The following is a 72,089-nucleotide window of genomic DNA, read 5'->3' as shown; positions in this document are numbered from 1 at the left end:
TCCAAAGGTACACATTCCTGGATCCTAGATACATGACTGAAAAAATATCATTCTAGAAGAGAACGCTTGCAAAGAACTCCATAATCGTAGGTCAGAGGACCACTCACCCACTTGTTACTCTGTTATGGAAAGAATTAGTTAAAAGAAACTTGAACTGGTAATACCACAGATGCTGTGAGATGCTGTTACTGGCATCAGCTGGATGAGAATGGTGTTGGTGTTGTTGAATGAAGTAGTCGCCATAGAAATCCTGGAAGACTGTTACTGACTCAGTCACTAGGGATTTTCTACGTATCAGAAAGAACTTTGCCGGAAGAGAATCCCTTGAGGTTACTATGTATGATTCAGGGGAACAATAGAATTATTTACCTGAGTGCCTAAAGAAGCTTTCGGTTTTAAATCCTACATTAGTTGAAGTTTGAAGAATAAACTAAAAAAAATGGTCTAGTTTCAAACTGATCCTCAAGCACGTCTCTCCCAGATTTTTCTCTCATAGACCTTGAATCTGCATCTTCTGATTACCTACACCGGACTCATCAAATATGTTTTTAAAGCGTTTCTAAAAAATGGGTAAGTTTGGAAATCATGTTTTCAACACAAAGGAAATCATGAGAGAGCCAGTCTGATTTGCCATAAATGTTGCTCTGATTGTCCACTCTGAGGCTCCCCGAAATCATCTCTGTGACTGACTCAGTCCTTGCACAGGGACAAACTGGAGTGGAAACCAAAGATCTCAAGTTTCTCCTTGCCTTCCCACTGCAGGTACAGTGGGGTGCTGCATTTAAAAATGAATTGTTGTATTTCCAGGTAAATTCAAACAGCTGTTTTATTTCTTTAAAAGAATGATTATCCAGTAGTGTCACTAGTAAGGATGATGACAAATATGGAAGCTTTAAAAAAATTGAAAAAAACATAAGAATTTCTTCAATTTTGCAGTAACTAAGTCTAGGCTAGTGGAGGAACATATCTCATTTTGGTTTGGCCTGAAATAGATGTGCCTTCTACACCTGGAGAAACGATTGCCTGGGCAATTCACTTAAGGTGTATGAGGCTGCCCTTGGCAGACAAGGCGCATGCCTCTTACTCACTAGCTTAGGGTTGCTCACTGAACAGCAGAGATGGGCATGCTTTCCACATCTATGTGTCTGGATGAGGTTCTTCTCATAATCTCACCACAGGTGTGAGAAATGGCTGTGGGTTGGGGTGGAGTCAAGTCCAAGGAGCAGAATGGTGAAACCAGCTCACACAGGAACCGTAGCTATGACTAGGGGTTGAAACAGCTCAGCCAATGGGCTGCAGCCCATGTGGGGAGTGACAGGAAGGATGGAATACAGAGGCTGATGAGCTACTTCAACAAGGGAAATGGCAAAGGCAGAGAAAACTACACCGTGCTATGTAATACAGTATCCACAAGTCACATAAAGCTTTTTCAAATTAGAATTAGTTAAAATTAGTTAAAACTGAAGATTTAGTTCCTCAATCACAGTAGTCACATATTAGGGATTCAATGGTCACATTTTGGTCAGTGCAAACTTACATAATTTATATCATCACAGATATAAACCATCTAAATTATATCAAATATGTTGGTCTTTGCTCCAGGTTAAAAGCGAAGTCTTACCTTTGCCTAGTGAGGTACGGTCAAAAGAACCATTTTTATTGAATGTGATAAACAGGAGAGACATCACATTAAGAGTCACTGCCAATCAGGTAGATACCACTGTTTTAAATATGGAAGGAATGTTAGTTTCTGATTTTTCCTAAGAGAAGGCATGTCTTGACAGTCTCAAGGTCTCTAAGTTTCCTAAATGCTTTCTGAGTATAATTATTTAAAAAGTATTTTGTGTAGAAGTTACATTATTTTAAAAAAATACTTGCAAGGGCTATGGGGTTCCAAGTGACACATAATTCAGCTTTTAAATATGGCCTCCCGTGTCCCAGGTGACATGACTCCTCTGTTTCTCCACCTTCTGCTCATCAACTCCTCCTTCCATTCAAGTCAGCTCAACAGACTGAGAGCCCTTCTGACTTCCGAATACAGCAAGCTAGCTTTTTGCCCCAGATATGTTGCAAATGTTGTTTCCTCAGGCTCACATTCTTTCCCCTACGTCTGTGCACAACTGGCACACATCTGCACGGTGAGAAGAGGCCAGGTCAGACGTGATCCTTTTGGACGGCTTTCTCGGCACCCATTGAAAGCAGCTGCTTCCAGCTCCATGCTGTTGGAGCTCTGTATGATTAATCAGTATTTGCTCCTTTACTGTAGTTATCACTCCCTGAAATGATTTTAACTATTTGTTTATCTTCTCTAAGCAAGGGCCTTGTCTGTCTTCACTGCTGTATAGTCAGTGCCAAAAACAGAACCTGGTAATAAACATTTGTTTAAAGTATTGATAAATCAATGCATGAAAAAGATATAGTCCTGCTTTTACGGTGCTTATATTCTAGTGAAATAATAGCAGTTATCAAATGAGAATTTAATATATAGTAGATACTTCACATAAGTCAAATTACTAATATAGAAATCTGGTGAAATACACTTATTTATCCCCATTTTGCAAATTAAAAAGGTATCTTAGATCAGTTAACTAACTTGCAGAGACTAAGATCATTTAAGTAACTTGCTTGGCTAGTTATGGGTGAAGGCAGAACTGAACACAGGCAATATTAGTCCAGAACAGCACCCTAATCAGAAGGCTGTCTCTCTTTTTCTCCTTTCTGTGTACATTTCAAAATTAATTCCCCCAATTGGGTTCCAATCCTCCTGAGTCTTTGATGCCTGAGGCTTACTTTGGATAAATAATAATAGTGATCTACAATATTTAAAATCCTTTACAGTTTATATAGCAAATTCAAATGTTTTATCTGTTTTTGGATCCTGATAACTAACTTGTGTGCAAGGCAGGAAGGATTATTATCAGCAAAATCACCCAGTGGAGAAGATATCTAGCATAAAGGAAAGAATCACTATTTTTGCATGTGAGAAAAACAATGTCACCCTGATTTAAAATGTCACCCCAATTTTGAAAATAGCCTTTGGCTTCTCCGTGAAATCGTTGGAATGAATGGAGGAAGACAAGAAGCACTACTCTGCATGAATAAACCATGAAATATATTTGACAATAAATTTTTCAATTAATGTGGAAATATTTGCTTTGAATCTTGGCTCTTGAGGATTTAAGTCTCAGCCAAATATTAAAAATATGTTTTATTTCATTGCCCAAGTGCATGACAGACACTTAGATCCCTGAGAAACTGAAAAGTGCCATTTTTGAAAATCCTGCATGTGGATTAGGCTGATGGGCTGAGTGTGTTGGGAGAGTTGGGTTCAAGGTGACACTTCATCACAGCATTTACCACCACACATTGTGGGTCTGTATAGAAATGAGGGTGTTCACTCTGATCAATTTGGAGAGTGCTGTTTTCCTGGGCCTCCTGATGATCTGCAGAATTCTTTTCACTTCACTGAATATCCCCCCCAAAAGAAAGTTGATCAAAGATCTTTGACCAAAAAATTTTATTTAGAATTGTGCACCTTCAGAAAGATCTGTTTGATGTCTCAAATATATAATAATAACATATTTTAAATAATTTTTCTAAGGATTTCAACATAGACATTTTAGTCATTTTTTTAAAAATTTATTTAATTATTGTTCAAGTACAGTTTTCTGTCTTGTTCTTCCATCCCAGCCCACCCCCCCCAAGNGGCCTCCTAATGATCTGCAGAATTCTTTTCACTTCACTGAATATCCCCCCCAAAAGAAAGTTGATCAAAGATCTTTGACCAAAAAATTTTATTTAGAATTGTGCACCTTCAGAAAGATCTGTTTGATGTCTCAAATATATAATAATAACATATTTTAAATTATTTTTCTAAGGATTTCAACATAGACATTTTAGTCATTCTTTTTTTAAAAAATTTATTTAATTATTGTTCAAGTATAGTTTTCTGTCTTGTTCTTCCATCCCAGCCCACCCCTCCCCCCAAGAGCTCCCCACCTCCCTCCCATCTCCCCCCGCCTTAGTTTTTGTCCATGTGTCCTTTATACCTGTTCCTGTGAATCCTTCCCCTTTTCTCCTGAAATTCTCTCCCCTCTCCCTCTGGTCACTCTGTTAGTAGATCCCTAGTTTTAAAGAGCTCTGCTTTGGTAAGAGTTGGAATTTGCTAGTGACCTATACCCAGGTTAGTTTATTAAATATCAAGTTGACACATTTGAGTACCTCTTATGTGTAGGTACCATATGCTAGACACTCATACACAGCCTCTGTGCTGAATAAGAAGAGATGAAAAAGACAGAAAAAGAGATCATGGGTGGGGGAGCAATAGGTGAAGGAGTTAAGTTAGATAAGACAGTGGCAGCTTTGCCTCAGGGCTTTGCCTCAGGGCTTTTCCTGTATGTATTTTGCTGTATGTGTTGCAAAAGACCATTGGCCTTCGATTTGAATCAGTGCAGAGTAACTGGAGAATGCAGAGTGCTTAGTTTTTCTACTTGAACATGTTACTTTGTGTTAAATTTAAACAGGCACAGTTTATAACAGCCACACAGCCTATGCAAACATGAATTTTAGGGTCAGAAATTGTATAGGGAGATACTTTGTTAAAACAGTGTATTGCAATGGACTGTGTCATTTTAAAAACTAAGAACAATTCTGAAGGAAGTAACACGCCCACAGTACCACCTCACGGCAAGAGCAGCTCCTGCTTCCCGCAGGTTTACAGCCCTGGCTCATCGAGAATGAGACCAAGCAGAGGACCAGTGGCTTCGAACTCAGCTTTGCTTTCACTGTGGTCATGCACTCATTTTTCCAAAGAACAAATATTCATCTTGTGTGTGCATGCTGGGGATACGTTAGTGAATGAAAATTCCATACCCCAAATTTAGAGGGATGCAGACAAGTGATAGGCCCTTACAAGACACTATGACCATTGCTCCACGGTGAAGGCATTTCAGGGAGAGTTGAGGAGGGACATCTGGTGCCGATATGGGGAACTGCAGGTGCAGACCTTGACCTCTGAAATGGAACGTACTAATAGTGTGAATGTCCACCTATAAGCAAAGGAGATCGATTTAAAAAAGTAAGTTGTGAAAGAAGTGGTGAAAATTATGTAAAACATGTATCCTAATACAAATAAATAGTTAGCTGGGAAAGTTAAGAGGGAGGAGGAAATTTTATTGAGGTTGCGAAATAAATCTTTAACCAACCAGACAGAAACCTGGTGACACCGAAGGATGCCATTTGCTTCAAGGCTAGCTTTACCCTGGGTCTCACCACCGCTACAGCACAAATAATTCTGCTAAGATAAAACTCAGGTGATTACAACCCCAAGAGGGAATCGGGGAAGGCTTTATCATGATAGGGGCTTTCAGGTTAGACCTTCAACCACATGTTGGCTTTTATAAGCAAAGGTAGGATGAGGCCAAGTGAGGTTCTTGGGGTGGAAAACAATATGAGTGAGGGAAAAAAGGACAAATCAGAGCTGGATTTAGGAAAAATCAGGAAGACTTGAGCATCTGTGGCAGAAAATTTTTGTGGGCAAATCCCTGATAACTATAGATAGAAAGGAGGCTTCTGACATATTGTGACCCATCTTAAATTTCATGGAAATTGAAGCCATTGAAAACAAGCTATAAATATATGAGTCTAAATGTATATTTATAAAACACTCTTTAAAAAGTGGAAGTTTCATTTAATGACTTTGAGGAATAGGGAAATTTGTACAAAATATCATTTATGTTCTTTTTTGTAAACTCCAAAACTCTTATGTTACTTGGGGACACATTTTTTTAGTATTTTTTCACACCCACATGTTGCAGATTATAAACATCCTTTGGATTTTTATGCTACTCTTTCTTGACTCAATAGGAATTTTCCAATGCTCATTTATTTTTTAATTTATCCTTTGCTATATCAGCATAATAGTTCATTAAATGAACATAACTGTTTCCTTAACTATTATTCTGTTGTTGAATATTTAGTCTTTATAAAACGTTTGGTATTATAAGTAATATTTTTATTATTTTTATATACAATTTCCCCTTATATTTGATATCGTTTCCTTGGTGTGATTGTTAGGTGCAAGTATTTACTTGTTCTATTCTAGCCATACTAAGACTTCAAGCCTTTGTATGAATTATTTATATAATACATTTTTCTGAGTCTGTGATATTTGCTGAAAGTATTTTGCTTAATGACTTGTTGCCCTTTTTATTTTTAATTAGATTTGACATGTCAAAAACATTACCTTCTGCTGTTTTAAAATATTTAGTATAAACTCAAAAGGTTAATTGCACCAAATGCGATAAAGACATAGATAAAAATAATACAAATATTTTTCACGCATTGACATTGGTATGTATTCAACTGATCCAAAATATACATCCTATTAATTTGTCTAATAGAACTTCAATAATAAAAAATCCCAGGATTTTCTCCTTTTAAGCCTCACTTCAATTTAATCATACTGCAATTTAACTTCTAAGAGATATGGTTCATCAATTTTTTATTTTTTTTAATTAGCATTAAGTGGGTGCTATGGTCTGAACGTTTGTGTCCACCCCAAACACATGTGTCAGAAGCCCAACGTGATGGTAAGAAGAAGTGGGGTTTTCGGATGGTGCTTGGGTCATGAAGGTGAAGCCCTCATGCGTGGGATTGCTTTCCCTTCTTCCAGTTCTTTCAGGTATCAGTTTAGATCGTTTAGTTGAGACTTGTTTTGTCCCCGGAGGTAGGCATTTATTAATATAAACGTCCTTCTTAGAACTGTTTTTGCTGTATACCATACATTTTGGTATATTTCCATTTTTGTGTGTTTCAAGGTGTTTTTAAATTTTTCTTTTATTTCTTCTTTGACCAGTTGATCAACTAGCATGTTGTTCAGTCTCCAGATATTTGTGAATTTTCATTTTGTTCGTGTCATTAATTTTTAGCTTCACACCATGGAGGCTGGAGGAAATGCTTGATATGATTTTGGTCCTCTTAAATGTGTTGCCTTGTGTTCTCGCCTAATTGATGATCTACCCTGGAAAATGGTCCATGTGCACTTCAGAGAAACGTGTGTTCTGTGGCTTTAGATGAAATGTTCTGTAAGTATCTGTTGAGCCCATCTAGTCTGTCTCGCACTCAAAGCTGATGTTTCTTCACTGATTTTCTGCCTGGATGACGTATCCATGGATGCAAGTGGGTTAAGGGTTAAGTTCCCTCCTATTATTGTGCTGCTGTCTATTTCTCATTTTATATTTGTTCATATTTGCTTTCTGTATGTAGGTGCTCCTATGTTGGGTGAACAAATCTTTACAAATGTTAAATCTTCTCTTGGATTGACCCCTTTATCATCAAGTAATGCTCTTTCTTGTCTCTTATTACAGCTTTTGTTTAAAATTTTACTTTGTCTGCTGTAAATATAGCTATCACAGCTTCTTCTTTTGTTTCCATTTGCATGTGATATCTTTTCACTTTCAGTGTGTGTGCCAGTACATCTTAAGTGTGTCTGTTACAGCACACAAATGGGCCCTGCTTATTTAATCCATTCAACCATTCTATATTGTTTGATTACAGAATTTAATCCATTTACATTTAAAGTGATTATTGATAGGCAAGTGCTCATTGAGGCTTGTCCATTGCTGGCTGTTTTTATGGTTTCTCTCTTCCTTTTTTCTTTCTCCTGGTTTGAACTTTCTTTAGTGGTATGTTCATATTCCTTTTTCTTTATCTTTTCTGTATTTGTTATAGGTTTTACTTTTTTGCATATAATCAGCTTACATATAGCTACTTATAACAGTCTATTTTAAGTGGATAACTTTAGTTTGGTCCTGTTCTGAAGCTCAACATTTTTACTGCCCCCTTCAATGTTTTATGTTTTTGATGTCACATTTTACATCTTTTTACCATGTGTATCCCTTAACTAAGTTTTGTGTAATCATAGTTATTTCTTACTACTTTTCCTTTTTAACCTTTATACTAGCTTTATAATGAATCTACTACCTTTATTATATATTTACTTTTCCAGTGAACTTTATTTTTTCATATGTGTTCTGTTACTGGTTAGCACCCTTTTCTTTTCAGCTTACAGAACCCCTTGGACGTTTCTTGTAAGGGGTGGACTCCTTTAGGTTTTGCTTGTCTGGGAAACTATCTCCTTCAATTCTGAGTTATACCTTGGTTGGATGGTTAAAAAATTATTTTGAAAATATTATGCCATTCTCTTCTGGAGGCCTCTAAAGTTTGTGCTGAAAAATCTGCTGATATCCTTATAGTGGTCCTTGTAAATAATATGTTGTTTTTCTCTTGAGGCTTTTAGTTTTCTCTTCTTATCTTTAACTTTTGACATTTTAATTATAATGGGCCTTGATATGAGTCTCTTTGAGTTCATATTATTTGAAAATTTTTCTACTTCCTGGATATGGATGTTTGTTTCCTTCCCCAGGTTAGAAAAAATTTCAGCCATTATTTCTTTAGGGAAGATATCTGCTCCAACTTTTTGCTTTAAAAAAAAACAAAACACAAAAACAGTTTACGTTTTATGCGAGTTGTTACTAGAGAGTTAAAAAATACATTTTCGGGGAGAAGTGAATCATAAATATTTGGCACAGAGAAAGACAATAGAAAACAAAAAAATGTAGTCTTTAATTTTTCAAAAATGTGCCACTTTACTAGATCTCTCTCTTTTTCTCTCTTTCATTCACTTTCTTTTTTATTGTAATTACTATTTCTAGGTTAGTGAAGATTTCCTATCCCCATTTTAGGGGTTGGCATTAAAATTTGGTATCTCCCATTTCCTTTTATTATTCTTTTGACTCAGAAGTAGAATGTTCATCAGCCATTAGTAGTATTTTTTCATCCTGTTTCATTGACATTCTGCAACCATTCCTTGGTTCTGAGAGAAGTGCATTGTGCGCCCTTGGTTTTGGTGTTATTAGTGATTCTTACTTCCTATTTTACGCTTTCTAAGGTACTAAAAGGAAGGGTTTTTGAAATTTGGTGTTTTAAGAACCATTTCTCAAGTAGTCTGCGTTTTAATCTGGAAGTTCCACGTTGTGGCAGAAATGATGTTGTATGGTCCCAGACCCAGCCCTGCAAAGGTCTGAAAACGTCTGCTCCTGATTCTCAGGAACCAGATGCCACGCTGTAAAGGAAGCTCAGACTATTCTGCTGGAGGGAGGGGCCACCTGAGTAGGCGAGGAAGGGAGAGAGGCAGTGTGGAGGCAATCCCCATCTTCTTGGACCTTCTAGCCCAAGACCGATGCCAGCCTACGTAACAGGGAACAGAAGAAACACGGGCCACCCACAGAATCAAGCTTGATCATCATTCATTGTTTGAAGTTGCTACATTTTGGTGTAGTTTTTACATAGCAATTAATAACTGAAACACTCAGTTGGTACGTTCTTCATTGAGACACCATGAAAAGATAAGAATCTACGTGTAGAATTTTATGAGGACAGACTTTCTCTCATACTCCTTAATGTTATCTTTATTCCACCTGTTTATCTACCAGATTTTAATTTTATTCTGCTCCTAACTGACTTATTCTCACATCTGTGCTTATTTTCAAATGTATAAATCCCCAATTTTGAGTCTAGAATGATTTTGTTTCACGCCTGCTTGAATTCCCTTGTGCAAGCTTTAGGGGAAAATTTCTACTCAGAAAGCCTGAGATCTATAATGCTGCTTATGGATTCCAGCCACGTGATCTTTTCGGAGGTATATTCACAGCGGTGCATTCACAGCCTTTATTGGGAATAAAATTGTTACGATCTAATGATAATCTCTTTAAAACATTTATTTGGTAAAATCTACAGGTTTGGGGGCCCAGTATAACGGCAGGATAATTGCTAAGTCACTGTGAAGGCATTGCTGTACTTAATATGAGCAATTTGGCACAAGCCAAGGGGAACTAATCAAAGCACTGAAGGTAGGTTCTTGCTGCATTCACCAGTCTAGCTGTTTACGAAGCCAGAAATATGACTTTATATATTGTGAGTAAATTGGCATTTTGTGATAAACTGTAGTTAAAATTAAACAATAATTCCTTCTAAAGAGAACTATTAGATAGTGATGTTTTCAGCTATTAGGTTCTTATTGCACCTGCCTCTGGTCCATCAAGGATAGCACAGGCATAGGCTTAAGCAACTTGATCATTTTTAACCCATTTTTCAATAAGTTTTCTCTTCTTTACAACAGAATATCTCTGTGTATGTTGGAGCCTCTGTGTGAGGTATGGTCTGGCTTCCCCATTAACATCCCCTGGTGTGTCTGCCCCTAACTAGGACTAGCCCCACGTGGTAGCACAGAGACTGGCAGTGGTGACCCCATTGATTCTTGTCTGTCACCTTGTTGCACTTCCTCCAAGATTCTCAGTGCTTGCCCCCTTCACCTTTGACCCCCTAAAGACGCCCATTCAGATTCTCCCTCTCAGTCTGTTCTCTTTATTCCACAATATTGTTGACCTACCAAAATTCAGCTGTCCTGTTTTCTCTCCTTCAGAATTCTGTTCCTTGGTGGTGGGAAGTCCCCTGCACTAACCTGAAATGAGGTGATGTGTTAACCCAAATGAGTGTCCCAGAGGATAGAATTTTTAGGTCACCAGATACATATTTTTAGACAAAAAGCTCCTTTTATGACCTAAATTAAAACCAATTTGTCAGTGGTTTTGTAAAGTAGAATTATCACACATACAGAGGGACTAATCTGGAGCACTGGGAACTTCATCAGCTCTCAGTCTCTGGGGCACAACAGAGATTCCAGAGGTAAGGGAGAAAGGTGAGTAATGGTGAAGAAACTCGGTCAGCATCACCTTGTGTTATCTTCCATATCAGGTGAGGAATCACCTTCAGAACCAGAGATGTAGGTACAGGAATGGAATTAGAGAGCTGAGAGGCAGCTCAAATAAGAGCAGAGCCAAGGGGAGGGAAGACCAGGTAGACAGATGAGGCTGGCAGGCTGGGCTCCTAGCATGTGGGTCATGCCAGGTCACAGACTTCAGTAACTACACACTTCTATTAGTCCTGTAGAGAGAGTGTATATCATATGATAGTTTTATTAATAATGATTGACCCACATCCTCAAAAGAGATGGGTTGTGCTTGGTTTAGAAAGGTAAAGTAATGACATATATTGATAAAATTGTTTAATCATGAATGGCTAATAGTTAAAAACATTTGCTGCTACAATAGGTGGAACTTGAGTTATTTGGAAAAGTTACTTATTTAGGAGAGATAGTGCTCGAAAAGACACACACATGCCTGTGCATACACAGCACACACCTCAACCTTTGCTCAGAGAAGGAAATCCAATCACCGGGTCTTGAGCGTTCCATTAGGATCAGCCCCGTTCATCTTGGAGAGTATATTACTTTGACTCAAAATTCACACAGTTCCCAATGATTTTCTGTACTTCTTGCTGCCACCTGTTTGTTCTATGAGATTCCCTTTACCTTGCCCTTCCTATCCCATATTAAGGACTACTGGCTAGGTCCTCAGCTGTTTTCTTCCCCAGTGTGTTAGTGGAAGGGGCCATCACTCTGTGTCACAATGTCTTGATTCAGTGGGATGAGATGTCTGCTGACACCAGCAAGTCACCGGAGAGCTGGCTCAGGTGATACAGAGTGAGAGGGGCCAGCACAGAAGAAGTGGCAGTGGAGAAAGCCAGTGAGAGACAGAATGAAGATACTGGGTTGTCTTTGAATAGCTTAAACAAATGCTAGTATTTTAGTTTTATGACTTTATTCTCCCTCTTCAGACATAATAAGTCTTCAGCATCATTCATATTGTATAACTTAAGGTTGAATGGAGAGGTTGAAGGATGGAGAAGAAATCTTTTCTTTTCAACCAGTGGTATGGATATGCACATTTAATAATATACTGTTGGGAAAATTGCTATGATAATATTAAATAAAAGCATCATTATACATACATTATTATGTATTTTTCTGCAGATGATCATCTTGATTTGAAATAAGCAAATCTGCCAAATTTAGGGATATATTTGTTCTTTGTGTTATATCTTTGAGACACCGAGAGAAGAAACATTCCTTAATTTAATCAAGGCTGAATTTTTTTGAAAGTGTTGCCCATCATATGCCATGTGGGTGGGTGAGGAGCTGGACCCACTGGACTGGGAGCCTGCGCCCCAGACACACCGGCCAGTCCTCTCAGAGTACTTCCAACTCCAGTTCAGTCTAGAGTCCATCAACTTCTTCATTTCATGAAGAGGCAATTTTGTCTAAAATCTCTGAGTCTATAGACTTCAAAAAATGTTGTAAAGGCACGATAAAAAAGGTGGCATCTTACTTAACCACTTTCTTAAACCTCAAGTTTTAAAACAAATGGAGACAAGTGTACTTGAACAACAATGAAGAAGAAGAAGAAGAAGAAGAAGAAGAAGAAGAAGAAGAAGAAGACGAAACAACAACAACAACAACAAGGCTAGGAAAAACTGTGCTATCTGGGACCCTTAACAGATGTATTATTTTTCTCCCAAGTAAAGAAGAGATGGGATTCTGAGTTTCTTAGGCTAATAGGCATTATTTCTTATATTAAAACATTACAGTTACTAACATTAGCCTCCATGCAAAAAATGAGAGAGTAATTTTCAATATGTGCCTGAAAGTCCTCCCTTGTCCTTGCCCCATGGCTGTGGGTTAGAGATGTTTCTTTTATTTCCCAATTAAAAACTTGTATTTTCCCATTTAATTAAAAGCATATATGTATATGTATTTGTATACATGTATATATACTCATATGTATACTTATATATACGTATATATACACAAAGAGATATGAGTTTGTTATACGTGTATATTATTGGTTGGAGCTATTGTATTTAGGATCACAACCCCTTACCTCATAGACAATGATGACTTTGCTCCGAAAGGGTAGTGAAAATATGCTTACTCATCAGTTGCATGAAGTTACATAATAAGCTTTAGCTTTGAGCTTATCTGTGGCAACCTGGATTAACAGAAATCCTGTTAAGAGAATCTTGGGTGAAAGAGGTAAAGTAGGATAAAAGGTACAAACTGCTAGTCGTAAAATAAGTCACAGGAATGTAATATACAGCACAAGGAATAGAGTCAATAATTTTCAATAACTTTGCATGGAGACACATGGTTACTAGACATATTGTGGTGGTCATTTTGTAAGGAATGTAAATGCGGAGTCACTATGTGGTACACCCAAAACTAATATAATATTGTATGTTCTCTACAATAATAAAAAAAGAAATTTTCGGGTAGGAATGTGATATTTGTTAGATAGCTGGGTTGATTTCAGTCCTGCTTACTCATTCCATTTAACTTACACTACTGCCTTGTGTTATAATTTTTGTCTTATCTTATTTCAACATTTTATAGTGTTCATACACTATAATTTGTTTTGTGTTTGTATTATTTTCTTCAAATTAATGGCTCTTGATCTTTATCATATTAACACATATATTTGTTTGATAGCCTAGACTCTTGCTCATTTTCAGCTCTAATTTACTGATTATGTACAGTTTCTGTGAACTTTCTATCTGATTTAGGATTATGTTCAAGGACATGCGACAAATCTCTAGTGACAATGACAGAAAGAAGTCTACTCCCTTGCATAAAAGATGTGTGCAGGTAGCGTTTGAGGGTGACCCACTGCAGGTAGCAGGTAGGGTGACCCACCGCCATCGAGGACCAGGGGCCAGTCTTTCTGATGGACACCCGAACACACACTTTCCAAGCTCTGGGTCAGCTAGCCCAACCTGGCTGCCGCAGCACCAACCAGTGAGAGGAATAAAATTAGAAGGTCAAAATGGCCCCTCCCTTTTGATTAACCAGATTAACTCTTTGAAGCAGCCTTCTGGGAGTCCCACAGAGCTCTTGGGCTTACCCTCACTGGTCAGAGCACAGTGTGTTGGTTGCACCTGGCGGAAACATTGGCTGGTCGGTACAGTCTGTATTCTAGGAGCACCCGGGACCCAGTGAGCGTCAGGGCTCTGTGACTGAGAAGAAAGGGGAGAAGAATGCTTGTCTAGTCAACCAATATTATCTGCCACTTATTTTCTTGTTTCATACCACTTATTTTTAAATTAATCTTTATTTTAAACTTATAAGCAGTTCAAAATTTGTTTTACTGTTTAATGTTTTATTATCTTAAGAACTATTTTCTATTGTAGTCTACTTTTCATTTTACTATTTTAACCATTTTGTGGCTGTTAACAGTACTTCCTTTTTCTCCAGTTTTATTAAGATATAATTAACATATAACATTTTATAGGTTAAAGGTCTACAACATAGATTTGATATATGTATGTCTTGTAAAGTGGTTACCACAATAAGTTTAGTTATTTAGTTTTATTTAGACATTATTATTGCTTATGGTTTTTTGACTTGTTATGAAGTTTCTACTTTCCAGTTTAGAAACGGCAGGGAGGGCAGAAATAATGGGAACATCTAAGATAGGAACAATTTTAAACAAGGGAAGTCGGCTGATTTTCCCACTACGAGGGCCTAAGCTGTCACTTGTGCTCCTTACGGCATACTTCCTTTCCTTGTCAGTGTGGAATGCTTTTGTGATAAAGGCTTTAACCCAAATGATCCAGTAGACCCTCAAGATGAAAGCTTTCCCCAATATCTCCCAAGATAACTACGATGCTATCTTTATGAACAATTCTTTTCAGTATTATTATAGTATTATATTAGCAGAGGCAGATATGGACATTGTCCCTACTCTTCTGGAGTCACAGCTACTGGGAAACTAATCTTAAACCCAAACCATACAGAGCTTTAACTTGTAAGTGGGCGAAAGAGAAGGACCACTGAAGACAGAGAGTGGGGCTTCGTGTGTTTAAGGAGCATAGACAGACCGGTATGGCTGAGATGGGACTGCCAGGAGCAGGAAGGGAAGGAGGAGAGTGGGGTCGACTGGCATCGGGAAGAAATGGCAGAAAATGAGGCTGAGGGGAACGATGCCAGGATGCATGCGTGGGGAGAGCTGTGCTTTTTCTCATGCACCTCATCTGAAGAGCAGAGGGAAATCTCTGAGTGGGTTCAAGCAAGGGTGGATCAGATTTATCTTGGAATAGTTTCCTGGGGGTGGAGGGACAGAGGGCAACAGTTGATGCTGAGGTTGAGTCTTCCTGTTAGATGATGCCATTATTAGCAATAGGGATAAACTCTGAGCTGTTTTCGTACTTGGTTGGTAGAGTTGTTAGGCATATTCTTTAGCCAGTCTAGCTTGTGACCAAAGGCATGGCTTTATGGGATGGCTGTGGTGTGAGGCAAGGACAAGGCAAAGCGAAACGGCTTTAGGAGAATAGATCTTGCCACGTGGCCGTCAGTAAGGGCATACACGTTCTACTCGGCTGAGCTGACTGCACATGGGCCCCTGGAATGCCCGCCAACAAACGTGCATAATCTTAACTTTTATTTTGAAGTGAAAAGTGGACTTCAAGCTCAGATGTGGCTCAGGTCACGAGTGCCTCCTGCACAAGCGCTCCAGTTACCAACTAAAACCAAAATTTATAAAAGGAAATTTGGCTGATTGTGCCATTTTTGAGTTCCTTTTAAAGCAGAAGAAACTTCATGTTTAACTTTATTTTCCCTATGTGAAAAAAATTTTAAATTGTAAATTATCTCTCGCTTGCCTTGTATATTAGAGATGATTCCCCACAGACAAGACCGAATTCTATTCTAAAGAATGGTGCGTGATTCATCCTGCCGTTCTTGTTTAGCTCTGGTGTCTTTCTTCCTGCTTTTATCTGTTAAGAGTGTATATGTCATAATATCTGAATCCCCAGTTGGAAACCTGTCAACAAGTAACTCTCTTAAACTAACCAGAATTTCTTAGGATTGCAAACAGATTTAGAAACATAGGCTTTATACTCTTCATGTTCTTTCTGGGCTTATACTCATCAAATAACTCAGACTTTGCATCATGATCAGGCTGAATAAATACAACCCAAACTGAGTCTGTGCAAAATTATGCATATGTATGACTATGTATGTGTGTAGTGGGATTAAACTGTGGGTACAACTCTAGGATTCTTAACAAAGGAGAACATGTCAAGGTAACAGGTCTCACTTTTTCAATGCAATACATTTTTGAGTTACATATTTCATGTTAACTTTCTGTTCTATAATTAACACCAACATAATAACTTTATACAACAAAATCTCTTCATTTCTTTTCAAGCAAACACTTAACCGAAGTTCTGTTATGTGCAGGAGCTAAGCTATCATTCTAGTGAAACATAATTATTTAAATATTATCTACTTTTTAGATTACATGGGCTTTTTATTCCTCCTCTTTGTCTTTCTGCTTGCTTTTTGAACACGTAATTATTCATTATTCATCATCATCTCTGCTAGATAATGGGCAGTCAAAATAAAATAGAAATCAGATCAAGTAATTCTGATACTTAAATGAAAATTTGGTAGGAAAAGACATTGCTTTTTCTGAGAGGGTTTTCCCCTTAGTGAGTCTTTGGTAATTTTGGATTCTGAGTCTCTAAATGTTTGAGCAACATGTAGATTTCTCCTATCCTTCCTCTCCTTATCTGCTCTTCCGATTGATTGAGACTTGCCTAAATTCAAATTTACCTTTAGAATTTAATGGGATAATATTCTTAAAATGCTTTTAAATATCTACCGACGACATTTGCTCTCTTCTCGCTGTCACCTCCTATGTGTAGCTATCCTGTCGCTGGCTTGGAGCTCCATAATTCACTTGTGTCCAGCGTGTGGGGCGTGCTAGGCAGACCCACTTAGGGCCGTTTCCCCACACTGCAGCCAGAGTGAGCTTCAAAAATGTAAGTCTATTCCCTCTATGTTCACCCTAGCGCCCACCCCCACTAGAAGCATCCTCTGGCTTCCCCTTGCTCTTGGAACAAAACTCCCATGTGGCCCTGCGTGGCTAGATACATGGACCCACCTTTGCTGGTTCATCACCTGCAGCCTCCACCTGACCTTCTTTGACCTTTTCTCCACACATTTGCAACAGTCTTCACTTGCGGTCTCCACAAACATTCAACAGCTGTATTTATCAGATCTAATACACTGTGATTATAAGACACAGCATTAGTTTCCCAAGAGAGCAAAAGAGCTGGCAATTAAAGGATGAATCAACATCTTATTCATAATTCTGGAGAATGCCAGATTAGGCCTCCTCAGCCTATTTTTGCATTCAGATTTCTCCCTTGTGTTTGAAGGGATTGTGTAATATTTGCTGCCCTCACTACCATTCCCTGGTGTGCGATGTCAGCTTTTTGCATGTTGCTCAGTAACAAAACGTATCCCAGCTTCTGCCACTTTCAAGCATCTTATGTTGCACAATGCACTAGCTGTTACTTTTCAAAGAAAACATTGTAGTCGTTCCTCCAACAAGAAATATTTCTTCCACTAATATCAAACCCAGTCCCCCTCCTTTTGTCCTTATCTTTTTGAGTCATAATAACCTTTCCTTGGTGGCAAAAAAAAACCATTTTAAAGCATGTTGACAACACCAGACAAAACAACAATGTACATTACTCAGTTGGAGAAAGGACCGTCTGAATAGCCCTGACCAAGTTCATGCACAAAGGGGCAGTGACAACAATGTCACAACAGGGGCTTTTCTGTCTTTTTTCACTGAGCTCCCCCTTCCACACTATTGCTCCACAATTTTCACCTCACACATTCCTTTTTTATTCCTGATAATAAACTGATTTGTTAATTTCCACGCCACAGCCTCACAGATCTAACAGATACCAGCTAGCTTGTTATTTGGCTGCCTAGAAGTTGAGAGCTGTCTGCAGACAGGAGAAGCTCACTCTGAAGTCTTCCTAGTGATCTGTACAACTCTTACATACAAAGATTTTAGTTAATGCTTCTCTCTACCAGGAAATGCCTTTTAAAATCTTTTTTACCTGCTTCTCACTCAAGAAAAGCATTCCCCATAGTCTCAGGTTCCCTGATTCGAACCAGAAAAGTTGACTTTTAACAGAATCTTTTCATTAGCTATTTGAAAATCTAAGTAATGAGAATCAGTGATCCTTGTTATACACTTAATAGACAGATATGATTTTCCTTTTTTTAAAAATATTTTATTTATTTATTTTTAGAGGGGAAGGGAAGGTGAGAGGAAGAGAAACATCAATGTATGGTTGCTTCTAGTGCATTCCCTGCTGGGAACTGGCCTGCAACCCAGGAATGTGCCCTGACTGGGAATCGAACCGCAATTGTCTGGTTCATAGGCCCGCACTCAATCCACTGAGCTACACCAGCCAGGGCCTGATTTTCCTTTATTTAAAGAGACCATGTTGCCTTTCCCCCCAAAGGCTCTGATAGCTGCATCATCGTTTTCATCATCATCGTCATCTTCTCCTTCTTCTTTACTTCTATGGCACTTTATACTTTTCAAAGGATTTTTATATTTAGTATCTCCATGTACCTACTTCTCTGTTTCCACCAGCATGCCATGAGAATGCATTAAGTGTGTGCTCCTGAGTAAAGGAGCACGTAAGCAGATGAGCGATCATCCTCAGGTCACATCGACAGTAATCCAGAGTCTCAGCTGGCTTATGTCATGTTCGGTAGTACCTGCCCAGGACTGGCTTATTCTCTAGAACTTCATCATACTTGACAATGGATTTTTTTTAGGTCTCTTCTGATTCCTGCTGATCATTTTATTTTTTATTTTTATTTATTTTATTTTTTTATTTAAATTGTTGTTCAAGTATAGTTTTCTATCTTTTACTCCCATCTCAGCCCACCCACCTAGACCTCTCCACCTCTGTTCCATTTAGCAAACTATAACCAAAGACACTGAAATAGAGAACAGGTTGACAGTGTCCAGAGGGGAGAGGGGAGGGAATTTCAGAGGAAAGGGGAAGGGTTTACAGAAACAAGTATAAAAGACACATGGACAATGGACTTTTTATCTGATGCTAATTAAAATTTGAAGGAGTTATGAGGGAAGAATATAGTTCTTCCAGGATTTTGTTTAAAGAGCAAGGTTTAGATGGGTGAACAGTAATAACAAGTGAGTAGAGGTTGAAAAACTGTCCTTCAGTTCCTGCCAACTTTTAGTTACAGTAGTCTTGCTTTCTTTGTGGTTTCACTTATCTCAGTTTCAGTTACCTGGGGTCCACCATGGTCCAAAATAATACAGAGACAATTTCAGTAATAAACAATTCATAGATTTTAAGTTGTGCACCCTTATGAGCAGCATGATGAAATCTCATGGTGTCTTTCTCCCTGCTACTCCAGACATGAATCATGCCTCACTCAGTGTCCCCACCCCGTAGAATATCCCTCAAGGTGGTCGTGTAGGAGCCCTCTCAGGGGTCAGATGGACTGTGGAGGTATCACAGTGCGTGTGTTCAAGTCACCCTTATTTTACATAATAATGGCCCCCGAGGTTAAGAACAGTGATGCTGGCAACTAGATATGCCCAAGAGAACTTGTAGCATGCTTCCTTTAAGTGGAAAAGTGAAATTTCTCAACTTAATAAGGAAAGAAAAAGGTTGTATGCTGAGGTCGCTAAGACCTACAGTAAGAATGTATCTACCCATGCCATTGTAAAGGAGGAAAAGGAAATCTGTGCTAGTTTCACTGTTGCGCCTCAAACTGCAGGTTAGGCCACAGCACAGTGTGAGGCGTAAGGGCTTAGTGAAGGTGGAAAGGCATTCAGTCCGTGCGGGGAGGACAAGAACAGAAAACATGTTTCAGTCGGTGGCTCGTGGTGCACCAGAAAGCACCGAGGCTACAGAGGACATCAGCAAGGGACCTCCTGAAATGAAAGACACCAAGATATTCATGGCAAAGTAAGAGATGGTTACACAGATTGGGGAATAGACAGGAATAGATTCAGACAGAAAAATATGAAAATCACTGAAGAGTGGGGAGAGAAGGAAGAGGGGAGAGAGAGAGAACATTCACCTAGCTTTTATTATAGTATATTATAACTTTTCTGTTTTATTACTAGTTATCCTTAATCTCTTACTGCATCTAATTTTTATGTTAAATGTTATCATAGGTATGTATGTATAAAAAGAAACAGTATGTATGGGGTTTAGTACTATCCGTGGTTTCAGGCATCCACTGATGTCTTAGAAGGTATCCACCATGGGTAAGGTACTGTGTACCTTTTGTCTTGGCGTGGAGAGAGTGAACAACATATGCTAATTATCTACTAAGTCTCAGGTGATATTAATATATTATTGCATCTGATTGGTCACATGTTATTTTTCTCTTGCTAATGCTGTGAATAGTATTTCTTAATATTCGTTATTCACTTACGGAAAGCATTTCTTTGTTGCTTCTCACAACACCAAATTCTCTCATGGGTGCTTATCAGTCTATAACAGAAATGATCTCAGCATGTGTTGCTTACTCATCTGTTTCCATCTTGGTTGGGTGTGTCGCTTCCCACCTGAATTGGCTGTCGCTCCAGCATCCCTTTCATGAACGGCTAAGGCTTCAGGCTCTAGGTCCCTCTCATTTCCTAAAGTTGCCCTCATTTGTGGTCACTGGGTTCCTGCTCAGTGAAATTCATCCAGAAAGTCTGAGAAGCTACTTTCTGGGCTGAGATGCTGGCACTTGCTATGAGTTGTACGAATCATCAGCTGCTCTATGGGACGCTCCTTCTCAGAAGGAGAAGGTCCCAGAAGGCTCTTTCCAAGGGCAGAGAGAAACAATGTTCTGTTTACCTAATTGACCTTCACCCTAGTGGAGGTGAGTAAGAACAGCAATGGAAAGTTTCCTCTGCTTATTTTTCATTCGACTTTGTTGCTTTCACGGCAGCCATACAGAGGGCTCTGTGTTGATACCCTGTTTCCAATAAGTACCCGAGTGATTGGCCAATGGTTTCACAGTGTGGACTTGGCTGTTCTTGCCTTTTAAGTTTTATAGTTTTTAATTTCTGTAGTTTTATAATTGGCAACCCAATGAGTACCAAAGAATAAGTCAAATCGCAAAACTCATCCTTATTTACCTTAATTTCAGGCTACATAAGCCACTTGGTGTGTGTTAGTTGCTGACACTTCCCCAGCAAGGTACATGGTAGGCTTTGTGGACTGGAAGGCACATTAGCTTTGGCTCTGACTCTGTTGTCATAACACACACACACACACACACACACACACACACACACACACACAGTGACGACTGCCATGCCAAGGCAGCTCCCGGAGGCCAACACTACAGTTTCTCATAAAAAATATTGCTTTGGGTATTGTTGGCTGGTACACACTCATTGTGTTATAAAAAGCATCCAAGATGAGATCTTTGGAATACTGACCTGCTAACATTGTCATTCATTTTTTATCCCTAGACATTTCTCAATGTGGGAGAAAAGAACAGCTTGAGAATAAACTGGACACAAAGGTAAAATAAGTGAAGCTAATCCTATCTCCTGATGCAGAGATTTTAAGTATTTCCATGTGGATAAAACCTTTGAAGGTTGGGAACCTGCATTTTAAAATGGTATCTCCTTTAATCTCTTCCAGAGTGCCTGAAATTGGGACGTCAATAAGTATTAAATATTTTAATTGAAAACAAAATCCCCTACATTTCTCAGAGATCTGGCTTTAGGTACTTCCAGTTGGACTTCTTTCTGCTTCTCTTGGAATTTATTGCTGCTGATTTAGAAGAGAACTTTTCCTTAGCAGTAGAATTCTATTTTATAACCGTGTGATTTGATTTTCCTAAAGGTATTTTTTGTTGATGTGGCTTTATTGCATGTACTTATGTACTATATTTCCATTCCCATCCTCATTTATTCCTGACATTTGCACATTTAACTTGCTAGGAAGTAATCCTATGCCTGTCCACTTTGTTTTTCTATGTTATAACTTAGAAAGCAATTCACAGGGTTTCACTTTCGCCACGGCAGGTCCTCTCAGCATAAGGTTCACTGTATTCAACCATGGCTGCCTCCTCCTCTTCGTAATCTTCTGGGGGAGGGCGTGGAGGGGGGATTCATCAAAGACTAGTTCTTTCACAGGTGGTCGTGGTGTGTCTGAAATATTTTCTTGGACTCTGGCCACAGATCCTGTTCAAGGTAACTGAGAAGTTACCTATGGAATGGAGGGAGGAGGAAGAGCAAGAGATACTGGATTCTGGCAGTGAAAAGGTTCTCCACTCATCTGATTCTGAAGGCTTGTTTGTTAAGTTATGGAAGGAGGGCAACATCTGTAGGGCAATGTGTCCCCTACTGTGGGGCGAGCATGGCCAGAGGTAGGTCTATTCACGCGGCAGAACTGAACAGGATGCCCTGGAAGGGTACGGGGAGGAGAGGGAGTAGGAACAGCCATGGGAACTCCTATGCTCCCACTTCACTGTTTTCTCACTACTGCTCTGACTACTGGGGTGGCTTCCTCCACCACTTCCACTGCTGTGAGGGTAACTGAGTGAAAAAACAGAGGTTTGGCTGCCCACTGCCTCAAAAGCCAAACTCCTGGTGAAGGTGTTTATGCACCAGTAAAGTTCAGGTGCCTCACAGCCTGGGAGAATGGTGCACTCCTGTCTCCAACACCATCTCGTCTTCCCACTCAAGCCTGCAGTTACAGTGTTAGGGAGGGGAGGGCCTTTTCCCTAATCCAATTATCTCTCTAGATTTTGCCACACTGGGGGCCTTATCCATTCATCTTTCTAGCTTTTACACTCCCTTGGCCCCTATCCATTTATATTTTTAACTTTCGGCAGTGCTCAGTGTAAGAACCTCCCCCTGCCACCAAGTGGGCCAATGGGGGAGACTTCCTAATGCTCTGTCTACAGTAACATAAGTTGGGTTTATCTGATTCACAGAAGCTGCCCTCGTAGGGCTCTTCGAGGGAGCCATATTACTTGTTGGACTAGGTACTAATCATTTGGTAGCCCCAGAGGATGAACTGGCTTCAGTGTGCAACACGGGGCGTGCCACCCAAGTGTCCCTTTCCCTGACATGGGGGAATGGGAGGGTGTCTGAGTTGGAGGCGTTGTGTGCAGCAGCCCACCAATCTTCATATTCTGGGTGCTCACATTTACTCCATGTCCGAAATCATCTAGAATTGTGCAGTCAATGGGTTTTCTAATATAGTGAACCCATCATTCAAGGCCAGCTGGAGCAACAATTATATCTGTCCTTGAAGTGTTTCTATTGGTAGTCAAAATAGCAATTTCTCTTCTTGCAATTTTCTTTTATGAATGTAAAGTTTGTGAAATATGATGATGATTTCATCCTTTGTAGCTGGGATGCCTGGATAACTAGCATCTGTAGTACATGGTTGGCCAAGGCATGTATCAGATAGTTAACACTCGCTAAGGACTGGGTGGTGTAGGCTTTAGGTCCCTTCCAGAGCTCCCTGCTCATCTGCTGGCTGGACCTAGTTGTTTTTACAGTACCTGACCACCTATTCCAGATTCATGTAATTGTTGGAGAGGGCCCAGTGCCCACCCCCTCACCCGGATTCCTTCCTCCCGCAGCACCTGCAGCTCCTCCTCCTCCCCCTCCCCCTCCTCCCTGTCTTACTCCTCTTCCTTCTCTTCCTCCTCCTCATATAGACTGAGGAGGTAGTGGCACCCAAGCACAGAAAAACTGGAGACTGGGAGTAACTGATTATATTTGCTTTTAAACAGCCCAGTGTGTAAAGTGAGTTAACACTCTTAGGTCCCTTGAAACTTAATTTTTTAAAAGATTTTGTGTATTTATCTTCAGAGGGGAAGGGAAGGAGAGAGGGAGAGAAATATCAATGTATGGCTGCCTTCCATGCATCCCCTGCTGGGAACTGGCCTGCAGCCCAGGCATATGCCCTGACAGGGCATCGAACCGTGATCTTTTGGTTTGCAGGCCTGCACTCAATCCAATGAGCTACACCAGCCAGGGCCATTGAAACTAAGTTTTTAAAACACTTAATTCAGATTGGTATTTCACATGTTCATTTCTTCCCCCTTAAGTCTACTCAACACTTGATTGCTATATAAAACATGTTTTAGTTTTTCAGGGAATATGTCTTTCCAGTAAATTGACATTTTAATTTTACTAAACAGTCTTAATTTTTTTTTAAATAAAAAAGCTCCTTTGACATATTTCCAAATATCGTCTCTTCATGTTTCATTAAAACAGTGATTTTCAATTTCATTTTCTTTAGGGCAATGTTTTCCTCCTTAGTTCTGCAGTGTTTATCTGGCTCTTGGTGCACTATTTCAATTCACATTTACTTCTACTTCAATAACTTTATTTCTATGAAAAAATGTGTGGTTTTACCCAAGTCAACCTAGTGAGTTTCTGTGTCTAAGTCTCTCTTAATTTTTAGTTTTCTAAAGGATCTAGAGCTTTATTTTCTTTATTTCTTTTTAAGTATATTTTATTGACTATGCTATTGCAGTTGTCCTGTTTTTTCCTTCCCTTTATCCCTCTGCTTTGCACCCCTCCCTCCCCCGTTTCATTCCCTCTCTATTGGTAGATCACGTCCATGGGTTGTACATATAAGTTCTTTGTCTTCTCCACTTCCTATACTATTCTTAACCCCTTAACATTGTCTATTTTGTGCCTAACAATTATGCTTCTTATTCCTCATTCCTTTTCCCCTCCATTCTCCTCTTACCCCCCATTCTCCTCTCCCCCCTCCCCGCTGATAACCCTCCATGTGATCTCCATTTCTGTGATTCTGTTCCTGTTCTAGTTGTTGGCTTTAGTTTTTGTTTTTGTTGATAGTTGTAAGTTGGTTGTTATTAGTTCTGTTCATAGTTTAGATCTTCTTTGTCTTAGATAAGTCCCTTTAACATTTCATATAATAAGGGCTTGGTGATGATGAACTCCTTTAACTTGACCTTATCTGGGAAGCACTTTATCTGCCCTTCCATTCTAAATGATAGTTTTGCTGGGTAGAGCAATCTTGGATGTAGGTCCTTGCCTTTTATGACTCAGAATACTTCTTTCCAACACCTTCTTGCTTGTAAGGTTTATTTTGAGAAATCAGCTGCTAGTCTAATGGGAACTCCTTTGTAGGTAACTATCTCCTTTTCTCTCCCTGCTTTGAAGATTCTTTCCTTATTTTTAATCTTGGGTAATGTAATCATGATGTGCCTTTGTGTGTGTGTTTCCTTGGGTCCAACTTCTCTGTGACTCCCTGGGCTTACAGGACTTCCTGGAATCTATTTCCTTTGCCAGATTGGGGAAATTCTCATTCATTATTTTTTCAAATAAGTTTTCCATTTCTTGGTCTTCCTCTTCTCCTTCCAACACCCCTGTGATTTGGTTGTTAAAGTGTTTAAATTTGTTCCAGAGGTTCCTAAGTCTCTGCTCATTTTTTTGAATTCTTATTTCTTCATTGCGATTTAGTTGAATGTTTATTTCTTCCTTCTGCTCCAAATTTTTGATTTGAGTCCTCGTTTCTTTCCCATCATTGTTGGTTCCCCGTGGATTTTCCTTTATTTCACTTTTCATAGCTTTCACTTTTTCCTCTATTTTGCAATTATACTCAACCATTTCTGTGGGCATCCTGATTACCAGTGTTTCAAACTCTGCATCCGATAGGTTTGCTATCTCTTCATCACTTAGTTGCATTTTTTCCCCTGAGCTTTGATCCGTTTTCTCACTTGGGCTGTTTTTCTGTCTCAGCAGTAAGGGGCAGAGCCTTAGGTATTCACCAGGGCCCGGCAGCGCGAGTGGCTCGTTGTGGTGCTGTCAGTGACAGAGGGGTCCGAGAGAGAACAATGCTGCTTGCTCAGCTCTCAGCTAGTTTTCAGTCACTTCCTCTGCTGCCCATAAGCAAATTGGGCCCTTCTGGTGTTGATTCCCTGGTGGGTGGTTTTGTGCGTGCTCTAGGACCATGTGGGTCTCTCCAATGGACTTCGCTGTGGGGCTGGGAGTTTCTTCCACCAATGTGAGCCCCACAGGTTTTTTTAGTTAGAGGTTTTGAGGCTTTATTTCCCCATGTTGGACAGAAGTTCTAACTTTTAATATTTTTAGGAATCACTATAATGGCCATACCAATGAACATTTTCACTTATAATGTGTAAAGATTCCCTTTTCTCCACATTCTCTCCAGCAATCATATTTTATATTTTTGATAATAGCCATCATAACAAGTGTGAGGTCATATCTCATTGTGGTTTTTATTTGCTGATGATTAGTGATGCTAAGCATCTTTCCATGTATCTCTTGGCCATTTTTATGTTTTTTTTTGATAAGTGTTTATTCAGTTCCTTTATTCATATTTAAATTGAGTTATCTACTTTTTTGCAAATAATTGATTTGTATGAATTTTTAAAATATATTTTGAATATTAACTCCTTATTTGATATATGGTTTGAAAATATTTTTCCCATTCTCTGGGTTACTTTTTCAACTTAGTGATTGCTGCCTTTACTGTGCAGAAGCTCTTTAGTTTGATGTAGTCTTACTTACTTATTTCAGCTTTTGTTGCCTGTGATTTTGATGTCTTATCTAAGAAATCTTTGCCAAGACCAATGTAAAGAATCTGTTTCTTTATGTTTTCTTCTAGTTTTACCTATAGGCCATTTGCCTCTTGTGAGTACTATTACCCAGCACTGGTGAACTTGACTCCAAACCCTTGTGTGCAGACCACGAGGCTAGCACAGTGTGCTTCACAAGTCTCTAAGCCACACTGCATTAAGAAGTGATTTCATTAATTCTTTTATTTAATATTACTGTGAGCCTACTATGTGTTTTGTGTTCCTACTCTTTTGTTAGGAATGGTGAAGAATAAAAAGAAGAATAAACCATTGCCTTTGACCTGAATGGACTTACATGTGGTTCCTTTTATTTTTCCCACTTTCTGATCCACTAGAATATTATATGTCCCAAGGCATCGGTAATGTTTTCTAAGATTTGATGGTGAATTTAACCCCCCAAAAGAATTCAAATTTCAATGTTCCTTCTGTCCATGGCTTAGATTGCCTTTTTGAATTCCTACTTTCCCCTGTGCCATTTCTGTACCTTTTTCTGGTCTTACTGAATATCTCCTCATCAGTTCTTTTTGATGATAAGCCTGTGGTGTGGGAACTGTGTCAGACTTTCTTTTGTACAACTTGTAACAAATGTGTCACATCTGGAGATTAATGAACGACAAATAATGAATGCTGGTGAGAAAGGATGGGTTCACCAATGCTTCTGGCTATGTCTGTTTTTTTCAGTGGAGGGGTTTCTCTAGTTGAGATGGAAGTGGAATGCATTCTCTGGGTATTGATTAACGGATGGGATTTTCTTTGCTTTGTTCTGTAGCTATTATTTGGAAAGTTACTGTATTTTGAAGAGCAGTCATTTGGAGCGCAGAAAGTGCAATTTTTCAGCTGGTCCGTTGCACTGTCCTCTATAAATCTGTGGCTATTGTTGGACTCTGATTTCCCTTGTATGCGCTGGGATAAGGTGAATCACATTACTGAATAGAATCAACACCAGCTTTATCAGAAGCTGACAATGTTCACGGGCTTTTTTTAAATCCGAGAAAAGTTCTTAAAGCTTCTGTTAAGAAATAGCGATTTTCTTCCAAGCTAATCTGAAATTCCTTAATGTGGTTATTGTGAAGCACAGAGAGGGAGTTGTGTTTGTGTGTGTGTGTGTGTGTATGTGTGAGTTTGTGTACCTGTAGTTTCCTTTCGTACTTAGGGTAAGAAATAAATACAACTTTGCATACTTTTTCATTTTCCTGTGTCAGATATTGCCCACACAAGTCATAAAGGAAGATGATGCTAAGGCAAGGGCCAATCTGTGCAGGTTTAGGATGTGCCAGAGATGTAGTCATTATTAAACTCAGCACTGGCGACTGGCAACCAATAGCAAGTCCGCCAGAGGAATGAATGCATGACCCGAAAGTGCTGGCATCCTGCACTGTGAGACATTAAGAGGCCTGCTGAGTCAGTTTCTAGTGTATACAGAGGAGTGCAGAGCATAAAGAGTATACAGATATGAAGATTTCAGGGAAATAATTATGCGACAGACTTGTTTCAATAAGAAGTGTAGGCTCAGTGATACATACTACATTATAGTTAACTTGTGCCAAGGGTCAGCAAAATGGATTAAATGGGCTTGAGTAAAACTGACATATTTAAACACCAGTTGTTGAAAATCTGCACAGTAACTCAGTTTATCGACGGCAATGGGCTATGTCTTGGGCTTTGGACAATCGGTTTTCTATTACCTTCATGGAAACGTACTGGTGAACTGTAGGGAACTTGGAGGGGTGGTTTAACAGGAGAGAGCACACGCTACATGATGGCAGTTGGAAAGACAGGCCTACGGTGGCCAGCATTAATTGTGTTGGCACCCGGCTGACTTCCGTGCCTCCCTCCCTCCCCAGGTGGTAACAGCACCAGAGCTCCCCCTAGGAAAAGCTCTTGTATGCTCCCCAGTCACGGAGTCTGAACGGCAGGGTCATTTTACGGTTGATTCCAACCTGGCCACCGATGATTGCCATCCAGGAGTGGGCTTCCAAACCGGCCCAATCGGAATTCTTCCCTGCAAGTTTTGCGGACATACACGGGTGAAGAAATAGAGTCCCCAGATGGTGGCAAAGCTGTGAGATATCAGGCAAGAAGCAGCTGGTGGCTGTATTTTCAATACATGGAAGAAACCCATCAGAGAAAAGAACATCTTCAGGTGTAAAGAAACACAGATGGGAGATAGAAAGCCTCGGAAAGCGCACATTTCTCTTTTCAGTTGCCCCCTAAGGCCTAGCTGTGTGTTGGTCTTTTTTATTACTACTTGTCTGCTAATAAGTCCCTTTTTGGCTCAAGCTGCTTTGATGGGATTTCTTGCAGTTTTCAAGTAAAAGAGTCTTGACACATAAAGCCGGAAAAGTATAAACCAGGGGGAAGAACTTAGGGACTAGAAAAAGCAAGCTGGTTTTGTTAAACCAAATAAGCTTGCATGACTAAAAACTTCGGTCTACCTGTCGGAGTGGAGTGCGTTAGATACACAATAAGGATGTGATTAAAACCTGATTTGTGTCTACATGAATCTGTTGTGTAGAAAACAATGTTAAATTTCAAAACTTGCCATATGCGTGAGATTAACAATTTATCCATTTCAGACTTCTCTCTCTCCCATCCTTCCACATGGAACTATTCAATTGGCATAAAATTCCAAGAGGAGTTACGTGCCAGCAATCGTAAGAATGCTAATCCAACCAGTATGTCACTCAAAGAGCATTCATTTCATACCACAGTCAAGTTCATACTCCACAAGATAGATGAGAGGCAACACACTTTCTTTTCCATGAGAGTAATCCTAGACTGTACATAGACAATTACTAATCAATTAAAGAAAGGCAGATTTATCATTTAAAAATATTTGTAATTTGTAAGATAGCAACCTGCAATATTTTTAGCGACTTCCTAATAAGCACAGAACCTCAGTCTAAGTGCAGGAATCTCACTCACTCATTTCATCATTTTATCACATGATGTGTACCCACCCCCTCCCTGGGGCCACCTATTCCTTGGGGCATGGGTGCTGCTCCCAATATCTATTTCCGATATCTGTCTTAACTCTACCCTCTCTTGACTCTGGACTGTACTTCTCAGGTAACTGTGGCAGAGAGGAATGGATTCCCAGACTGGCCACCTGGGGGGAAGTGGGAGACTTTGCCGTTTGTATATTCTGGGACATTAGGCAGATTAATCTCTGAGGATCTTTTATTCATTGGTACGAAGAAATAATACCTCGTAAGAGTTGTTTTGCAAAAGTAATTAATTAATGGATTAACAAAAATAGTTATCGAGTGACTATCATCTGCAAGACACTCTCTTTGAAGCTGGCAGTGAGCAAAGGCAACCAAAATGTCCAGTGGCCTGAAGCTTATTGTCTGATGATAGAGACAGACTGTAATGGGTAAATATACACTATGTAGGAGAACAACTGAGGAGTGCTGAGAAGGAAACAAAGTGCAGAAAAGAATTAGGAAATGCATTGGAGTGCTGCAACTTCAAAAATGTGGCCAGGGAAGACTTCTCTGAAGTTCAAAAAGAAGGGAGAAAGTGACAAGCCATTTGGATAGCTGGAGATATTTTCAAGTGGAAGGAACCCTGTATGCCAGGATTCTACAAGGAAGCATGCAAGGTGTGTCCGTAAAATGGGAAGGACATCATTGTAGCTGGAGCAGAGTGAGGTGGAGGAATGATCCTGGAGCACCTTCTAAGTCCCTGCAAGGAGTTTGGCTTTCACATTGAATCAGACAGAAGTTAATCAATACTGGCTGGGTGAAGCACAGGTTTGGTTTGATCTCATCCACCTGGTTCTACTTTCACCAGGGGCGTGAAGCGTTAGGGCCATGGTCACATTGTGTCATGGTCTTTATACAGCGTAAAAAAAATGCCTCTGAACTTCTCAGCAGTGCCTGCTGCAGCTGGCTGCCACTTCCTCCCTGGAGTGGATGGTCAAAGCTGGCTGAGAATCTGCAATGCAGTAGGCTGGTATTTTTACCAATGACCTGTAAATGTACCAATTGGTGCATTTCTTAGGAGCAAAATCTGATAGTAATCATATTTCCTTTCTATCAACACAGATAGAAGCTCATTAGATTTATTTACATAGCAGTTTTAGAACCATTAGGGAAGCTAATTACACGGTGTTCAGGAGAGCATAAAAATATAAACACAAAGTGAGGTGATCACAGAGGAAGAGTCACGCCTGCTGGGTTTCCTGTGTGACCTTGATTCTGAGATGGAATTGTAACAGGAGGAGAGTTGGCCCATGATGTTGCAAGTGAGGTTTCTGCTCCCTCTGTGTTCACAGATGTTCCAAACTAGCGCTACTCATCTCTGAGAAAATCAGAAAATTAAGATTAGAGATGTGTGCAAATGAGCACTTGCTATTCAAAACAATAATTTAAAAAACTCCCTTGTCACAGTAAGCAAACAAAAAACCAGCTGTGAAGTAAAATGTGGCTTTCTTGTTTTCTTTTTTATTTGTTTTAGGAAAGTATTTAAACAACACTTGCTGGTTCTGAGCCCTGCTGGTTGAGGACTGTTCAAGCTCCCAAACAAAAACTCAATCTAGCCCTTTCATTTAGCAGTGTTCATCGATACCATGTTTTTTTTTTTTTTTTTCCTAAGCACACGTATTTTTCTCTCACCATCTACCTCACCTGAAAAATAATGAGACCTATTGACTTTTTGGTCATACGTGTTTCGCAAAATTTTTCAATCTATATTTAAAATGAAGAATCTATAATTCAGGTGAAGAGGATGAATTTCACAGATATAAATGATCATTTTATGATATGACTTATGGTCACAGTGGCAATTACACTCACTAAATGTGTTTGCAAGTAATGGGAGTAAACATCTCTGAAATCATAGGCAGTTTAGCCTTTTCAAAATAAACGTGTTTATTAGTAATGTCTATGAAATATCATATAGAGTATCTAATGCATCTACAATTTTTACATTTTCAAGGTAACTGTGGGAATGAGATTTGTTGAAATAGATTGATAGAGAAGAAAGTTGAAGTAAATAAGATTAAGGAGCAGGGAAGATGGGAGATTTATATTTTTCTAGACCGGATAATTATGATCTGACTTAGTTTAAATTGGGCTTTATGAAAACTGGTCTTGTGGGTTGCCTAGGTGAGATGAATTTGTGGTCAATGAATTTTAGGTATTTTAAAATTTCATTACTTTTGGAAAAACTTGACTAATCAGAAGGAGATATAATTCAGCATATTGTATGGATATTTATTTTGATGAGTTGAAGGCAGGAAGGTATTTGTCAATTGAAATGTTCTGTTTGCCAACACCCCCCTTACCTGTTCACAGGAAAGTGTCTTCTAGGTTCCTTACTACGGGATTGCGTGGATGCCACCCTTTTTTACAGAGTGTTTTCTTCCCAACCAGTAACTGTGTGAAGAGTGGGCAACTGTTCCAAGTTGGGACAGCCATGAGACCTAATCTCACAGCTACAGGCATCAATTTCAAAATAGTCATATATGACCCAAATGGACCCAAATCAGAATATTCCCCCATTTTAAAAAAGTAGGATCTAATGATAGAACAGTAGTTATGAAATCAATGCACCCACGGATCAGGTAGGACCACATAAGAGACAATGAATTATTGGCAGAATAAAAAGCAGGGTCAAAATCCTGAACTTGAACTTGAACTACCTCCTGGTTCCAGCTGCCCTTGAGACCCAATCCTATCCATATTCTCTCAGGTGGTCAAAGCTGGCACTGTCTTGTTGGCTGAGATTAGGAATGCTCAAGGCCTAAGATCTGGGACTGTGAGATAAGATTTCATTTTATTTCTCCGCAGAGACTGGGCAATATTTTTCGTACTCATTTAGAGATATGGAAAACCTGAAAGTCAGTTTCTCTTCTTAGGTTTTCAGTGCTTAAATTGTTTATTTGTGTTTACTAAGGTGCTTTACAAAACTTATTTCTGGTCCTGGCTGTGTGGCTCAGTTGGTTGGAACATTGTCCTGTGCACCAAAAGGTTGCAGGTTCAATTCCAAGTCAGGACACATATCTGGGTTGCAGGTTTGATCCCCAGTCTGATCAAATACAGGAGGCAGCCAGTTGATGTTTCTCTCTCGCATCTATATTTCTCTCTCTCTCAAATCAATAAACATATCCTTGAGTGGAGATTATAAAAAACCTTATTTATGTCTGTCCTTCACTGAGATGTAACTAACATGCTGCATATGTAAGAGACATTTTAGGTAGAAGCTGAATTTACAAAGAGGCTGTTTGAAAGGGAACGTAAAATATGACCTTTAAAATTTTTAGTGTGTATTTTTCATTGGTTCACATGTATATAGTTTTATCTTTAAAAAGAAAATTCCAGCTATGATAAGCAGTAAGGATTTATACTTATATCTGGGCATTTGTATTGTGCTATGTAAAATGTATATTTTATCACACACACCTGCAATGAAACCCATAATGATGCAATTTGCCATGACTAAAATTAAGATAATCTGTATTTATCACTGGCTCTTTGAAAAATGTTCCAGTGACAAATGCAAGCTCAGCTGTAAATTTTTAAAAGTCACTTTAGGTGATTTTTGTTGCAAAAAGTCCATCTTGCACTGGTTTTAATGCCGGCCGTTTGTGGAAACAGACCCTGTCTCTGTCCTGCCAGGAGTCTGTTGAAGCATACCGCTATCATCAAGGTTCATATGCAGACAGACGTATTGCTATCTTTGACATCAACAGATGTAGCATTTTCATACCATACAGAAAGTAATGGTGCCTGACATTTCTGGGTTGAAAGCCCTTCTTTGTTTCTTGCACTAATGGAAATGGACTTTGTGGCTTTCATGTGCACTTCAAGATTGTATGTAAATGCTTCTATGAAAAGGTTTCTTTTTATTATCTTATGGAAGCTGGGAAATACAGGTGAAGGGAGAAAATCGCCAGAGAAACCAAAGATGGTTTTAAAAATAGTTTAAACCCTATGAGTCAAAAACAGAATTGAGATACAAGTAGTTTATACTTGTGTGTTACGTCTGTGTGTGTGAACAGTGAGTTTCAATGACATTTCCATAGGGGACTAAAACAGAGTATTTGTGAATAAAGATATTCAGAAACAGCTAAAATATAACCCAAATATTCCTGGTCTCATTTCTTATGTAGTTGCTATTCTGCTGTTAAGCAGAGGATGAAAACCCTCTTACTTTGATTTTGAAGAAAGGGCGTCTATAATGTCAAATGGGGCGGCATTAGCACCTGGGACTCTCTCAAAGTTCACTTGAACCAGCTGTATTTGGACAGTTTCCATTTTCCAGGGAACTGATGAAGTGTTAAACAGGGTACCTTAATTTTTACTAGCTAAATTTTGTCACGGTGGGGAGACACTTACTGAAAAAAGAATTAGTAGCTGAATATAGTAGAACTGTGTTGAGGAAGATGGTGTTTATATCCTGGAAGAGAAAACTGCATTTTTTAACAAAAATTGGTGAGTTTATTATATATTAATTATTCCTCATTTTTAAAAAAACAAGAATACACCATACACCAAAATAAATTCAAGGTGGATAAAAGACTTAAATATAAACCATGACACCATTAAAGTCCTAGAGGAGAACATTGGCAGGAAAATATCAGATATTTCACGCAGCAACATTTTTACTGATATGTCCCTTAGAGCAAGGAATATAAAGGAAAGAATAAACAAATGGGATCTCATCAAAATAAAAAGCTTCTGCGCAGCTAAAGAAAACAGCATTCAAATAAAAAGACAACCAACTGTATGGGAAAACATATTTGCCAATGGTACCTCAGACAAAGGTTTAAGCTCCAAAATATACAAAGAACTCACACGACTTCACTCTAAGAAGACAACTAACCCAATTAAAAAATGGAGAAAGAACTTGAACAGACACTCCTGCAAGGAGGACAAACAGAGGATCCAGAGACACATGAAGAGATGCTCAATATTGCTTGCTATCAGAGAGATGCAAATTCAAACCACAATGAGATACCACTTTACACTGGTGAGAATGGCTATCATAAACAAAGAAACAAATAACAAATGTTGGAGAGGGTGTGGGGAAAAGTGGACTCTGGTCCACTGTTGGTGGGATTGCAGACTGGTACAACCACTATGGAAAACAGTATGGAATTTTCTCAGAAAACTAAAATTGGACTTGCCTTTTGACCCAGCAATTCCACTGCTAGGATTGTATCCTAAGGACCCTAAAACATCAATCCCAAAGAAAAATATGCACCCCAATGTTCATAGCAGCACAATTTACAATAGCCAAGAGTTGGACGCAACCTAGGTGCCCATCAGTAAATGAATGGATCAACAAACTGTGGTACATATACACAATGGAATTTTATGCTGCAGAAAGAAAGAAGGAGCTCCTACCTTTTGCAGCATCATGGGTGGAACTGGAAAGCATTATGCTGAGTGAAATAAGCCAGGTGTTGATGGACAAATACCATATGATCTCACCTTTAACAGGAAGCTAAACAACAAAACAAACAAGCAAGCAAAATATAACCAAAGACACTGAAATAGAGAACAGGCTGACAGTGACCAGAGGGGAGAGGGGAAGAAATTTCAGGGGAAATAGGGGAGGGATTTAAAGGAACATATATAAAGGACACATGGACAACAACTGAGAAGGGTGGAAATGGGAGGGAGGGGGGAGCACAGGGGGTGGGATGGGATGGGAGTAATAGACAGAAAACTGTACTTGAAAAATAATTAAATAAAAAAATTGGAAAAAAACCAAGAATACTTGGAATAAAACACAGGCAGGTGTTTATAGAGTTGAGATGAAAACTTGGAACACTACCCATCTGGCCTCCCTTACACCCACATCAGAAACCTCTGACACCTGCCTGTACCATCTGTGGCCCACAGAGCACAAGTTGAAAACAGCTTATAGGCTATATACATGATAATGGAAACTCCAGCAGGCACTAAAAAATGCAGCTTAAAATTCTTAAGTAATGATATAGAAAATTGCATTTTTAATCTTTGGTATAATAAGCTTGAGGCTGACAGGCAGTGCTGCACTCACACAGCACTGTAGGGGGTGCTACGGCAGTGGAAGCAAATGGGTGATTACCAAACTCTTCAAAAACAACTTTCTTTGAAACTTTCGTGATCATTATTAGCCTTAGTTAATATATTTTCTGTATTTAAAGATTTTAGTATCTCTTGTGAAATTCTTTTAATAGTAATACAAATATTTTACTTTACTTACAGGAATATACATTTGTGAAGATAATGCAGATTACATAGAAAAGTAAAAATGAGAAAAAATTGCTACACATTATCTCATCATCCAGGATAATGACTATTAAAAATCAACTACTTATATTCAGTCATTTTTCTATGCAAAAACACCTTTAAAAAGTAATTTTAAAAATATTTTATTTATTTATCTTTAGAGGGGAAGGGAAGGAGAGAAGGAGAGAAACACCAATGTATGGATGCCTCTGGTGAGTCCCCTGCTGGGAACTGGCCTGCAACCCAGGCATGTGCCCTGACTGGGAATTGAACCGCGATCGTGTGGTTTGCAGGCCCGCGCTCAATTCACTGAGCTACACAAAAAGGGCTAAAAAGTAATTTAAACAACATAAATTATAGTGATATTTCTTTCTTTTAAAATATCAAGCTATATAATAAACATTTCTTCTAATTATTATCTAGAAGGATTTATAATTGTTACATGATATATCCTATTAATACATGAAACTTTTATTTTTTATTGTAAGAAACTTGCACAGTGTGCAATTATTTGCTATATACACTGGCTCTGGTTTACATTTTAGTAGCGGATCGGTAATATGTAATAGAGTACAAGGTGTGCATATCTAAAATCTAGCTTTGCAGTGAGATTTTAGTTACAGACCTGAGAGAAACTCTTGCCGAAGTGTTGTGGAAGCAGAAGTGCACACTGCTATGTTATTTACAATATAGTAAATTGCTCTGTCACTAGGGTATTATATTATACATTACGCCTTATTTATACCATGGAAAATGCATGGACTTGCATATTATGTATAGCACACGGTAGTACAGTACAGTGAGTAGAGATTGCACAAACCAGTTCTATACTGAGTCAATGCAGATGAATCTACAACATTTAAGATTAGGACAAAAAATCCTAAAAGAATTCCTGGTGTATGATTTATAAAAAATTTAACCATGAGTATACTATACATTGTTTATGAATATATCCAAGCAGCACAGCTATCCAGTGAATTCCTTCCAGATTGATTGTCTGGTGCTAGAGGTGAAATATCCACGTTTTATCTAAACCCAGTCCTCCCACTTGGATGAATGATCCTAGCCCTTTTTCCTACTCAGGGACTTTGCTCCAGTAATTTTTCTCTCTTGCTTTTCCATCATCAATTTTTCCTGTTCTTCTGGACCACTTCTATTATTAAAAATAATCTGTTCACCCCACTTTTCTCCACTGCTAGCTAACATCTCAATTTTCTGTTCCCCCTTTCAGACAAGTCCAAAGATATCTCCAAAGGTGAATGGTGAGAAGGAGCACAATGAGTTCTTTATCCTACACAGCCCTCCATTCCCCACTTCCCATGAACAAAGTAGGTGTAAGATATCTTCTCCTATTGTTCATGGCAAGTGGGTGGTGTTATTTCACAAGGGAAACGGATGTTTCGGATGTTTTCTATATACAGAGTTACTAAAATGAACGGATACAACAAAATGCAGAGACTCTACAACATAACATTTACAATGTCCAGAATCCAATAAAATTAGAGATGTCAAGAAATAGAAAAACATGGCCTTTAACCAGGAGAAAAATCAGTCAGTAGGAACAGATCCAGAAGTGAATATAATGATGGAACTAGTAAATAAGAACCTGAAAACAGCTATCATAACAACCCATAACTATTTAAAGGAAAAGACACATACAACAAAGTGTGAAACAGGAGATATAAAACAGAATGACATGGAACTTCCAGATACTAAAATTATAATTTTTTACACTGAAATTTATAATTTCAATGCATGATATAAAAACAGTTTTTGTGCCGAAGAAGAAGAGATTAGTGAATTTGAACACATAAGAACAGAATCTAGCCCCAGCTAGTGTAGCTCAGGGGATTGAGGGCCGCAAACCAAAGGGTCACTGGTTTGATTCCCAGTTAGGGCACGTGCTTGGGCTGTGGGCCAGGTTCCCTGTGGGAGCCATGTGAGAGGCAACCACACACTGATGTTTGTCTCCATCTCTTTCTGCCCCCCTTTGCTTCTCTCTAAAATAAATAAATAAATAAATAAAACGCTAAAGAAAGAACCAAATCTAAAAGGAAGCATATAAAAATGACTGAAAAAAAAAGTGGGTTCTCAGGTGTCTGTAGAATAATGTTGTGGTCTAACATATGTGCAAATGGAGTCCCAGAAAGACATAAAAAAGAAGAGGGGCAGAAAACAACATTTGAAGATTTAATGGCCAACAATTTTCAAAATCTTATGAAAAACCTAAACTCAAATTCAAAAAGCTCAAAAAAATTCCAGACAGAACATACACACATATACTCATGTACCCACACATTCATACAAACACATGAAAACCCATCATAATGAGCTGATGATCAGTAGTAAAGAAAAATATGAAGTTAAGCCTGATTAATATAGACACACTTTACACAGAGCACGGTGTCTCAACCCCAGCACGACTGAACTTCCGGGCTGGAAAGTCCTCTGCCCCCAGAGCTGCTCTGTTCACTGAAGGACGTGTAGCAGCATCCTTTACCTCTACCCACTAGATGGCAGTCACAACACCTCCTACTGACAATCAAAATTTTGCCAAAGGTCATTGAAGGGACATTGACAAAGGTCTTTTGAAGGGACAGTTGCCCGGCAAGGACCACAGTGTATAAAAACAAAAATAGAATGCGTACTTGTCAGAAAATTTCAAACCAGAAGACAATGGTACAACATTTTAAAAATGGTAAAGGAAAAAAAAAAACAAAGTGGAATTCTGTATTCTTCAAAAATATCCTTCGAAAAAACATTTTTATTTCAATAAAACTAAATCTGAGATAATTCATTGTTAACAAGATTGCAGAACAAGGAGTGTTCAAGTTTTCTATACCAAAGAAAATTAGGCCCTGGCTGGCATAGCTCAATGGATTGAGCACGGGCCTGTGAAGCAAAGGATCACGGTTCTATTCCCAGTCAGGGCACATGCCTGGGTTGCAGGCCAGTTCCCAGCAGGGGACGCGTGGGAGGCAACCATACATTGATACTTCTCTCCCTCTCTCCTTCCCTTCTCCTCTAAATATAAATAAGTAAAATCTTAAAAAAAAAAAGAAAATGATACCAGTGGTAACATTTGTGAAAAGGAATGAAGAACACCAGAAATAGTATAATGCAGTAACTATAAAAGACTTTTTCAGTATTTTTTGGTCAGTCTCTCTAAAATGTGCTTTACTGTTTGAAGCAACAATAATAGTGCATTGTGAGATAAATTACAATAAGATAAACCACGGAAGGGGAGAGATGGAATTCCCATTATATGCTAAGCGATATAATATCATTTGAAGGTAGCTTGTGATAAGTCACATACACATTTTATAAGCCCTAAAGCAACCAGTAAAACAAGTAAACAAAGTCATAGACATTTTAAAGATAGAGGATAAAATGGAATATAAAAAACTCAGTCATTCAAAAACCCCAGGAGGGAAAGAAGAATAACCGAACAAAGAATAGCAACAGCAAATAGAAAGCACATAGCAAGATGATAAATATTGATAGTTACATTAAATGTAAATTACCCCAATACTGTAATTTAAAGATAGAGATTGGTAGACTGGATAAAGAGCAAGACCCAGTGATATGCTGTCTAAATATATCAGTATTTATCTTCTAAGAAATAAGAATATTCTCCTACCTACCCATAATAATGACACACGAAGATATTTTTGATAACAGTGACTTTTTTAAGAAGTCAAACAATTGTCTTATAAAATTTCCCATATTTATGTTTTTCTGTTTTAATTAAATAAGGGTTAACATTTTTTGGCATGAATACTATATGAGTGATCTTGTGTAATCTTGATTGCATCGTATGAGGAGGCACATTAACAGAAGAGTGCCTATGTAGTTTGTAATTTAAACGAGAACACTTTTGAGAGGGAGAAGTGGCATCGTTACTAAGTATCCTAAGATGTCAAGTGAAAGCTGAGCGTGTCTCACGTAAACTGGGAAACAGTCACCTCGTTGCTGGTGACTCTAAGTTTGATAGCTCGGCTAAAGTGGCATTTATCAGAGATCTGCAATGTAAAAGTCCTTTTTCTCCTTAAAATGTTTAAAATGTGGAATAATACATTGAGAACATGTGAGTATCCTGTTCCTCCATTGTATTTTACATAAACGGCTTTAGGACTCACTCAGGAGTCTTGCTTAAATAAATTATTATATTTGAGTGGACAAAGAAAGCTCTCTTTTTCTATCCTCTGAGTTTATTAGTTGAAATTCTGATGTAAAGATTTTTTCTTAAGCTCCTCTTTGCCCTTTTAATATCCTATGGATTCCTACAGTAAAATCATTATTCTTATCATGCTTAAATCTTTAGAAAAAAACAGCCAATGGGAGCCCTTGCAATCCAACTTCTGTGTTGCTTGGATCTGCTACATTTATTTTTTTAGTTATTTCTTGTTTTATGTTGAAGATGTTCCAGTTTAAATTTGTAGATATCCTTTTTCATTGGTTTATCTATGTAGGTAGCTGAACCATGCTGTTTTAGCTATTGATCTTTATAATTTTATTTTTTAATTTCTATATTTTATTATTTTATTTTAATTTTATGATTATTATTTTTCCTTTTATTGAATTTATTGGGGTGACAGTGGTTAACGAAATCCTCCAAGTTTCAGGTGCACAGTTGTACCACATCATCTGTGCACTGTGTTGTGTTCAACGCCCAAAATCAAGTCCATGTCCCTCACCATTTATACCCTTATACCTTCCCCTGCTACACCCCTCAATTAGCATACTGTTGTCCATGTTCATGAGTTCCCTCTTTTTAATTTTTTTGCTCAATCTTCCCCCTCCCCCACACCCTAACACCCTCCACAGCTTTCAGCTCGCTCCCTATATACGAGTCTGTCTCTATTTTGCATATTATTCTATTTGTTCGTTGGATTCCACATATGAGTGAAATCCTATGGCCCTTGAAAAGGGTGCCTCTATCTGTAACCATTTCTCTCTGGCTGATAGAAACCAGAGTGCTTTTCACAGCCAGTTGTTACGTGGGTTCCTCTTTCTGGCTCTGGTGCTCTGGGCTGGGGAGTGCTGCTTGGGGTGTAGACTCACTCTTCTCAGGCAGAACCCTGCCATAGCTGAGATATCCCTTGGGAAACTCAGCCACAACCTGTGGGAGTGGGCTGACCCTTTTCATTGTCTCTGCCCTCCCTACAGTTTTCTATATGGCTTCTTCTGTAAACCAGTCCTTTGTTGTAAGGCTTCTCTCCAGCTGGTCTTCAGCTGGTTATTCAGGCTGATTGTTCCGTAATTGAGTTGTAATTCCAAGCTGGTTCTGGGAGATGAGTATAACTTCCAGCTACTCTGCCACCATTTCGGCTCACTTGATCTTTATAATTTTAAAACTGGATGATTTTAGTCCCCCGTTATTATTTTTACACATCACAAATTTCTAGGCCCTTTTGGATTTTTTTCATATGCGCTTTGGGATTCATTTATGTAGCTCCCTGCAAAAAACCTGGTAACTTTCTTAGGATTGTGCCCAATTAGAGTGCTAAACTGGGGAAACTGATGGATATTTACCATGCTAAGTTGCAGTGTCCACAAAGAAGTCATGCCTCTCTATTTGCTCTCTCTCTCTCTGTCTCTCTCTCATCTGTCTCTCTCAGCTTTAGGAGATTCTTAAAATTTTCTTTTTGTTCTTAAGTTTTTTCCCAGTACTTGCAAGTTTTTATTTTTCAGTATATTTTCTAACTTGTATAATTTTACATTTATGAAGGCTCTTTTTTTCTCACCTAAGCATATTTTTTCATTGCTGTCACAGAGAGAGGAAGGGAGAGAGAGAAACATCGGTGTGAGAGGGAAGCATTGGGGATTGTATGCACCTGGACTGGGGATTGAACCTGCAGCGTAAGTATGCACCCTGAGTGGTAATCAAACCCACATCCCTTTGGTTACCAGATGATGCTCCAACCAAGTGAGCCATACTGGCCAGCTCGTGAAGGCCCTTTTGTGTACTAATTTGATGTTGATGTCCCGCTAAGATTATTTTAATTCCTTTAATGTTTGTGTTAGTTTTATCATTAATTGCCTAGATTTTAAGGGCCACTATCATGTCATCTACAAAATGGAGACAGTTTTACTCCCCCTCCCACTGATTTTTATGCTTTTCATTGTTTTTGCTTTTCAGATGGCCCATGGCTCATGCAGATTTTTAGTGGTGCAGGGCACGTTCACTCTCTTCCTGACTCAGTGGGGAGATGTCTAGCAAATCCCCAGTGTTCTCACTATCTATCTATCTATCTATTTATCTATCTATCTATATCTATATCTCTCCACACACACACACACACACACATATACACTTTTAAAACGAGTATTGAATTTTGTTAAAAATCATGTAGCATTTGTGGAGATAATTATATGATTTGTTTTTACTGGAAATTATAACATGAATTACATCAATATGATTTCTTATATTTCTGTAAATATTTTACTTGGTCATGGTTTATCATAATTTTCAAAATTCTTTTCTGGTTTCTGTTTGCGAATGTGTCATTGAGCAGTTTTTCAGTAATATTTATAAGTGAAGTTTTTCTGTAGATTCATATGTGTATACATACTATCTTTATCAGGTTTAGGTGCATATGTTATACTTGCTTCATAGACAGGATTTAGAAAAATTTCCTTTATTGTTTTAGCCTTGGGCAATTTAATAAGCATTGGAGTCATGTGGTCTTTGAGAAATTAGTAGAATTCCATTCAACCATTGTGGCCTGGCACTTCTTGGAGAGGGAGGGAGGGAGGAGTCCTTTAATGACCTTATTTTGGGGGGGAAAAATTTTAATGATGCTTTCTCTATCACTGTTGTGATTTTTTTATTTCTCTTTACAAGAAAAAGAACCATTAGTTTACTAGTGGATATTGAAAGTTTGTATGAGTTTACACACTGGAAATTAATGATTAAATCAATGAAGTGTAACTGACTGCCACACAAAACTTTCTAATTTGACTGAGGGAGGCATTCTTGGGGCCAGAAGTTAGACAGTGAATAAGGGAACAAGCACCAGACAGAAAAACATTGATTTCACGCGGTGGGGAGGGGAAGTCACCAATAAGTGGAAAGGCTGAAGGAAGGTGAAACTGAGGAGTAGAAAGGGACTAAAAGAGGATGTTGCCATTTTTTCAATTAACCCACTTCCTTATAATCCTGAGGACAAACGGAAGTTACGGGCGCTCTTGCCCTTCAGGAAGTGCAAGCAGCTTAGTCTAACCTGACTTCTGGAAATGCGTATTATCTTAACTAGAATTTAATTTGAAACCATAAAATTAGCTGTAAAAACTTGGTGTAATAATTCTCACTGAATTGTTTGCGGATGATTTTATATGTTTTTCTATGCCATCAAAAGCACTTTAATTATCTCATTTCACACACACAGACAAATACATATCTGATACATGGAAATTTAGGCAACTTGAGTAATAATTGAAGAACTGAATAAGAGTTAAAGAAAAATAGTTCATCTTTACTACTCCATATTAGTTCATGCTGTAGGCACTTTGCATGCTGTAACTCATTTAATTCTCACACTAACTCTATTAGAGGCCATTATGTAATACTAATGCGTAATAATAATAATACCAGTTTTACACATACTGAAACCCTTGAGGCATGGAGAGATTCGGTGACCCACCTAGGGTTACACAGTAAAAAGTAGAAACTGATTCATATCTAGGGGTTGCTTTAGAGTCACTCTGCTAAGTGACAGAGTTAATGTCATGCCCTTTCTGCCTTCCAGGACCTCAGACACTGCTGTGAAGTCAGCCCTGCCTACACACAGCGGGCCAGAAAGAGGTGGGATTGCACAGTGGGCAGGAGGGCAGCTCTGTGCTCAGAATCCACTGCCATCAGCAAACACTCCTTGGGATCAAGTTCTAAGCTCTCCTAAACTTCTGTTATCCATTTGGAAAATTAAGAAAATGATGAAAGTGACTTCATAGGTTTATGATGCAGCTCAAGTAAGATAAGCCCTTTAAAGCACTGAGTGGGAGAAGGTCCATCACACTGGAGCCACTTTATAAATGTCAGCTCCCATTTCCGTTCCAGAGCTGAGCAAGATGTACAGCCTGTCCTCTGGAAACCCATATTTAAAAATCAGCCAAATATGTCCAACAGCCAGACAAAGGCTAACTTGGGGCCAGGACTTAGGAAAACACACGTGTGACGCGGATTCTCAGGAGAGACGGATCATGCCGGGGGAATAATAAGACATGCTCGGTGGAGAAGGTAGTACTTGAGACACTGGAGCTGCAGGGAGGAAGCTCAGCAGGTACACGCCCTAACCCTTCCAGGACTGAAATTAGCATGCCCTGCAGTGCAGAGAGGCTGTGCTTCCCGTCCCCCCCCACCGAAAAATAAAGAGGCAAAGATATACTTACTAATGGAGGCCCCCAAAGTATAACTGTATTACCTTTTCAGGGAAAAAACTTTGTAATTTCATGCCTTAGGGTTAATGCACACTGGTTGAATGCATGGGGGCAACCTGAGTAAGGTTCAAGAACCCAGGTCTGACTGCTATGAAGCAGACAGGAGTAAAACGCACGAAGCCTTTGAGGTGGGCCCTTCTCCACCTCCTTAAGACTCTCAGAGGTGAGCCTGTGGTAATGACGTTGTCTCCTCCAGGCTTGTGGAGAGAGTTTATAATGCACTTTTTTGTGAGAGGGATGGAAAGCCTTTCACATTGAGATTCCTCTTGAGAAACCTAGAATGCAAAGAAGGGAAACTGGTCATGATTTTGGACTCTGGGCCCAGGTGGTGTGGGTTTGATTTTTAGATCTCACACTTACCAACTGTGTAACCAAGACATTAAAAATCATGGATCTGCCCTGGCTGGTGTAGCTCAGTGGACTGGCCTAGGAACCAAAGGATCGAAGTTCAATTCCCAGTCAGGGCACATGCCTTGGTTGCAACCCAGCTCCCAGCAGGGGACGCACGAGAGGCAACCACACATTGATATTTCTCTCCCTCTCTCCTTCCCTTCCCCTCTAAAGATAAATAAATAAAATCTTTTAAAAAATCATAGACCTGATTTCATTCTTTTTATATGAATAATAATAATAAAACTTACATGTAATATAGTTGTATTTAATTAGCTAAAATGCAGAAAGTACTTAGTGTGTCTGGCATGGAGTAATACACAGAAAATATTAGTATGAAATAATAAAAGCAGCTAAGGGTTTAACTTTCTTTCTGATCAAGAAAGATAAAGAACTAGAAGGTGCTCACAGGATGACCCCCTGAGTGTAGCTGTGATGGGAGAGGTCCTGAAAGGGTAGGTGCACAGAGGACCTGGTGGCTGGGATGTCTCTCCAGCCTCCTACATCCCATCAGCCATAAGCTTGGAGGTCTGGGTAGAGGGCAGTGACCAATGTGAGTGAGGGGAGGTAGGGACCTCCAGAAGAAATGTTTAGATGATTGCAAAAGGCAGCTCGGATTTCAAAACCAAGAGGGATCTTTTCAATGTTGGTGGCCTTGGTCCCCCTCAGGAGGGAAAGACCCTGGCACATCCCTGCTCCAGTTGGTTCTACAGGAGGGACATTCTCTTTTGCTTCCGGTTCTGCAAGGTACAAGGAGAAGTGTTTACTCACTGGGCCATTATCTTTGGGAGAAACTTAATTGAAGAAGTTAATTGCCTAGAATGGGTTTTGAGGCATGGGAACAGCAGGGTGTTTAGAAGACCAAAGTGGCTGAGTGGCTTCTCTTTGCAGGGAGAAAACCATGGGAAAGGGTTCCCAGGGGACACAGCACCTATGCACCTATAAGCACTCCTGTTACGGGGCTCAACTCATGTTCTGTAAGTTGACGCATTTTCTTGAACCACAGTTAATGTTTGAGCTATGAAATAACAAACTCTGGACCATTTCAATGATGATAGATAATACAGAGATTTACTAATACCTATTCTAGAAATAGAAACATGAGGGGAGGCTGTCATCAGATGGCTAACTAAGGAAATGTAGGTTGAAGAAGCCTGGTTTAGAGTATTTAAATATATTATATATATTTTTTGGTAATTAGGACCAGTTTTCCTTAAACCTGGACTGTTTACCAAACACAGTGCTTTATTAACCAGAAACCCCTTTCTTCAACTTGTTGGGAAATAAATTTAAGATATATCCTTGGGGTTTATACATTAGGAATATCTTCTTGATCACAAAGTTTGAGAAGTCCCTGAAAAAATAATTAAGAGAGCAAATAAGACACTTTTTCTAGAACTCTACAGAATGAGGCAGCTTCTCTCTGTCCAGGATGACTGTGACATAGTCCCAGCTAGAGGGGCAAAGGGTTGTTGACCTTTTTAATCTTTGCTTTGTGTTATTACTTCCAGCCTCAGGACTCCAGTTTTACGCAGAATACCTGATGTGGCACTGTACACCCTTAGAGACACGCTTGTTCTGGAAACAATGTGGAAATAGTAGTTCCCTACAACCAAGCTCGTCCATAAATAGACAACTTGTTTGACACCTCCTATTTTAAACTGAGAATGAGTGTAGAAATGAACTCTCCCTCAGCTCTTATCTTCCTTCTCAGTGTCCCCTCCTTTTTCTGCACACAGGCCTGAGAAGTTCTGTAGAAATGTATGAAAGTCTCATTAAAAGACTGTAGAGCTTGCAATCACTCACTCAGGTGACTCTCTCTAGTCATTTGTGGGGGAAAAATGATGATTAAGACACCTGGTTTTTTCCATGTGTCCTTTATATATGTTCCTGAGAGACAACTGTACTTGAACAACAATAAAAATGTGGAAAAAATAAAAAATAAATATCACCACAAAAAAAAAGAAAAAAAAAGGCACACGGGCATTCAGTTCAGATGTGGGCTTGAGTCCCAGTGTGTACATACAGTCATGTTACCTTGGGCAAGTCATTTACCCCTGGACACCTCAGTTCCCTCACTCAGAACATGGGGTTTATAGTGAAAAGTGAATGCCTGTATATCTGGAATAATAAATGCTAGAGAAATAGTAATAATGGTTATGATTGTGATCACTAATCAGAATCTATCCCAAATAACCTGTTTCATCTCATGTCTTGATCCCCAGTGCTTAGGACACTGGGCCACTCGCTAATCCCCGAACACGCAGTGCTTTATCATGCTCTCTTCATTTGATTACTCTGCCTTTCCTCATGGAACATCCACTTGTCTGTCTCTGACAAGCTAAGTCACCCTCCGGGGCCTTGTTCATATGACATGCCTCCTGGGAAGCCATCTCATAGCGCCTCACAGTCCACTTCCTCCTTGCTTCTGTGACACTTAGGACTTTGTTTACATGTTCCAATGCTGCTTTCCAAGTTTTTAGAACTCTGTAGGTGTTTGTCTCTGGGCTCCATGAGGGCCCACTCACCAGTCTGATTTGTGGTAAGCTCCACGAGTATTTCTTAAAGGAATGAATTGAATTCTGCTTTAGTTCCAGCAAGTAAAAAATTCAAGAAAGGATGGACTTATGACTTCATAAAGGGCCCTTTTGCATGGCCCTGAAGATAGAGAAGAAGAAGCAGTGCCTGCCAATGGAAGCCCTCCTGTTTGTACGATAGTAAGGAGTAGCATGGGTTGGGAGAGGAGAAGGTATTTCCAGGGAAGTGTTAAAATATTTTTTCTGTTCCTTCTATCACAGTTACTTTCATGGACTTAGCAAAAACCCAACAAGTATCTGCCATTGGCTGGGGGCTGTGGAGTGTGCAGTAAGTGTGCTGAGCAGTGAGGTCGTCCAGCTCCCAGGTCATATATAGTAACAGTCCTTTGTCCTGCCCCTAACACAGGATTATTGTGTCCTCATGTTATCTCGTCCCATTTATAGAGTATTTCTCTAGATTTTAGTAAACTAAACTGTGACATGTCTGAATCTTTTATTTGGCTTTTGGAGCCTGTGACAGTCTCTTGGGTAGTATTGACCCAAAGGTCAGCGATTTTGAATTTGTGATGTCACCAGATATAGGAATCATTATGGCTTGACGGATGTTAATTTGTCCACATTGTTCTCCTCCAAACTAGAAGCGGAATGATAAATAATTACCTCCTCTTTGAAAACCATCAAAGCTTTAGAACTAATGTGAACATTGAAATAATTGTAGAATGCTTGCTTTTATTATCCACTAGCTATTTGTTTGCGGCTTGGCGTCCTGGGTTTGTGTTCTTGGGAAATTCAGGGTGTTCTTTGGTGATTAGGCTCATTGTGCTCCTGAGACATAGATTCACTCGCATTTTTCAAAATGGACGTGTGCGTGAATTGGGTTGGATTTAGTTTCCTTTTTCTTTCCAGGTGAGCTTAACAGTCTGAAGAGGAGAACCCCCAACAGAACAGGAGCATTAGATGCATTGTCCCTTTCCCTTTATTCATCTCTAACTAGTGCTTTTCATCTCGGAGAGGACATGAATATGTAAGTGCAAGCGCTGCTTATTGTGAACTCGGAACAAAGAGTAGTGCTGTAGATTTCAATGCGTTTGGACCGTAATGTGCTGCTTTCTTGATAATGAGTTCTTGGCATTGAAATGAAAAGCAAACATATCATTATGAAGGAGCTCCATAAAAACTGTCTGTCATATATCTTAAGCTTCATTAGTTTAGATTAATGACTTGATATACATGACAATAGGTGAAGCAATTCTTTGTTTATTTATTGACAATTAAATGTGGTGGTGACATGCATAAACAGGCTTCCCTCTGATTAGTTCCATGTTTTAAAGTAACTTTGTGTTATAAAACTTGTTAACTACAGTATCATTTTATTGAGCTCTGTTGGGTGAATGATGTGATCTACATCGAAAGGCATCAATATTGCAGCCATTCCCGACAGTCACTGGAGCATTGTGCTCCCAGATTGGAGTTGATATCTTATTGTACAAATTCAGGGACCCAGAAAATGTCCAGTTATTGAGCCTTTGCCCTGAGAGGACAATGTTCTATTCATGGAATCTGGGTGCAAGGTCACAGACCGAAACCTGAACGAAGAATAAAATTCAAATTTGTTTCAAGGTTTTGCTGAGGACCTCCCTGAGATTCAGCGTTTAGAAAGCATAGAGCTGTTCCCAGAGTATCCTCCTGCAGAGTAATGGTCCATAATGCAATGCAAAGGAGTGTGTGAACGCAGTGTGTCCTAATTAGGAAGCTACCGTAGGACCAAGTGAGCCTACTTGTAAAAAGATGTCGATGTGTCTGAGAGTGTGTTGATTCATATGACATAAGAAAGCTTCCCAGAATACCTTGTAACAGACATACCATTTTAGAAGGAACTGGGAAGGCAAGGAAGAATAAGAGAGGAGAAAAGGGCAATGTGGCATAAAATTTATCTGCATGCTAGGCTCTTTGAAATATCTGTGGTTTGCCTTTCCATGGATCCAAAAGTTGGAGGCTGTCAGGGACAATCAGCCCTTCCCATCACAGACACCCTGTGGTTCTCCTTAATAGCTCCCTTTTATGTACTGTCAGTCCTCAAAAATATGTTTAGAAAAGACTGATTTAGAAGGAGGCATAAAATAAGATCCACGTTGTGGTAGTGTATTACAAATGATTTCTGGATTTCATTCTGTGCTATTACGCTCTCTGTAGAATTTTCATACAAAGGAAAAAATAAACCCTCAGCCAGCTTGAAAGAGAACTCATTCGACAAAAGAAACCACTACAAAGCCAGTCATGGCCTCCAGTGAAGTCTTGTGTCCCTGGATGTCGGAATCCAGTAGGGCACCTTCGCTTTCCTTAGGGGACACTGGGCAACAACTGCGCACCCCACGATCTTTTCTATGGAATGTCCTGAGCAAAGCTTGAATGCAAAGGGAAAAATGAGGGTAAACTAAGCATGACCTGCTTTTTCCTATGGCCCTTGAGTGGCTCATGTACAGACCTTGTCCTAAGATGACTTTGCAGTCATTTTGTTCATAAGGGGCGTTAACATTTCATTTATTTATTATGTAAAATCCACCTCTGTACTCTGGCGGAGTAACCAAACTCTGCTCCTTGAACTACCCTTTTCATTTTCATTAAATAAGCCCTTCCTCCCTTCATCACCGAGCCCCCAATCTGTATTATGATCTCATCAATGGTCACCTTACTATGGGAAGAGTGTGTCTAGCCCAGCAGACAGGTTCTTCAGATGGCAGCACGGTAGGAGGAATCGATCTTGCCCTCATTTTACTTCAAGTTTTACAAAGTTTGTCCTTTTGGGGAATGTGAACCCCTCCCAGAGGAGCAAGGTAAGTACACCAGTGGGGTAACTTCTGTGGGAGCTGTGAATGGATATGAGCACTGGGAATTGAAAAATAACCCATACCTGCACCCTCTTCCTTCTTCTTCCCATGTTTAAAGACTTGACAAACCTGCTGAAACATTGATGTGGCGAGTTTTGGGTTTTCCAGACACTTCACTGCTAAGCGTTTCCACGCTTCAGCTCTCACGTTAGCCTGGGGATCCATTAGAAGGTTGTTAAAGTTCTCACGTAATAATCACTGCCATTGGTGTGCAATGGAGAGCGCTCGGGTGGCCAGGCACTCGTTCCTTTTCATGGTAGGCCACATACTTATTTTTAAAATGATACCTTTCTAGTATTGAAAAGTTCGTTTATACTTAGGAAGAGAAAAATAATATATGTACAGGGTTTTCATAACTAAGGCAGATATGCACTATCACTGTAAAATTTTGTGGGTTCATTTATTTACCTAGGCATTGAAACCTTTTCTTCTTTGTGATTTTGGGAACATGTTGAAGGTCTGTTTTGATATGATATCACTATCTTTTATAAAAAACCAGCAATCTTCATAAATATATCTATGATTTATATCTATGGTTTGTGTTTATGAACCAAGTGTTTTACAACGGGGAGCACTTCGATTATAATAATATTCATCTAAAAGGATGTAAGGACACTGGTTTAAAGATAAGTTGACTAGGAGGTGTTTTATAATTTGACAACAGTGCTGAAACTAACGTGGAATTATATAAAAAAATCACCTGATAAGTTTTAGTATTAAACCAATTACAGCTGGAGAGCTTTCACACACCGAGATCTTCACCAAGCCACAAAATCAAATGTAAAACATGAGCAACTTCAACATAATAAATGATTTTTCAAAACAAGCAAATGAACATGGTAGGATTTCCTAATGCTGGATTAATTGAAGCTTTAAACGTTTTTTTCGATGTGGACCTTTGTTCTGGTCGTCCGTATTTCACAAACTCTGCATCATTAGGCTTGATTTACCTATTAGAAAGAGATATTTACACACTAGCCAGGAGCTCCTAAAGCACTAATTCTTTCCCTCAAAGGCTTTGCTTATTTTACTTTGCTCTCCTTTGTTCACAAGACTCAGCCTTTCTTTCAAAATTGCACCCTCTTTTTCGGTTGCAGTGTTCTGAGGATCAGAATACAAGTGATCATTTACAAATTGAAGGTTAGCACAGAAATGCATTGTGCCTGTGATTTGATGAGTAAAAACAAATCAGAAAATAAGAACAAATAGCAGTATTATCCCGTGGGAAAGGGGCTTGTGTACTCATCTATTATTTCCCAGCTTGAAATGTGCCACTATCCGTAGTTCCACTCGATTACAAGCTTTTTCCCCACTTCCCCTGGTTGATTCATCCTGAGGGCTTCTGACATTTGCAAAGTCCCTCCCATATGCTGCTAAGCAGCCAGGGAAACCTTGTTAATGAAGAAATAACAAGCTGAAGATTTGAATAAATATTTAGCCGAATAAAAGGAGGTATACAGTTAATTTTTTTAAATGCTGACAACTGAGTAAACTCACAAAATGCTTTGCTTGTTTTAGCTAGAAATGGGTTCTAGTGGAGGTTTTTTTTTTTACTGCACCACAGGGCACTTTCATTTCCTGATTCTATTATAAACTAAGTGGCCACCTGAACCTGCCAATGAACTTGTTCTATTGTGTTTTTCTATTTTTAATCCTGAAAGAGTAAACACATTTCTCATCAGATGTGTTACAGAGTACTATACATTGAAGAGATTTATGAAGGTGCCATTGGGTTATTACAGAACCATTCATTTATAAGTAAGTGTCCATTCTGAAAGGAAACTATAAATGATAGCAGCATTTTCATCATTTCACAAATCTATATTATAAAAGTGTGTAGGTATTTTTTTTAATACTTGCTACAGTGACATGGAAACAATTTGGATTTTATGCCTTTTTAGGCTGTGTTTTCAGTCCTAATATATGATTAAAGTTCTGGTCTCATAACCAAGGTGATGTTTTATGTGACTCATAGCAGCAGCTGTGAGAAGGAGCCTAATGGTTCCTTCAGGATTCAAAGATTAATTACAAGAGAGCTCTGTGAGCTTGGTCTAGCTGTTCAATGATTGGTTGCTGGTGGACCTGGACCCCAGTGGGAGCTTCTGAGTTTTATTCCGTGGAATCCTGGTAGGTTCTGTGCCCTATGATTTCCCAAGATGTGTACCGATGCCCTTACAGAATTTTTAGGACACCAGATTTAGCATCTTGAGCTGAGACTATTTAAAGAATATCCAAAGAACACTCCAAATACCAACATCTTTGAAAAAGACTCTTGGTTGAACAAAGTATTAAGACGGAAGGTGAGGAAGAGCGTGGTATATTTGGGCATAAGTGTTGCTTAGTAATTGTCTGCTCCCATGTATGATATTGTGTCCACAATTGTAACACCTGAAGTTGGAAGGTAAACTTAAGATTCTTGGAGTCCAAGAACCTCAAGATGCTCGAATGCCCTCTAAAATATCCTGGAAGAGTCTTTAATTAGATAAACAATCCAGACACAAGGGTCAGGCATCTGTTTCTCACAGAAGCTTACACAATCTTTGCTTTGCTTAGCCACTTTTGCCAAGTCCTTCTTTCTACTGAGCTAAAACATGGCACTTCTCACTTTTACTGCGGCCCTAGTCCTGTCTTTCAGGCACAGACAAAACAGTTATCTGCTTATTTTGCATACTGACCCTACCAGTGTGCGCAGTGACGTTCATCTTTTACGCACTAAATATCCCCAAATTCCTCTAGATCGGTGCTTCTCTCTAACTTCACTTAAGTGCAATTCATCGGAGAAGATTAAAAGGCAGGTAGTTTTTCCAGAGTATTAGATTCAGTGGGTGTGTAGAGTCCAGAAATCTATCCACCCAAGAAATAAAGGCACTGTTATTACTCATGTTTTACAAGTGAGGAAACTGAGGTAGAGAGAGTAAGCAGTTTGCTCAGGGTCCCATTACTAGTACTTGAACTTCAGAGCACTTGAATCTAGCACTTGAACTTCAGAGCTTAACCAGTAGCTTTCACTGCCACCCGTATAAAATGGGGTCGGGGGGTATATGATAGCAGTAAATAGTAAAAGATCAGAAATTATAGAATAAATACCTTGGATTCATTCTACCAGACACTTATGAATAGTACTAATATAGTAATCATTATTCTTTACTATACAGAGTATTTGTTCATCACAATATTTACCAAACTTTTCTTACAACAAATTCTGCATGATTTTAATAATTTTGCTAAAAGTACAAATAAAAACAAAAGAGAAGAGATTTAATCTTCGATGACTTTGTAGGAGAGTAGGTTAAACATGCGAGGCAGGTTTCTTACCTGCAGTCCTTGTTAGAGCTTGTAATTCGTGTTTATACTCAAGAGCGTAACATGACATGTGGGTTCTCAGACTTGGCAAGTGAAGGTTTCTCTCTCTACATCTCTCTTCTTTTTAAAGAGAAGTAGCTTAGAAAATTCTTTAGGAGCTGCCCTACTAAGGTGTGAGGGGACTATTTGAAAACGTAACATCACCCAGAACTCTGGTCCACTACCTCACCTATTTCGCCCCCGGGAGGTCCCCTGCAAAGGTTAGTTTTGCAACAGCATTGAAGTAGGCATGACTTTACTTACGAAATTTTACATGAGAGGGCATCTAAGCAGCTTAATAAGCCTAGACTGTAGACAACGCTGGAAGTGCTTCGGGGCTGGAGAGCTGCAGAAAGGGGCAGCATTGTCCGGATGAAAATAAGACATCGGGGCAGGTAATTCGGACCTAAAGCGGTTGCTGAACCTCTAGCACAAGAATATTAACACGTGGTAGGAGAGGGAAGGGGAAGACAGAGATGAATTTAAGGGACATGAAAGGTCGCTTATGGGACATAGTAAAGATGGACAATTGGGAGTGTGAGAGAGAGAAGACCTTAGGAGGAATTCTGGGTCTCAAGACTGTAAACCAAGGAAAAATATATTAATATTGATGGAAATAGGAGAGTTTGGCAAGTTGTACCAGATTCTGGGGTGGGGTGAGAAGGGAATGACGAGTAAATGTTTATTGGTCACTGACCATGTGACATTATCAACAATTGGTAATGTCTTAAGGGGGGGAAATAATTATATAAACAAATGAAAGAAGAATTTCTCATCTACAAAGGAATCCACAGAGTCTCAAGTTCTACAAGGTTCCCTCTAACTCTCTGGCTCCTTGATTCGCTGTGTGAACCCGCCCCCGCCCCCTGGCATTTCCTGGAATCCATCGTGAGTAGGGCTGATCAGTTCCAACCCAACTTGATGAGTTTTTGGTGATGGCAGACCGTTCCAATGTGAGCCATTTTATCATGTGTGCCTGAAATACTTAATGTGATTCCAAATGCAGAACCACCCACTGGCTCTTCATGTATTGAATGTAACATTCGCTAAGTTGTCAAATACGTACGTCTCTTAAGAGATCCTTCTGTAGCAATGTTTTTAAAGTGGACATTTTGATATTGACATGTGGAATATGTAATACTTAAAGAGTCAAAGCCCTTTCACAAATGATATGGTTAATAAATTGAATATTTTTCTACCCTCACTAATGAATGGCTTCATCCCAGGCTGTGATATAGCGAAGAATCTTTTGCCCAGGGAGGAAGAACAACCATCACAGGAAAATTGCATTTTGAGAGTTTGGCCCACAGGATTCATATGGAGAAATGCTATCTGTATAATTCAGATGTTCCACTTATCCCACTATGTGTTGGTTATCTCAACACCCAAACAAAGACAAACTCTCACTGAAGAGTCTCAGTAAATGCCCCTCCCTGACTTTGTTTCTGACTCACTGAAAGTCAGGAACAACACTGACACATATCAGTTACAATTTCAGAGTGTATGCCTTTTAGATGTGAGTGAATTTAATGACTGTCTTAAAGGACGCCAGTCCTTGCTGTTCAGTTAATTTTGATGCTGGAAAGCAAACTCGGAACTGTTGATGGATAGGTGTCCTCAGGTTCAATCACTGGCAGATGTTAACTGAACTACAAAAACATCATTTAGCTATGGCAACCTGTTAACCATGGGGATTATCAGATTAAAAATGGAAGTGCACTCATTACTGAATCAACATTCTGTATCAACAATGCTTTCTGGGTCATGCATAGTAAGTACGAATATTATCTTGGATTAAAAAATACTGGCTTTATGCCGTATGTAGCACTGAAAAAGAGTTTTGACTTTCATTCTTTATCCCGTAAATAATCTTTCCTAGTTAAAAATGTTTTGTCAGTATTTTTCTAGTCTTGTTAAGAGGCAACGTGGCTGTAATTCAATGGAACTGAGTCAGTTTTTAAAACAGAGATGTTTATGGAATGGAGAAGGACAGTGTATCAGCTTTGATGAAAATAACCCTTGAGAATAACCAGCTCCCTTGTTCCAAATCTGTGTTCATAAAGCAACCTTCATTTTTATAATTTGTTTTCCTGGAGGGATTTATCTGCCAGGACTGGGTTTGCAAATAGACTCCATTGATAAGCCAGGTAGGTCTGTCTTTGTAAATTACCCAATTCACATCTGGTTGATGAAATTGTTTCTAAGCCGAGTTTTTTCTTTTAGCTTGATCAACAATAGGTGTTTGTTTGTTTGTTTTTAAACCTTAATTTTGGGCTCTGCCATCTTAAGGGCATAGCCTGGAACTTAGCTCTTCTGCAGAATAAAGTGCTGTTCCGAGCAGCCAGGTGGTCTTTCTGACATTTTAAAAGCTTATCAGCACCCTTTGTCTTATCTAAGATTTACTGAAAAAGAAGATAGCAATTTGTGACATTTCTAACGTAAATGGGAACTGGAGTTTTCTGATTCTCTGCGCTTGCTGAGACCCTTCTATGGCTCTACAGTAGACTGTCTTTCTCGTATTTATGCTCCTGTGTCGTCCATGTCACTCTGACCATGAGCTTGGCCACTTGTCTTGTTTTGACCGAGAGAATATTAGCAAGTGTGGTATGAGCAGAGGCTTTATAGACCCTGAAGTGAAGGGTTGTGTCCACTCGGAAAGCTATTGTTTGGAAGCTGATTGACATGCTCTAGGCAAGCTTTGGCTAGATTTAAATAATGATAAGTCAGTGAGGGAGAGGCCTGGGAGACGTGAGGCCATCTTGGAATTTTCAGCCCTAGCCATGGTCCCAGCTGATTGTAGGAGAGACCTCAACTCCATCCTGTGAAACAGAAGGTAAACCCAGAAGAATGGCCCAGCTCAAAGAGTTATTCAACAGGGTTGTGATAAATAATAAATCATTATCCCTTTGTGCCAGGAAGTTTTGTTGGGGGGTTTGTTGCCCAGAAGTACAGAAATGAAACAGGGTTCTGTTCCATAGCTATGGATTGCTTATATTCAAGTATCAGTATGGGATATTTAAAGGAAATTACATCTAATTTCAGGGGCTAGCTTAGTGAGTAGTACTTATCCAAAGTCACATAAGCCCATTTTTTTTTCTTGTTGCATGCATGAATGGTATTACACTGCCATCTGGTGGCAAAGAATAACTGTTCTGGGCGTTTCAGGGAATCTGGTGAGCTTCTGCAGTAGTATTTGGGAAAGGGTGAGAATCTGAAAGGCACACATAAGCACGGAAAACTCCAAGGATTCAAAACTAACAAAGACAAATATTCTGCGAGGTGACGGTGATGAACGCATGTACAGAACAGGACTGCTGTGGCTAGTTGCTCTTGACCTTCTGATCATCGTGAATGGCTGTGGCCTCCAGGGAAATACGGTGCTGTGGAAAGCCAGCTACCTCTGTTCTCACCCTTTCTACTACCATTCTACTGCGTTGTGGAAGAAGGGAAATGATACTCAGATATGAAAATTGACTTCACACTTCTTCCTTCATCATGTGACTGTGAAGTTGTGAAATGTTCCTCGGCACACTTAAGAGAGGTTTGCTAACCCTTTTTGATGTGGGCAGAGACTGCTGTGAGTGGGGTGGAAAGTGGGTAGGTAGTGGAAAATGAGGGATTTGTCAGGTGCCGATTGCATTTCATATCACCACGCCTCTCCGCTGCTGTCAGCAGGAACCATGCTATCGGGAAGCCAAGCAAAGAGGCTGCTGCTGAATGACTCAGCAAGGATGGCCACCTGGCCCCGGCTCCTCATGCAGCCAGGTTTAGGTAACTGAGTCTGTTTAGGTTTGGGTGTAGGGTTTTGCTATTGGGAATATATTGTCCTTGCCACGATCAATTGTAGTGGTAACGCAAATGCTTTTGGGACTAGTAAATATTTACTGTGTAGAACCACACATTTCTTTCTAGAATTAATTTTCATCAAAGAAAAATACTTACATTTTTTTGTATATTTACCAAGGTACATCAACACAACACCTATTATAATAGGAAGTGGGTGTTAATTTCTGCCCATGCTAAGTCTAGAAGAGAGAGAAAAAAAACTTTCTTCCAAGTGAAATGATTTTATCTGAACTTGTCATGTTGGGAAAAAAACCACAGTCCTTATTTTAGCTTTTGAAGTTGAAGCAAATTTCTCTTAATATAATATATATTACAATAATAGCATCTAGTTAAGATTTCAATGTGACATTTCAGTTCAATATAATACACAGTCCCTGCCATGTTTTTATAAAACATTATTCCGTATGAGATATTCACATTAACTACAATTGCTGAAATGAAGGATGTTTAAATCTAGCGACAGTTTCTATCATTATTAAACTTCATTATAAACTAAAGCATGTGGGTGGAATTGTGGCTTGATGCGTTTGTGATTTGCTCTCCTACCTGTTCAATGTACTTTCCAGTTACATCAGCTGAATCATTTCATCTTCTAGATGCAAAGATGAAGGAAGAGAACAAAAACACGGCCATTAACGGAAGCAGTGCAAATGTGCATAGTTAATGGAAACCATTTTGACATTTTGCATTTGATTCCATGGTGTACCTACTCAAACAATTTCAATGGCCTATTAGAACAAAATGCTACATTGTGCTCCTCACTAAGAATGCAAGTAATAGACTTCAAAAATTACCTTTTCAGTGAAAGTATTATCTGCTGGAAATGAAGAAATAAATGTTTTACATTATGACACTCTAATAGTGGCAAGGGGGAGCGATGGACTGGCGTGATAGCTCAGGAAGGGGAGGTGTTTGACTTTTTACTCTCCAAAATGTGTTTTTTTTCTCATTTTCAAAAGCACAAGAGCAGTGTTCCTCTTTAAGTTCCTGGGTTCTGAGTTTTTCACCTCTCCCGACTGAATTGTTTCTGATCCAGGTGAAGGCTGATGATGGTGAGGATGGAGCCCAGACCCTCAACTGCTGCAGGGGTGGAGTGTGAAGTACAATGGCCACTTTTCAGTATGTTCATTCTGATTCTGGGAGAGAGTCTTGCTTTATAAAAATAAGTACATGGTTTTCCAAAATCTAAACGTAGGAAAATTGCTACTTGGCCCCCATTGTGCCTACTAATAGGCAGCTCATTTGTTGGGGAACAAGTATATGTGCTATGGATTCTATTAAAGATGTGATTTATTAGGAGTATTTTGATATAAGACAGAAAAGAGAATGCTTACACATCTGAGGAAGGAGCCCCAGTCGTGGGAGGTGTGTATTCATGGTATATTCTTACATTCTTCATTGAAGTACCTTAACATAGAAATCTCTTACTTGATTCCCATAACACCTCTGTGAAGCAAACACCGTTTCCTTCATTTTTCTCATGTGAAAACTGTAACTCAGAGAGAATAAGTGATTTGTACAGGTTCACATGTCTAATATGAGACATAACCAGAATACAAACTTGCCTATGAATCTATTTGAGAAAAATGTGGAGGTGGGGAGAAAAGAGGGAAAGAAATCAATGCTACAAGGCCAAGTGCAAGAAGGCTTTTCATGGGTCCCGGGTGGGTTTTAACTATATGTCAGCACTGATTAGAGGTTGGAACCAAGGCTGGTGGAAAAGATCACAATGATAAGACCTGAAGATGCTTTTGTTTACCTCAATATGAACAATACAAATTAACCAGATAATAAGTGACTTGATATCTGATGGTAGGTTCTAGCAGAAAGAAATTCCAAGGTCTGGCTTCTTTGTATCCCTGGCACCTACTCTGCCGCTAACGGCACTAATGTGATAACACATTGCCCACCATGGGCAAAAGCCAAGTGCTGACCACAGGGCATTGTGCTTTGGCGTCTTGGTAATTTGATGAAAAAGGGCCAGACAGAATCTAGGTCAGAGCTAGATTCTGACCTAGGGAAACCCAAAGACCTACTTCTGTAAAAGAGAAAAAGATGATATGCTCTGAGGTTAAAAGGCAAAGGAGAGAAAGCCAACTGCAACATCCACTTCACTACCTTCTATTCTGTAGGGTTCTTTGCAAAGCAGCTTGCAACCCAAGATTCTGGTTCTCGGTTCACTGCAAGTACCACGTGGACATCAACGATTCAGAGTGTCTCCTGGTTCTGTTGCTCAAGATGGGGCCTTCTATGAAAATACACCCTCCTCATTGCTGGTCTAGTAGTTCTGAATTTCTTGGAAGTCCATGAGTTATATAGAAGACAATAAGAGGCCTGAATAATAAAAAAAATCAATTTCTGTGTTATCTAAGAGAAGATAAATGATAAATGTCTACAAACACTCCAGGTGCCAACAATTGTTGTATATAGATGTAAAAATCAGTCAACTCATTGACTGTACTGGTCTTAAACACAAACAATGCAGTCATAGGATTAGTTTACTTGAAATTTCAAATCTTATCACCCTGGCCAGTTCCTAAGAGCACTGAAACAATTGTGCTTGCATGTTTTGGGGAGAGGGATATAATATATAGCGTAAAATTTTCTTTAAAATTACCTTTTTACTTAGCATGGAAATTTATCCTTTTAGAGTAGCTATCAGGGCCCCCCTGGTGGAAGAGACTATAATATAGGAAGCATTATTACACTTAGTATATATCCATCAGTGAGGTTTCTTTCTTAACTATCTCCATTTCAGATCAAATATATCAGCAACTAGTATATTTTTCCTAAGGCATAGCATTATTTCCCGAGCTGAACCCATCTCCGCAGAGTCTGTTTTTAAATTGGCTATTCCTTCAGCCCTGAAGTAAAGTTTACAGCTCCACAGCGGGCAGGCTCTTGTTTCTCAGTGAAGAAGCAAATTGCCACATTCGCTGGTTGAGGAATTTCTAAAGACCCGTGTCCACATAAGAGCATCTGCCATAAGCTGAAGAGCTGATGCTCTTGGGTGAGTTGGGGACCCTCCATTAGCCTATTGGATGAGTGATTTGGCACAGCAGACATGGTGGGGCCTCCACACTAAGCCAGGATGGGGCGACAAGGAAAATTACGAATGAGGAAGGGAGTCACAAACTTGTACGTAGATATGCCGGGAGGGAGATGGAAGATCTGTGTGTTTGTGGTGGTCTTAAGAAGCTCAGTTCTGAAGAGGAGTGTCACTTAGATAGCAAGTGAAGGGCACAGACTAACTCCAGACCCTCATGCTCGGTGAGGGTTGGAGTTAGGGGCTTTCAGGACACTGAGGGACTTGGCTCTTAATGGCTCAAGGTCTGAAAAATACCTTCTAAGCTTCAAGAGGGTTGGAGTGATGGACTTTTTTAGACTGATAGATTAGGGACAATCAACGCAATTGATCCTTTTATGGAAGATGAACTGTGGCAGCAAAGAAGGCTGATGTGCTCATAAAACTTATGCGTTGAAGGGAAGGGGTTGGTTTGGACAGATTTCTGACAGGATTTTGACTTGATGGGTGCTGCTCATCAGGACAACTAGAAAGTTTGTAGAGAGCTGTCCTCATAAGCACTTTAGGTGCTAGAGCAACAAGAAGCATGCTTCAACTTCAGGTGCCCTAAATGCAAGAACCACACTTGGCTGGGTTTGTGGAAGCCCTGGGGACCACGTGCTGCCTGTCTGCTGCCAGGTAGACAGGAGGAGAGGCAGGAGTGGTGCTCTGTTTAAGCATGTGCTTCTCTGTGGAAGCTGACAATAATAATCGTAACTATAATGGTTGTTTGACAAACATAGGCACATATATTTGTTGTTTACACAAGGGCATTTATGCAAAGAATGTGTGCCTGCCTTGGTGCGCCAGCAACTTACATTTGGACCTTTACCTATCAAGGAACTGAAGGGTTACAGAAAATGAGAAAAAATGCCTTTCTTGAGAGAAACTTGAGGAAAATGTGCCCTAGAAAAATCTGCCATTGAATCTCAGGGAAGATTTTTTGTCTAAAACTGGTAATTTTCATCAAACAGTATTTTAAAATACAAACTATGTTACTTAAACTAATAACCTGTGTCTTGAGTTCTAGGCTCATGCATCGACAACTGTGTGCAATGAAGACAAACTGCAAAGAGGAGGGTCACCTGATGTGTGAGTAATGAGGATAGACAATGACGCCAGGTGGTCCCTCAGTGCAGAATAACGAGAACAGGACGTCAAAGCACAGCAGTCTACACTAAAGAAAAATCAACACGTATTCACCATCATTCTTAGAATGTTAGGCTGATTATCCACTTCAAGTAATTGAGGCAGTAGATGAATGTGTGTAGCCCTTATTTTTCTCTTTTAGAATGCAGAGTTACATATAAAGGTTAAGTGGTATCTCATACCGCTCATCATTTGTTACCTCAGTCATAGATTTCCAAGGAAAGAAATACCCTTTCCAATGACTAATTCTTACCAAGTTTTTATCATCTCGGAACCATGCTAATGTAATTTGTGATTTTTCAATTGCACACACATAGGCATAAATACATATATGCAAGTATGAAACATAGGTACACTTGGGTACACACTGGCACACACCATTTATATCACTCAAAGCTTCAGGTAAATGCAACTTCAAGTAGACTCTTTTAGAACCGACTCTCCTGCTTTACGTCTCCACCTCTAAAGAGAAAGCATGGTCTATATGAATGGAAGGAGACTTGCACTTCATTTGCAAAAATGGGCTTGAATAACCTCACTCTGAGGAACCTTTCCAGGTCCCATGGGGGTTAGAGAACGCCTGTTCACCCTTAGACCTTTGAAGAGAACAGAAAGTCTTCAGTGGTGAAATATTCTATTACTTCATCATTGCATTTTATCATCATGAAAGCTTGAAATCTGTAAGGTATTCGTTTAAAACCTTTGTTGTTTCTAACTTTTGGGGGAAGAAACCTTCATGAAAGATCATCATAACATTATTTTCTCAACTTCCTGTTTACAAAACCAAAGTTCTCAACCTATTTCCATGAGGATTTTAGGAGATTCAAAGGAAGGAATGTACCTAGGAGAAGTGAAGGTCAAGGAGGCGAACTTGGCCAAAGAGGTGATTTTATCTCTTCCTTTTTTCAAACGATCCTCTTCAGTCCATATTCCCAAGGTTTTTGTCTAAGTCCTAAGACTGGAGGATTACATGAATAGCTTATAAAAATAATAGGGGTATGTCAAGAACATCTCTAAAATATATTGAAACAAATGTCAACGTGATTTTTTTATCTTAAGCTGCAGGCTGTGATGCTGCTGTACTGAGAATATTTTTTTCCATCTATTAGTGAAGTGACTATTGAAGCATTCATGGCATGAGTAGAGCAGAGAGTGACATGTAGTTCCATGACATGTAGTCAGCTGTAAGGAGAGGGGAAGGCCACAGTCATCTCTGGGACTGAGGAACCTTGGTGCTGAACCTCACTTCCTATGCTGTGTAAGCAGCAGGTGTTCGAGCAGCCATGCCAAACTCATTTTCACTGGGGGCCACATCAGCCTCACGGTTGCCTTCAAAGGGCTGAATGTAATTTTAGGACTGTATAAATGTAACTACTCCTTAACTAGAGGCAAGGATCTTGGCACTGATGCTGGGTAGAAACAAGGTGCCAGGCCGGGTAAAACAAGGTGGAGGGCTGGGTTCAGCCCGTGGGCCTTGTGTTTGCCACCTGTGCATTAGAGAATTGAATGGAACTCACATGGCCACAATAGGGCACTAATGAGAAGCATACCGTGCAGTATCCAGAAGAACTAGATTTTCCAGCACATTTTTGAAACCATAGAAGAACCCGAGGATTTCCTGAATTAGGTGGATGAGTTTAAGGTAGGTTGGGATTGCCAGGTTCTGCAGGAGAAAGTTCATCTGGAAAAGGACTGTTACTGTGATGTTATTGTATGGTCTGAGTTTATGAGGCTTGAAGTAAAGTAGATTAAACATTCTCCTTACCACTAGGTGTGAATCCCTTGAGGGCCAAGCCTCACCCACCTGTGTTAGTCTGCTTCAGCCTGCCAGAAGAGAATACTATAGGCTGGATGACTAAAAAAAAATTGTTTTCTCACAGTTCTGGAGGCTGGAAGTCCAAGATCACGGTGCTGGCAGAGTTGGGTTTCAGGTGAGGCCTTTCTCCTTGGCCTACTGTTGACCACCTTCTCACTGTGTCCTCACACTGCCTTTGCCCTATGCTCGTTCACTTCTGTTTCTCTTCTCGTAAGGACATTGGTCCCAGTGGATTAGACCTCCACCCTTGCAACCTTGTTTAACCTTAATTACCTCCTTAAAGGCCATATATCCAAATACAGTTACATTGGGGTTAGGTCTTACGCACACACACATTTGGCAGATAACAATTTAGTCTATAGCATAACTACGCCCTCTGATCTCCCAAAATGCAGGTCTCACTCACATGAATAATGCATGCACTCACCCTATCCCAATGACCCCCAAAGTCTTAACACATTTCAACATTAACTTGAACACTCAAAGTCCTCTAAATTAAGTATGAATGAGACTTGAGTCATAGTCATCCTGAGACAAAATTTCTCTTCAGCTGTGAACCTGTGAAACCAAACCAGTTATGTACTTCTAATATGTAATGATAGGATTGGCATAGGATAGACATTTCCATTCCAAAAGGCAGAAATTGGAAAGAAGAAAGAGATGAAGGGTCTCAAGCAAGCCCCAAACCTAGCAAGGCAAATTTCGTTAGATCTAAGGCAGGCCAGCCGAGGCGGTGGCCTTTCTTCCAGATGCACTGGGGTGGTGGCTTTGTCCCTTTGGCAATGGATGGCATCTGTTCCCATGAACAGAGGCTTTGAGTGGGAGTATCCTTGTTCACAGAAACTGAGGAGGTGGCCCCACCCTCTGAAACTGAGGAGGAGATGGTGTTGTCCTTTTAGACCTATGTACTCTGGGCTTATGGTGGCAGTGGCTAGCCCAGTGGGTCAACAAATCACCCTCGGTGTCATTAGTTCCTTTTTTTTGAAGGATAAGTCACATTTGTAGCTGTATAGCTCTATTGTTGCATCCTATACAGTTCCCCAAATCTAAAAGCCTTCCCGTTACATTTAGTCCAAACTGACAGTGTGTCTGCTAGTATAATTCCATCTCTATTCCTGGTTTGTGTTGTGATGGCTGACCAAATCCATGGATAATCATTTAATGGAGTGATTGTCCAGCTACATCCTTGGTGTTTTCTCTGGAATGCACTTTCTTCTTTTTTGCAATCTAGATAGGCTAAAGAGTCACCAAATTTTCAAGTTTTTGTTTCCTTTTGTTTAACAAGTTCTTTAATCTCTCTTTCTCTTCTTGCATTTTGCTATAAGTGTGAAGGGGAACCTGGTGTGCAGATAGGATTCCTGGTTGGCCTTCTCATGTGTCCCAATGAGGCCTTTTCTCCATGCCTGTGTACGCCTGCTGTGTCTTCCTCTTCTTGTAAGAACACCAGTCCTATTGGATTAGGGCCCCTTTGAGACCTCATGTAACTTGAATTATCATTTTAAAGACCCTATAGACAAATACAGTTATGTTGGAGTTAGTGCTTCTACATATGGATTTGGAGTATGTATTCAGTTCATAACATTATTTTTATTTTATTAAGTACAGGTTCACTGCCAAGGATACATGTTTATTAAAAGACCCAATTGTTATAACTCACCATCATGGCCAATGGACTGGGGATGAACATTGAAAGTATGAGGATTAAAATGGCCTAAACAAATGCAGTACCTAGTATACTAGAATTCCATCAGTTCACCAGAAAAGCCAACCCATTCAACCCATTCAAGGGTTGTAGGAACTCTCACAGAATGTATAAAGTCCCTAGGAGATGAAATACTAGAAGTATTTTATTCTTTCAGTGAGCTGATTGAGAAAATTGTTAGGAAAGAAACAAATTAAGGGGTATGTGACTGGTGACAAATGGTGTAAGAAAGTGCAGACCCCAGAAGATCCCAGAAGGATTTAGTTGGGCACATGGTTCTAATACTCAGTAAATCACACATTAGCCACAGGATAATGAAAACAAAGAATGTTCAAGTCTCACAGAAAGCTTGTTTGAAAAGCCAACTGGTACATCTGATTTTGATCCAGTTTTTATATTCTAGAAATATTAATCCTCTTTGGGTATATTTTAAGAAAATAATTCAAAAGTGGAAAAGCTGGTAGATACCATTTATTTTTTAATATTGAAAATAATAAGTGCGGGGGCAACTTTGCCAGCAAAGTCTCCCATCTGCCACGGCTGAAAGTAACACCACCAAGACACGATCTGCTTGGGCAGGAGAGGTGGCCAGTCTGTCAGAGGTGAAAGGCCAGGAGCCCCTTCCTCAATGGCTTTTATTGGATTGTAATACACAGGAATACAGGCGGCAAGGGCCAAACAGTAGATAACATTTCAAAGAAATCTGAGGGATTAGTCTGAGTCAGAGTCTGTCAGGAAGGGGGTTGCAAAAACTTTGGGAGACATACTCATTTCCTGCTTGGACCTCTATCATATGAATGAAAGCACTCTTAGCAAAGCAGGCTTCACAGGACTTTCAGGAATTCTTTCTTATGCCCGATCACCTGGATCCCACTCTAATCAGCAAAGGGCTGCACCGTCTCCCCCATCACATGTTTTCAGGCTTAAGTGGATTAGATCCAGGAAGCGCTTCTCCCAGAGGACATGGGGACTCGGGCTATGTCAGCATAGCCAGGGGGCAAGGGTCCATCACTCCCCCCTTGCTGCAGTCCCCCAAGTCCTTCCATGATGGCCTCCCAAGTGATCGTGTCTGGCTTAGGTTGCCCCCACTCTGAGGGGTCGTACCCGCCATTGACTAACCGACCAAGCATTGGGGGCAGAGATGGATGAAGCAGAAGCAGTGCTCCTGCCAGGGAGATAAGCTTTGTCTTCTTAGCAGCTCACAGTCCAGAGGTCGCTTACTCAGCCTTAGACATGGGAGGCAGTTACAACTCTTGAAAGCAGGCAGAGCGGTTTCCAACAAATAAGCATGAATTATAAAATACAATAACATTAAATAAAGTTATTGATACTTCAAAAATATATGCTGCTAGTTGTATCTATTTTCTTTTTGCCAACCACATGTAAGAGAGCCCATTCCCCACACCCTCAGGGTAGGGATCATATTTTACTCATTTTTGCATTTCTTCTTCTCCACCAACTGGACCATGCCCACCGTATTGTTGAATGAATGAATGAATGAATACCCTAAGATATTTTCTGTAAACAATATCTGTCTTCATTCCTACTGCCCCTACTTTCTGCTCCTTGCCCAGATATTTTGCAGTGGTGCCTTGTCCTACTCCATCCAACAGCCATCATTGTTTCCTGAATAACTGAAACTAATTGAATCTAATTTTCTTAAACTTTTAGGAAATAGAAACATGAAAATGTTGTAAAGTGCTCAAAAGACATTAGGCATTAGAAAAAAGAGCAAAGAGATTTGACTTGCTCCCTGTGAAGCAATATTTCTGAGACCATGCTTACGTACTTTCTGTGAAAGCTGTTAAATGCTGCAGAAAAAAGGGAAAGAAAATGAATCATTTCTATGCCTATAGAACAGAAGTTAAAGATAAGTAAAAAAAAAACAGTTTCTGAAGAAAAGAAATAAAGTCAATCAAGATATAAAGCTGTACTCCCCCCCGCCCCACACCGCCCCCTGCCCTTCTTCCACAGAACACACTCTCGGTCCCTTTATTCTGCTATAATGTGGCATGATGCTCTGGAATACGTTGAGATAGAAGGTAAGACTATGAACAATGAGCTGATTTTTTTCTTGCCTTTTCTAAAATTGGTCTGCAGCAGAGTGAAAAGGAAGATTTGATTGCTACATTGGAGTATCTCTCCAGAATTCAAACCAAGCCGTAACTTCCTTATAACAAACTCACCTAAAGTAAACCACAGCTTGCAGAAGATATTTTTTTGCTCCTCTTTTAAAACAATAATATCATAATTATGATCTGGTTCATTGACACTTGAGGTGTACTAAGTTAAGACTTAATTGTGAACAGATAACAACTATTGGGAACTGGAATTTTCTGAAATTGTAGCCCCCATCCCCAGCTCATGTTGGATTGAATCTTAGAGTCGGAATGACTACAGAATTTGCTTTAGAGACTTTGGTGTGGTTGCTATGACAACAAAACTTTAGGGCATTGTTGTCTATATGGAATCACGAAATGACAGATGGCCCATTATGAAACTGTACATATTAGGAGATGAAAAGAAAATTCATCATTCTCCAGTCCATCCACTGTGCTCTTGTAAAAGAGTTGGAATATGATAACTGAGTAGGATGAGACTAGGTAACCAGGAAGGAAAGGTTAAAATAAAACTTTATCCCTTTTGAAACCGTGTCAGCTGACTTGAAGACTTATAGATCTTTGTCTTTCCTTACCCATATAGAGGATTATATCCCAGTAAGCATTTATTTGGCACCATTTGGTGCAAGTTTGAATTTTTTTTCCATTATAATTACAGCTAGGACACCAAAATAAAACTAGCTAAAGACAAGAGGGTAACACTTTTATGTAAGTACAAATGGGAAGTTTTGGTTCTCTTACCCTCCTCTGGGTGGTTTTGACAATGTGCTGGATGACATAGATGACTGAATGACTAGAAAGGCTGGGTATTTTTCCTTGTAGATCTAGCCAAGGTATAATATATTGGAGTTATTTTTCAAATTGAATATCAAACTTCAAGCCCATGATGTAAAGTGCTGAGTTAGGACCTTAAAACCTTCACGGAAGATTCAGGAAATAAGTTTAGGAGGAACTGTTGTGAAAGCCTTAGCAATTTTGGCAGAGCTGATGAGCTCAGTGTGGGTAAACAGCGTGATGAATCTGCTGAATTATACTATTACCAAAATCTTGCTATCCAGTCCACAGAAACAGTAACTTATGTGTTTCAGTGGTCATATTTCAGGATATTGGCAGAAACATACCTATCTATCTATGCATCATCTACCTGTGTGTCCATCCTCATCTTTGTTGTCCATATGTAACTGAAATCCCCTGATAATAAGTAGATCTTAAGTCATTCCACAAGACGTGTGTTAGTGGCACTAGACCAGTTGTACCCTTTTTTCAAATATATGAAGGATGATGACACAGAAGGGAGTTCTCTGAGGCGTGAAGGGGAATCTTTCAGAGGAAACATCTTAGCTCAATATACTAAAAACTCTCTGGAAGCCAAGCTTTCTCAAAATCACATGGTACCTTAGATGATAGTGAATTCCCTTTGATTAAAAGTTATCAAGAATCAGCCCTGGCTGGTGTAGCTCAGTGGATTGAGCACAGGCCTGCAAACCAGAGGATCGTGGTTCGATTCCCAGTCAGGGCACATGCCTGGGTTGCAGGCCGGTTCCCTGCAGGCCGACTCCCAGCAGGGAAAGCACAAAAGGCAACCATACATTGATGTTTCTCTCCCTCTCTCCTTCTTCTCTAAAGATAAACAAATAAAATAAAATAAAAAGTTATCAAGAATCAGTGTTTGGCCTCACGGCAAATATGTTGTCAGGAGGACATAGATATCGGAAGGGATCCTTGGCTATAGGGCTACAATGCCTCTTTCAGCTTTGATACCTACTGTTTAGTCTCTGAGCTGGGCCTATGCTACACCAAACTCCTTAACCATGAAACGCCTGCATTCTTCAGGCTTGGACGCTTCTATAGCAGGGTCCACCAATCATTCACAAAATTGGATAGTGCCGTTGAGAAGGAGTGAATATAAGGACAAGGGCAGTATGACTAGAGTTATTCTTTTTTGATGGCTATTTGATATATTTTTAACCTTGGCCTCTAAGGACGAAAAGTCAATACAATTAACCCCGATGACACTCCCTGTTTTCCAAAGATTCTTGTTTAATTAATAGACTTGTCAAAGTCAAAGGCTTGTCAAAATGAGGAAATAAGGCCATTTCACCTTTCTAAAGAGCTCCTGCAGTAAATCAAAACATACTACTTTGAATAACACTTCTCATATTTTAGCAGCGTAACATTTATGGAGAAATCGTTTTGCTGGTGAGAGTTTCTGTTGAACGCCATAAAATATTATTAAAAAATCTTTAATTTTGGGAGATATCCGTATATACTATTGCTAACACACACACGTGTTTAAATGCTCTTCATTTCTTGCATGTTGGCATGTTGTAAAATTCTGTTTTCTTTTCATTCCTAGGTGTTGTAAATAAACTGGGTCTGTACAGTAGGTTTTTGTCAGACTCCCAGGAAGACAATTTTATTTTATAGCACATCCTAGAGTGACAGCCAGAAACTGTTCTGCACCACCTCAGTACAAACAAAATTAGCTTTTCACAATATTTTTGCAGATGTTAAAGGTCATTAATAGAATGAAACCAGATGACTAAAGCAATGCATTTGGAATGATTGGGTTTTATTTTTCTCCTTAGCTTAAAGACACAAGGTTCCATTTTCTCTCTTACTTGGCTGCATTTCAATTTTTTTTTTCAGTTATTTAATGGTTTCCAAAATCATAAAAGTAAAAGTGGTAAGATATGTATTTCTTGGCCTATGCCACCTTCCTTGTTGGACAGAATTGAAATTTTAGGAGGATGAAAATAGTATTAACCTTTCAAAAAACCTGTACTATTTAACAATTGCCCAAGCTTTCTGTTTTTACTGAGGCAAAAATTTTTTTACGAGTCATTCGAAATCCTCTTTCCAATTAAAAAGGAGGATAATTAACGGGAAGAAATGCTACTAATTTATTCTTTCAGAAGAAGAGGGAAAGAGCTTTTTAAAAGGGTTTTAAGCTACAGTGACTTACTGACTGAAGAAGGCTGTGAGCTTTGTTAAGGCAGGATGGGCATACTGCCTGTCCATACTGTTTTATTTGTAGCATCTGGCCCGCAAGCGAAGAAGCTGCAGTTCGTACTGACAAGTGCGTTTGTTGATGTGAGCAGCATTCACAGATCAGTTTGAAATGCACAGATCTGTACTTTCTAGAATGACCCTGCTAAAGGGGGTGATTTGAAAAATAATTTTCATCATGCCCGTTAAAAACAAACAAACGTAATTTCACTCCATTTTTTTTTTTTTAGTGCAAATCTGGCCCTGGTTTCCAGATTTACTTGTGCCTATGTGGTGCATATTGAAGGAGTTCGCGTGTCGTTTTCTCACCAGAGTGGACAGAGCAGTCCACTGTGTTTAAATCCAGAGGATTTAAATCCAGAGGATTTAAACGCAGGTGGATGGGCTGTGTGTTCAGTGGCAGTGACGCTGTACCAGGGCACCAGAGGGGTGGCAGGAAGAGTGAGCAGGCAGATGGGTTGATGGGAATGTGAGGGCATCTGAGACCTGAGGGAAATGGCTGAGTCACAGCACTGGGCTTATTTTGTCTTTGTTATCTCCCAGGACAAAGTCTTCTCTGATATTTAAAGATAATTAGCCATGATGCAGGTCCAAGAAAATAACACCGTATGCTTGTTTGGCACTGGTGTAAAGGACCCTTCTCCACTGGGTCTAGCAGGGTGGTGGTTGGGTTACCATACGGCCACATGGGATTCGGTTGCCCTGCTACCCATAAACTCCAGAGGCGGAGATTTGGTGAAAAAGAAAAGGAGGGCTTNCACAGCACTGGGCTTATTTTGTCTTTGTTATCTCCCAGGACAAAGTCTTCTCTGATATTTAAAGATAATTAGCCATGATGCAGGTCCAAGAAAATAACACCGTATGCTTGTTTGGCACTGGTGTAAAGGACCCTTCTCCACTGGGTCTAGCAGGGTGGTGGTTGGGTTACCATACGGCCAAGTGGGATTCGGTTGCCCTGCTACCCATAAATTCCGGAGGCGGAGATTTGGTGAAAAAGAAAAGGAGGGTTTTTTTTTTTTAAATTTAAAGGCTGTACAATTTGGGAGAACAACAGGTTTTTAGCTCAAAACCCATTCTCTTTAAGACACCCAAAGGCAAATAACTCCTCCACCTTTCACCAGGTCAGTTCAAGGCTGTGCCTGGAACCCCTTCTCCCAGTTAAAAAGGCCATCCTTTGGGGAACAGAGGTGAATTAGCTGACTCTCGGGCACAGTTCGGCTTCGTGCATCTTTTGGAGCCTGTGACCACCGGCCTCCTACTTGCAGTGTGCTGTCCTACTTGTGCCATGCTGCCCTTTCATCTCACCGCTCCCCATGGCCCAGCGCCTGCATCCCATCCTTCCAGCCGTGGTTAGCTGGTGCATCTGTGTACCTGACAGACTAGGGCTGTGCAGTGAAGCACCGGTTGCCAGCTTCCTGGGTGGGGAGGGTCACAGGGCCTGTCACCTGGCCACTCTGTCTCTAGGGCATGCTGATCCCAGAGCACTCAGGCCCCAGACCCCAGACAGGGCTTCTGAGTGGGGAAGAAAGAGTGCCAGTCCATAGCCCTCCATTTAAGTATTCTGCCCCCAAACCCTATATGCTGCAGAAGCAGGTAGAAGCATCTTTTCCTCTGTCCAAACATTTCACTAGCCTGGTGCATACTCTACGCAAGCTCCCTCCTGCTGTGTCACGCTGCACTAGTTGTTTACCATCACCTGGGGGTGAGGAGGTCTGTCACACTCTGGCGGTGGCTTCAATCTACTGCCTTGGGGTTTTCTGCCACGGCTCCCTCACTTCAGGAAGTGCAGCATTTCTTCTGTTGTGTCACTAGCTGCTGCCTGGTTGCTGGGGTGATGTACCCTGGGCCACATCACCTGGGTACCCTGGGGTGATGTACCCAGTACACAGTAACTTGTGTACTGCTGTCTTCAGCAGCGTCCTCCTATGGCCCCTCCCCTCTTCTCCAGGGAAGGCAGACAGGCTCAGGTACTGTCTCCGGGGATCCTGTCTTCCTTCTGCCCAGCCATTTGGCCAGATCCCCCCTTCAACAGTTGAAGTGAGCTTTAGAAGAAAAATACAGAGCTGGGCTGTGTGATCTGTCTGCCCCTTCCCGCCTGAGGGTTGGCCAGCAGATTGCAACCATTGGAAATTCTGTTGGTGAATTTTGTGAACATT

The 72,089-nt window shown here is 39.8% G+C and overlaps 1 pseudogene; it reads right to left on the bottom strand.

Annotated features, from left to right (window-relative positions):
• Window positions 1-21,811: 21,811 nt before the first annotated feature.
• LOC118995577 (abl interactor 2-like) lies at window positions 21,812-28,425 on the bottom strand (annotated as a pseudogene).
• Window positions 28,426-72,089: the final 43,664 nt, after the last annotated feature.

This window comes from Sturnira hondurensis, unplaced genomic scaffold, assembly GCF_014824575.4.
Source record: "Sturnira hondurensis isolate 20B ecotype Veracruz unplaced genomic scaffold, ASM1482457v3 Scaffold0010128, whole genome shotgun sequence".
NCBI lineage: Eukaryota > Metazoa > Chordata > Mammalia > Chiroptera > Phyllostomidae > Sturnira > Sturnira hondurensis.
This window is presented reverse-complemented; position numbering and strand designations above follow the sequence as displayed.